Source organism: Eutrema salsugineum, unplaced genomic scaffold, assembly GCF_000478725.1.
Source record: "Eutrema salsugineum unplaced genomic scaffold, Eutsalg1_0 scaffold_15, whole genome shotgun sequence".
Taxonomy (NCBI): Eukaryota; Viridiplantae; Streptophyta; class Magnoliopsida; order Brassicales; family Brassicaceae; genus Eutrema; species Eutrema salsugineum.
Window position 1 is genome coordinate 4,978,819 of NW_006256867.1, and position 62,412 is coordinate 5,041,230.

The following is a 62,412-nucleotide window of genomic DNA, read 5'->3' on the forward strand; positions in this document are numbered from 1 at the left end:
ACACATCAGCAAGCTGATCATTTGTTGACACTTTCTTGGTAGCAATAAGACCATCTTGTATAGCATCCCGAACAGAGTGACAATCTATTTCAATAGCTTTTGTTCTTTCATAAAAAACCGGATTGGCGGCAATATGAATGGCGGCCTGACTATCACAATGCAACACAATAGGACCTTTGTGTTGGACTCCAAGATCAGCCAACAATGCTCGGAGCCATTTCAATTCATCAACTATCACAGCCATGCTTCTATACTCTGCCTCAGCCGTAGAGCGAGCAACAACCTTTTGTTTCTTGGTTTTCCATGACACCGGCGAGTCACCGAGAGTAACAAACCAACCACTAACAGAGCGACGAGTTAAGGGACAACCAGCCCAGTCCGAGTCACACCAACCATGAACACGAAGATCACTATCAGCTTTCAGAAATATACCTTGGCCCGAAGTACTTTTCAAATATCGAACGACGCGCAAAGCAGCTGTCCAATGATCAACGCACGGCTGCTGCATAAACTGGGAAAGAATAAGAACACTGTACGTAAGATCGGGTCGCGTCGCTGCAAGATAGATCAGTCGCCCAACAAGACGTCTATAACGCTCAGGCTTATCAAATAAAGTACTCTTGTTTACCGCCAAGCCATGTTGTTGTATCATCGGAAAATCAACAGGTTTGGCACCCAGAAAACCAACTTCAGCTACGATGTCAAGAGCATATTTTCTTTGACAAAGAAAAATTCCTTCAGGTCGACGAGCAACTTCAAGTCCAAGAAAGTATTTTAAAGTGCCTAAATCCTTCATATGAAAGCACTCTCCCAAGTATTGTTTAAAACGAACAATAGCATCATGATCATTTCCTCCAATAACCAAATCATCCACGTAAACTAATATGTAGATTTCGCTACCCGTAGATTTACGTAATGAGAACATAGAATAATCTGACTTGGATTGAACAAACCCATATGTGAGTAAGGCTGTTCGAAGTTTAGAAAACCAGCATCTAGGTGCTTGTTTTAAGCCATAGAGAGATTTCCTAAGGCGACAAACAAGACCTGGTTCACCTGTACGAAATCCTGGAGGTGGTTTCATATACACTTCCTCTTCTAGATCACCATGTAAGAAGGCATTATGTACATCCATCTGATGTAACTCCCAACCTCTTACAGCCGCCACCTCAAGGAACACACGTACCATAGACATTTTGATAACAGGTGCAAATGTGTCCTTATAATCAACCCCTGCGACTTGCTTATTACCGAGAGCAACGAGGCGAGCTTTATATCTTTCTATCGTACCGTCTCCTCGATATTTGATACGATAAACCCACTGACTTCCAATGGCTTGTTTACCGGGAGGCAACTTCAACATATCCCATGTTCTATTGAGTTCTTGAGCACCAACTTCAGAACCCATAGCGTCACGCCACACTTTTTGAGCAACTGCATCTTTAAAACAAGTGGGTTCCACTCCACAGGTCAAAGCTACAAGAAATGCACGATGAGCAGGAGAAAAATTATCACAGCTTACAAACTCTGAAATCGCAACTTTCTGCAACTTTCTGACGTATCAAATAGCTGATCCATCTCAAAATCATTAGCCTTTACTGTGTAAAGGACGTGGTCTTTTAAGCGCACAGATTTTTCTTCTGTCGCATACCACGACCGAGTTAAAAAAGCAGAGCACGTGCAACATTCAGAATGTGACGATGCTTTCTCTCGGCTCTACCGTTTTGTTGCGGAGTGCCTACGCATGAAGTCTGGTGCAAAATTCTTTTTTCCTTAAACTCAGCCGAAAAGCAGGTGAATTCGGTACCATTATCACTTCTTACAATTTTGATTTTTATGCCAAATTGTCTCAAAATCAAAGCCATGAAATTTCTTATGGTTTTTCCAACTTGTGATTTGTCGTGAAGAAGATAAAGCCACACACCACGTGAATGATCATCCACGATGGTCAGAAAATAAAATGAGTTACACAACGTCGGATGTCGATAAGGGCCCCGCAAATCGCAGTGTATCATATCAAAAATCTCAAGACTTTTATTATCACTAGAGTGAAAAACATCACGACATTGTTTAGCTCGAAGACAAGTATCACAAGTTGAGAAATCTTTAACTCTAGTTCCAACAGAAGGAAGCAAATCAAAAACTTTATTTGATGGATGTCCGAGACGCCTGTGCTACACATCTTCAGCTCCATCTTTATTCATCCGCAAAGCACTAAAAGCAGTCATACGCCTAAAGAAATACAAGCCATCTCGAAGCTCACTTGCGCCAGTCAGGCTCCTCGTTAAACGGTCCTGAATCACACAGCCCTTATTAGCTATTTGCATAACCAAGTCAGAATCCGCAATCAGTTGCGACACAGATATCAGATTACATCTCAAATCTGGAACAAGAAGAACATTTCTAAAGCTGAATTCATCATCAAACATCATTGTCCCTTTTTCTCGTGAAAGGGTCTGATTTCCATTCAGCAAACCAATAGCACACGGCAGAATATACTTCAGATCAGTTAGAAAATCACAATTTCCAGTCATATGATTAGATGCACCAGTGTCTAACACCCAATCAAGAGAATCACACTTACCATTAAGACGAGTTGCAGCGCTTTGCTTCTGGTCATCGAGAAGCTTAATCAATGCTGTCCATTGATCATTCGTAAGCCCAGTGTAGCCCTGTTTTGCAGCTTCACCACTGGTCTGTCCTACTTCATGGACCGTTGTGGCGTTGGCTCGAACAATTCCACCACGACCACGACCGTTACCTCTGCCTCCACGACCTGCATTCTGATGGGAACGTTCTGCCCACCACTCCGGATAGCCAATCACTTGAAAACAGGTATCTGCAGTATGTCCTGTTTTCTTACAGCTCCCACACACAAGCTTGCTTTTATCTTCAACGCCACCAGATCTGCCTGTTTTCGCCAAAAAAGCCACTTGTGTGTTCTGCTGTTCTCTGCCACACATCACAGTCTGGACTCACTCCACCGACTTGATCTTTGCATAGACCTGGTTCATCGTCGGGAGCGGATCTGTGCTGATGATAGAAGTGCGCACTCCACCATATACAGCTTCGTCCAAGCCAAGAAGAAACTGGTGCACTTTATCATCTTCACGCTTCTTCTCTGCTAGTGCTCCCAGATTGCACTTGCAGTTTCCGCACGTACACACCAACGGCTGGTCATAATTGACCAAGTCTTCCCAAAGAACTTGCAACTTCCCATAGTAATCAATAATCGTCATAGAACCTTGTCTTAGATTAGCAAGTTCAGCCTTGATCTCTTGAATTCGTGGACCATTCCCTTCAGAGAACCGATCTTTGATTTCTTTCCACAACTCCTGTGGATCTTCCTTGTTCGCAAGAGTGCGATGCACCTTTGGTTCCACCGTATTGAGAATCCACAAACTCACCATGGAATTGGCAGAAACCCAATCTTCATATGAAGCATCATCTTCCTTTGGTTTTGTGACTGTACCATCAACAAAACCATATTTTTTCTTTACTCGAAGTGCAGATCGCACCGCTTGAGCCCACTCATCAAAGTTCTCACCATTGAACTGAATTTGGGCAATAGTAGCACCAGGATTTTCGTTCGGCGACAACTGATACATCGGAGCAACTGTTTTCTGAGTTTCAGTGTTATCACCCTTGGTCACGACGGTTTTATCAGCCATACTTTCAGTAGGCTCTGATACCATGAACAAATGGTAGCCGTCTAGGGAATTTCTTGTCATTGATAAGAGAAGGGTTACACATATATATACAGCCATAGAATCAACAGAAAAGGAAACTAAATATACACCGATATATTCACAAAACTTGGAGAACACTGCTTAACAAAACACCATCGCTCAAGTGCTGACTTCACTGACAGAGATGGTCGGCAAAAAAATAGGAAGAGAACTTCGCTTCTTTCTTAGAAGCCCTCTGAGGAAGAAATTATTGAGTTTATGGCCAAATTGGCTCGGAAGAAGGTATCTTTTTGTTCTATATTATTTTGTTTGCATGCTTTGTTTTTTTAAACCCTTGTATGAGGTATGGTGCTTTGTTGTTTTACGAGTTCCAGCTGGGAGCTGGCACTCATGCAGCTCCATGGATTAACTGCACCGGAGCTGGCACTCTACACACTCATGTAGTAGCTGCACCTGGCACTCAAGCAGTTCAAGTAGTTGCAGCCGGCACTCAAGCAGCTCCATGGATTAATCGCACTCATGTAGTGGCTGCAGCCGGAACTCAAGCAACTCCGTGGATTAATCGCACTCATGTAGTAGCTGCGACCGGCACTCAAGCAGCTCCGTGGATTAATCGCACTCATGTAGTAGCTGCAGCCGGCACTAAAGCAGCTCCATGGATTAATCGCATTCATGTAGTAGCTGCGGCCGGCACTCAAGCAACTCCGTGGATTAACCGCACTCATGTAGTAGCTGCAGCCGGCACTAAAGCAGCTCCATGGATTAATCGCACTCATGTAGTAGCTGCGGCCGGCACTCAAGCTGCTCCGTGGATTAACCGCACTCATGTAGTAGCTGCCAGCCGGGACTCAACCAACAAGTAAGAAACTTTGATTTGGCTTTCTTTTTTTTTGAATTATGAGAAGTGCTGATGTTTCTAATAAATCTGTCAATCCAGGGAAAATTGTATTTGAGGAGATGTCGCCAATAGAGAGTTCGAGTGTGGGCTAAGGTGGAAAAACCAAGGTGGAAAAAGCATAGGCCTAAGGCTCTTAGAAAAGCTAAACAGAAGCAAACTCCTAGGAAACTTGGGGCTAAGGGTCAAGAAAGCAGAACACCTGGGAGGAAATATGGACGGAAGAGAGAAGAAGTTGAGAAAGATCTAGCTGCCGTTGAATTAGAACCTGCTGAAACTCAACTCTGTAGAAGAGCCTTGGATTTGAATAGCAGGGATAGTAAACACTCATATGAGATAGAATGGCCTCGGAGGGAAAAGCAGATAGATTCCGGAAATCAAAAATCAAAACAATGCCTTCTTTGTTCGTCAAAGCAAAAGAAAGGAAGAATAAACAAAGGAAAATGTGACAGCCGAAACTTCTTATCGAAAAGGGATCAGACCAGCAGAATTCTGAATGGTGGAAGGAGGAAAGGAATGTGTTTCAAAGTCATGAAACCATTTTATGCGACTCCAATCCTTTTTGCTAGCTTTTGATACTATGTTTATTTTTATGTTTGAATTTGTCATTATATTAAATATTAAATTTAAAGATAATTTTAGTTTTTTGTTCTCCCGACCTTTCTCCCTGTTTCATAGAAATTATCTCTCATTGTCGGTTATTATTTTTTTATGCAAGCGCAGATACTTTGATGACTTGTTGACGTAAAAAGGCTTCATAAATATATTTTAGTTCAAAAGTTTTTGAATAAATCAAACTTTCTTAACTTGTTAAAATCTCTAAAAATTTATCCAAAAACTGGGATTGAAATTTTTCTCAATGCTTATTAAAATTATTTTATAAATTAATAATAACAATATGAAAAACTACGAATGAATCATTATGTCTTTCTATTTAATATTATTTTTAACTATACTTTTATATGTATAACTACTAATTTTATGAAATATTATTATTATATATATGGTTGTGTCTTTCTGATTATGCTTATTCTAAACCATTGCAACTATTCTTTTGTACCCTTTAAAATTCTATAAAAAATTGAGAAATCTTTAGAGAGAAAAACAGATAAGAGCATGTAATTGCAAACAACAACTAGATTGTCTTTGTACCTTTGCACTCCTTGGAATGCTATAAATTATTGAGAAATCTTTGGTAAACAAAAAAGATAAGGGCACGTAATTGCAAACAACCCCAAAAAACAACATAATAACAAAGTACATAACTCTATTTGTATCTCTTGTATCTTAGCATATAACATGTATCTTAGCATATAACAAGAAGAAAACTTTGATTGTCTTATCCTACAAGGCAATTCGTGTAACCAAAAGCTTGATAAGGATCGAAATACTCTTTAAGAAAAGTATTTCGTACCAGATTCAATTACAACATTTTCTATTCTATTAACAATAACAACTAGGAATTAACCGCGTATCGCATGATACGCGGGATTATAAAATTTTAATTTTTTTTTCCGATAGCCCAAGTATCTAGAACAGTTCGATAAGCCAAATCGGTGGTACTGAGTTTACATAAATAACTTCATGAGGATAGACCCGTGCACTTCTTGCTAGGTTGTCTGCCTTCGATTTTTTTGCGCGTGGGATATGCAATATCAAGAAAAAGTTGAATATGTTCTTCATCTTTTCAATCTCCTCCATGTGTAAAGCAAAAGCTAGACATTCTTCGAGTGTAGACACCACCTTCACTACCTCTGAACAGTCTGTTGCAAATGCTACTGACGTCTTTTGATTCTCTAAAATCTTAAATATTACTTTAGAAATTAATTTTAAAACTTTTTATTATAAATTTTAGTTACACGTGATTATAACATAATAAGCTGTTTATTTATCCAGTTGACAAATCATAGTAACTTGTTTATTTAACCCATTGACAAATCATATTATTTAATAAATTGAGTATACCACCTTTTTAAAACTAATATTTTGAATTGCAATACTTGTTTTTGTAGATATTCAAAAATTAGAATCATAACCCGTTTATTTAACCCATTTATATCAGACTAAACCGTGGTATTATATTCTCCCATATAAGTCGGACAAAATCGGTGGAGGTGACTTTCCGGAATCATCATCCTACCGATCAAGACGTGGCTTAGTAGATGGGTAGTCGACAAAAAAAAGAATCATAACCCGTTTATATCAAACTAAACCGTTTACTTAACCTATTTTTCACTCGATGTAAATATAACTTTAAAAACATCAATTCTAATATGCACCATTTAATGACTCTCATTCCACCATGAATTTTTTAAAAAATAAATTAATTTTCTCAAGTCAATTTTTTGATAAAAATAGTTTTAATATATATATATATATATATGATCATGTAAAATATAGCAGATTACGGTAAAAAAAACATTTCAGCATTTTTTTAATATCATAATTTTTAATTTTGATTTTTCACATTTGAACAATTGAGAAAAATATATTTTCTCACTTTTTTAATTGAATATATTAAATAATATTATTTAAAATAAAAAATATAAGAAAATATCATATCTTTATATTTAGAAATTAAATAGTAAATATACTCTATTTAATGACAAACACAGACTTTTCATTATTTTAATAGTTTTGAAAGACAATTACCATTAAACTTCTATATTTTAATAATATTGGAATTGCAATATTCTATTAATTTATCGAGTTATTAATTTATCGATATAAAAATCAACCCAAAAACTAATTTGTGACTTAAAAAATGTATTAATTTATCGAGGTATTAATTTATCAATTATAGAGGTTATACTGTAGTTATTATGATGATACCTTTATGTCTTTCTGTTTAATTTAATTTTTAATTATACCTTTCGTATATAACTACTAATTTTATGCAAAGTTATTATTGTATAGTTGTGTCTTTTTTTTTTAAATATACCTTTTCTGACTCCTTTCTTTTCTCCGGCTCCTCTCTCTTCTCCGACTCATTCATCACTCACACTTGACTCTGACGACACATGTATTTCTCTGGCGGCTTCTATATCCGGCGGCTTCTCATTCCATCTTATTCTCTCTCTTTTCCTTCAATCTCTGATTCGAAGAAGCTTCAATTTCTTTCTCTCTCACTCTCATGTGTAATTCCAAGCTCAAGCTTCTATATCTCTGATGAGTCTCATTTTCTCTCTCCGCTGAGGTAATATTCGTTAAATGGGTTTGTCTTGGAATTTTGTATTTTTTGTCTTGGAATTTTGTTTTTTTTTTCTCTCCATCGAGCTTATTCTCTCTCTTTTCCTTCAATCTCCAATTTGATCAAGAAGCTTCGATCTCTCTCTCTTTCTCGCGTAATTCCAAGCTCAAACTTCTCTATCTCTGATGAGTCTCGTTTTCTCTCTCTGCTGATTTAATATCTGTTTCTGGGTTTGTCTTGGAATATCAATTTTGTTCTCTAAACTACAAAACAACTTCGAACATCAAAACAGCTTTGATATTCTACGCATGCACTAGTCAACATTTAGGAGTTTATGTAAGAGGCTATCTGAATAGTATATGTTGGAGGAATCTTGCCATGTTTTTATTGAAGAGAGTGTTGCAATCATTGAAATGATTGCACAATATCTAAATGTACGAGTCTTAGCTGAGCGATATCAACATTCACTAGACAAAGTGAAAAGAAAGCTAGATGATGTTTTAAGTGCTCTCTTAAAATTCGCAGCACATATTGAGAAACCTGCAAGGGATAAGTTCACAAGTGCTAATCTTTTTTTAGTAGATGATAACCGGTATATGCCTTATTTTGAAGATTGCGTTGATGCTCTTGATGGCACACATGTGCCAGTTCCTCATCCATCAGGGAATGTAGAACCATTTAGAGGTCGAAAAGGAGAGGCAACTATGAATGTGCTTGCTATATGTAATTTCAATATGAAATTCATATATGTTTATGTTGGAGTTCCCAGGAGAGTACATGACACAAATGTGTTATCATTTTGTGTAATATAAAAAGCTTCTTTTCCATAAATTTTGTTTTTTAGTGTCAAAATTAATAATCTGAATAATATATAGTTATAAATATTGTTTAGATTAAGAAGTAATATTAATATAATTAATATTAAAACTAAAAAATATAATTAGATAAAAACATGTGTATTTTAGTTATTTTTTATTATAACATTTAGATATAGCTGTCAATTTAGATTAAAATAATTTAGATTAAAATAATCAAACAAACAAAAGTTAATATAAATGAATCATCCAAATGAACAACTTAAAATAGAAACGAACACCATTCAGATGGATCAGCCAAATGAAACATTTAAATGAACCAATGAATTATTTGAATGAACCATCTTAATGTAAATATCAGACTAGAAGCATTAAAAAGTTTTGTCAGATTGGAAGCATTAAAAATTTTTTTGCCCCCTTAAACCCTTGTAGAAAAAAAATTTGTTTAACTTAATTTTTCTTAAAACAGAATTGAAAAAAAAAGTGTCCAAAAGTTAAAGAAAAAGAAACTAACAACCACGTGCAGCTACAGACGCTAAAGAAAATGGAAGGAAAAAATTATAAAGTTGCATTAAAAGACCTAGAGATATCTATACGCTCAAAACAATCCACTTTAACTCATCTTAAGGAATATTAGCCCCTAAAAATTATTTAAACTTACCACCCTGAAGTGTTTCATTGGCTTCAACTCAGGCCCAACTCTGGGACAAACTAACATAGCCAAAATAACTGGTTTCAATACCTTTTGTTGGGGATGAATTCAATCTTTTTTACGTGGATGAATCGCGTGCTTGTACATAACGTCTATGATTTATTTGTAAGTACGTCCTCCTTAGGCCAAATATGATACGTATTGGACCTCCAGCCCAATATAGCCTAAGCTAATAGCACCGGGCCTCAAATCCATTAGAATTCAAAAGATCCGATACGATAGGCCATCTGTTCCCAGACTCCTCGTGTCTGACAGTGCATATCATACAGTCAGAAACAAGGAAATTGGAAACAGAGTGTGCAGGAGGAGGAGAGACCACATTCTCTATGTCCTATACCTAAGCTCGGTGATCCGGAAGATCATAATATAAAGAAAGGGATATAAAGAAGTGTGGTCCGCACAGGAACCCGGAGAGAGAAGTCATCCATTCTCGGCAGCCCAGTCCCAGTATCGAGGGAACCTGGCCAGGTATGGGTAAACCTTCTAGGCGGGAACACTATTCAAATTTCCCTTTATTCGGCAAAAAAATATGCTTTAGTCTGATTTAGTTACCCGTACTCTTACAAGCCCACGAGATTGGCATTTAATGCATCTACCTTACGTGTGTCAGGTGACAGTGACCTTTCGCTAAAGCCAAGAGGAAAAGCAGAGGTTCAGCATAGTCCCATACCGCATCTGAACTGCCGACCCAACTCGTACACTGGAGACGAAAGGGACACGCCAAGGAACGGTCTCGCAGCAGGCAGAACACGCCAAGAAAAGTTGGTGACACCGTCAGAAGCATGACGCCATCACAAGATTTGAACCCAGTCAAGTCGGATCAAGGGCTGACCCACCCGAATCATTATCCATGGATCGATCCAGTATATTAACCTGGGTCAGGTACTCTCTATAAATATTTTGCTCTTTCCCACGGGAAATGGGTTCAAATCTTTATTCATCTTAAGTCTCACGATATCTCTCAAGATACTTGAGGTTCTTAAGTCTAGGCACTCGACACTTTTCCGATCACTTTTTCGGTCATCCCGCTTCATTCCTCCTCCACGACGGTTCCTAAACCGTGGAGATTCTTCACCCACAAACTCTTCTTTTCTTCTCTTTCCACCTTAAAAGACAATTTCCATTCAAAATCCCAAGCTGATCCTACCTTTCTCAAGGACTCTCGGCCTAGTTTCTTCCTATAGTTTTCTGACTTCTTTCTGCTCTCCGATTAGCCCTTTGGTGGTCTTTTGAGCTGTTTTCTGACTTGAGCGTCAGAGAGCCTTAGGAAAACACACATGCATCGTGTTTTTCGGACTTTCACGTCTTTTATATTTTGCAGAAGACTTGCCCCTACTCAAGGACCAAAAATTCCCTAAACAATTTGGCACTAGAAAGAGGGGGGGGCAACATTTTCCTGTAAGGACGATCACAGCCGAAAATGACCAAAGAACGCCAAATGACGAGAGCAGACGACAACAGCTCACTGGAGAATGACACCATGGAAAGAATGGAGGGGAAAACATCTGTCGGGCCTAAGGACCCACCACGTTGTTTTTGGGATGAGCAGAAGTAGGAGAAGCGTCTCAAGCTGCAAAGCGTGGAGGAAAATCCCCGACTTAGGGAGAAGGTGAACCAACTCTCCCACCAACTGGTTTTAGCGGAATCCATGCAGAGGTTGCCGTCAAATCCGGAAGTCTAGAGGCCACCACGTTTGATCTGGGGAGGATTTCCTAGCGCGTTCACAGCACCGATTCAAAGCCGAATTCCGCCAATACCTCGTAAGATAAACCAGATGATGTCGACCTCAATACCGTATTACACGCAAGAGGCGTGTATCTACAAGAGCTTCAGATCCAGCTTGGTTGGGCCAGCGTTGGATCATCAATCTGCCCAAAGGACAAATCCTGTCTTTTGCGCAGTTGCACGACGTCTTTGTACAGAAATTTTTCAGCAGCAGAGCTCCAACCAAGGTGTCAGATGACTTAAACGAAGTCGTCCAAGCCTCAGGGGAAACCCTAAGAAGCTACATGACGTGATTCAGTATCGACATTGTCATGGTACCCAACTGTAACGTTTCGACCGCACTTTCCGCTTTCAAAAGGGGGCTCAACAAGATGGGCATTCTGTACCAATCGCTCACAAAGTTCGCTCTCGTCTCCATAGAAGATTCAATGTTGAAAGTTAACGCAAAAATAAAAAAGATGAAAGCCGAAGGAAGACGGTGGAAGCTGCGGGGAAACGTGACCGAGAAGACAGTCCCATAGCGAAAGGAGCGAGAGGAGGAGAGATTCGTGATGGACCAGAGAACGAGGTTACAAGGACCACCACGACAGGCAGGAGAACAGAAGAAACGCCGGAGAAAGCGTATATGAAACAGTACATCTGACGGAAGACTGTCAGAGTGACTAGGAGGAGGGAGACCCAGAACCCTTGACTTTGATGGAAATGAGAGTAGATATTCTTGGAGTCTCATTGGTTTACAACCTTAGAGATCAGGGGGCCAAAAATCCAGTGGTCCCAGAACAGAAGGTAGGACGAGATGCCACATGGAAACGGGAAGTGGTGCGAGTTTGACCATAGTGAAGGGCACTCAACGGAAGAATATATTACCCTCCGGCTGGAAGTGCAAATGCTCCTTAAGAAGTGTTATTTGAAACAGTTCCTTTCGGAGAAGGCGCAGAGGAACGTGGAAAAATTGACTGGCACCCAGGCGACTGGGGGTAAGAAGATGAATAAAACCACACCCCCGAGCATAAGCAGGTGATCAATTTCATTGCTGTCAATGAAATGGATGACCTAGGAGCGTTCGCTTCCATTAAAGGGGAATCAGATAACATCAAGCCTCTGCATGTGGTGTTACCCCGAGGGCAACTGATCATCTTCGACACTGCAAGGGGAGAAGGGGGTTCAACCCATCAAATGAGGCGTTAATGATGACCCTACACATCTCAGAATATCTGGTAATAAGAATCTTGATCGACAATGGGAGTTTGGTGAATTTGTTGTTTTACCCTGCGTACAAAGGGATGGATCTCCCGCCGGGGAAGATAATTCCAAGGATTACTACACTGGTATGGTTCAACGGCGACTCTACCAGATCACTATGTGACATCACATTACCCGTGTTTGCTAACGGGATAACCAAAAAGACGACGTTCATGGTGGTAGATTTCCCTTGGGGATACAACGCCCTGTTGGGAAGACCTTGGATTCATTTTATGGAAGCAGTGCCATCAACTCTTCATCAAGTGGTCCAAATCCCCCAGAACGATGGAATCGGAGAGGTTCGAGGGCCACCGCACGTGACTCAGCTGCCGGCGTCGGTGCAAAAAGTGTCTGTAGATATGGTAACCCCAGCGCCATCATTAAACTGGAAAACTTGGCCTAGAAGCGGAAGCAGTAAAGGAAGGGTCTCAACCAAAGCAGAGGACCAGGTGAACCCCGGAGGAGACCCCGGATCTGGTGGATGAGCTCATGCAGAATCTGGACATAACATGGAAAGACCCACGAGTCACCGAGATCTTGACCCACAGGAAAGAGTTGCAGATATTTATGGGAAAAACTGGTGCATTCAACAGAGAAGAGAAATAGGAAACGAAGAGAAGAAATTGGAGAGCCAAGAGGTGCTTGTAGAGCTTAAGGCGCATCTACTAGCGCGGGCACTGCTCACACGGCCAAAGAAAAGGGAGCCACTGAATTTATTCCTAAAGTCACAGAAAAATCGGTTAGCTCGGTGATGACCCGGAAAGACAAAGGAAGGGCGCTACCAGTGTGTTTCACTAGCAAATTGCTAACAGGGAAGGAGGTGGGCCTGAGCCAAGAAAGGAAAATTAATCTAGCTATAACATCCGGATGCAGGAGAATGATGTCATACCTTTACCAACACCCCGAGACAGTGATCACTGAAGAGCCAGTGGGGAATGGGGAAATACCGCTGTCGAAATGAGCGAGTTAGCAGACTTGGCGGAAGAGTCGAGGAGTTAAGAATCAACTATGCGGTACACAATAACAGGGGGCTATTTTTGCCAAGAGAATTCACGGAGCCTATAGCGTCCGACTCGAACCTGGGAGTGTTGGATTCCATCAGCAGACCCAACACAGTGGACACCTACGGCGAAGTCATTCGAAACCTGCTCTCACGTTCAATTTTATCGTTATTTTGAATTATCATCGCTTATCCCTTTCGGTGAATGCAAGAATGTCCTGTATTCCCGAGGTCCAGGATCACCCGGGAAGGTTGAAACCCTTGTTTTAATGAATGAACATTATTGGTGTTGTTAGGTGTGAAGGAGGCATGAGAAAATACATTAGGAAGGGCGAATATGAAGATGTAGGATGAGAATGAGGAAGGACCGAGTAGCAAAACAGCATGAAACTGAAGGAAATGGTCTGATGAATCAGACATTGAACCTTCGGACCCATGGTCTCTGGTCATTCCACCCACGGTGTTTGACTCAGGCATCACGTCATTCTCCAGGTCATCTCGCCTACGGCAAATGACTCAGGTGTTACATATTTCGGACCCACGGTCCCATATCATTCCACCCACGGTGTCTGACTCATGCATCGCATCCTTCTCTCGAGTCATTTTTCCGATGGCGAATGACTCAAGCATCGCGTCCTTCGGACTCACGATCCTAGATCATTCCACCCACAGTATTTGACTCAGGCTTCTCGTCCTTCTCTCAGGTCATTTTGCTTATGGCGAATGACTCAAGCATCGTGTCCTTCGGACTCACAGTCCCAGTTCATTTCACCCACGATGGTTGACTCAGGCATCACGTTCTTCGAACCCACAGTCCTAGGTCATTTCACCCACGGTGTTTGACTCAGGCATCACGTCTTTCTCTCAAATCATTACGCCTACGGTGAGTGACTCAGACATTGTGTCCTTCGGACCCACGGTCCCAAGTCATTCCACCCATGATGTTCGACTCAGGCATCGCGTCCTTTTCCAGGCCGTTTTACCTATGACAAGTGACTCAGGCAACGCCCAATGAAGGGGGAAAGCATTTGTTCCCAGCAAGGATAACTTCCACTTCATGGGCTAGCTTTGCTAACCCGCGAAATGGTGGGCAAATTGTTGGGGATAAATTCAATCATTTTTACGTGGACGAGTCGCATGCTTGCACGTGGCGTCCATGGTTTTTTTGCAGGTACAGCCCCCTAGGCCAAATTAGGACACATATTGGACCGGAGGCCCAATACAGCCTTAGCTTATAGCACCGGGCCTCGAATTCATTTGGATACGGGAGATCCAGCACGATAAGCCACTTGTTCTCAGACTTCTCATGTCTGACAGTGCCACATTGTTAGAAACAAGGAAGTCGGAAACTGAGTGGTCAAGCAGAGGAGAGGCCACATTCTCTATGTCTTAGACCTAAGCTCGGTGATCCGGAAGGGTCGGGATATAAAGAATTTTTGTCCGCGCAGAAATACAGTGAGCAAAGTCATCCATTCTCGGCAGCCCGATCCCAGTATCAAGGGAATCGGGCCAGGTATGGGTAAACCTTCAAGGCTGGAACACTATCCAAATTTCCTTTCATTTGGCAAAAGGAATATGCCTTAGTCTGATTTAGTTACCCATACCCTTATAAGCCCACGAGATTGGCATTTAATGCATCTACCTTATGTGTGCCAGGTGACAGTAACCTTTCGCAGGAGCCAGGAAGAAAAGCAGAGGTTCAGCATAGTCCCATACCGTGTTTGAACCCCCTACTCGACTAGTACACTGGAGACGAAAAGGATGCGCCAAAGAATGGTCTCGCAGCAGGCAGAACACGCCAAAGAAAGTTGTGAGACCGTGAGAAGCATGACGCCATTACAAGATTCAAACCCAGTCAAACCGGGTCGTGGGCTGATCCACCCGACTCATTATCTACGGATTGACCCGATATACTGACCCGGGTCAGGTATTCTATATAAATATTTTGCTTTTTCTCAGGAGAAATAGGTTCACATCTTTAGCCATCTTAAATCTCATGATATCTCTCTAGATACTTGTGGTTCTTAAGTCTAGGTACTCGATACTTTTCCGGTCATCCCGCTTCATTCTTCCTCCATGGCGGTTCCTAAACCGTAGAAATTCTTCATCCACAAACTCTTCTTTTCTTCTCTTTCCACTTTAAAAAGCCCATTTCCATTTAAAAGCCCGAGCTGATGATATATTTCTCAAGGACTCTCAATCCAATTTCCTCTTATAATTTTCTAAGTTTTTTCTGTTCTCTGATTAACCTTTTGGTTGTCTTTTGAACTGTTTTCTAAATTACGGAAAGGTTTTGAAAAATATATTTTCATCATGTTTTCTAAGCCTTTATATATTTTTTATTTTGTAGGAGACTTGCTCGTACTCGAAAACTGAAAATCCCCTAAACACCTTCAATACCCAAATGAATGGTCCAAAGTATAAAAAGTTTGGTGTAAATTACATCGTTTAAAACGTAATAAATAACTATAATTAAAAGAGTATTTTGTTTTTTGCCAAAAAAAAAGAGTGTTTGTTTATTTGATGTCGAGAAAAGTGTGTCTAGTTCAAAAAATTAAAAAGCAATAAGCATTCGATTTTGCCTGCACCCCGATGCGCCATTCATAACGCGCCATTTCATCAAAACTACACGTGTAAGATTATCATTTGCTCCCTGAGCGTAAGCCTGCGTGTCAACATAAACTGCAAAACTTAATGAACATAATAGTAGAAGACGACGACCCTTTCTCTCAAAGCCGAGAATCGAATCGGCAAAGTTAACAGATTCGGCGTACCATCTACTTGTCTCCGGCGAGATCTCGATTTGATCCTTCACGGTGGCGTCGACGTCCGGGCAACAACAAGCTCTCTCGAGAAGAAAGCCGCCATCATCATCATTGTCTTCTTCATCTCCTCCTCCTTCCTCAGCTTCGTCTGTACGAACTCCTTCGGCGAGGAAAGCGAGTCCGGAATATCCATTTTGGCAGCAGAACTGGTTTATCGGTCTGCTCTTCTTGATGGCTTTGGGATTCTTCTGTCTCGCGATCTTCCTTTACCTAAGCCTCGATCCGGATTCCGGCTACACGACGTCTGCCTCCGCCGCTTCCTCTGGTAAAGAAGGTGTCGAGGTGTGTGTTAATCGCATTACTTTTCGAAGTCGCTAATCGTTTTGGATTGCGACGGACGTTGATTTATGTTTAAATTGTAGCGATAAGGTTTCGAAGATTTTGTTCGTGTATTGATTTTGCTTTCGATTCGAATTGAGTTTGATCATCTCCAAGAGATTTGATACAGAATTTTGAACTCTATGTGTTCGTCCTGGTGTGACAGATTACTTATGGTAGTGCGATTAAGCTGATGCACGAGAAAACTAAGTTTCGATTGCATTCTCACGATGTGCCGTATGGATCCGGCAGTGGTCAGCAATCAGTCACTGGGTTTCCAGGCGTCGTTGATTCCAACAGCTATTGGGTAACTTTCTTCTTCCTCGTATTGCCTTTGATTCTTATTTCTGCTTTAATGGTAGCTCATTTACAGAGGATCCTATATTATCATGTTACAACAAACATCAACCAGCATTTGTTAGCGTATAGATCTTTTCCTGAACCAAAGAAACTCTTGCACATGCTCTTTATACTGTTCATCTCACACTTGAAATCTAATGTGATTTGCTCTGGTGGAAATAAACGTTGGAACGAGTTATGGTGGAGTAGTTGAGCTGATGCATTATTTTGTAACGGATGTTTCCTTTGATAGATCGTTAAACCTGTGCCTGGGACAACAGTCAAGCAAGGTGATGCGATCAAGAATGGCGCAACCATTAGATTGCAGCACATGAAGACCAGAAAGTGGCTCCACAGTCACCTACATGCATCTCCTATATCAGGGAACTTAGAGGTTAGTATTGTCTTCCACTTAGTGTAAGTGCAACATACTTTTTATATTCCTTATCTGCTAAACGTGGATGTGAAAGATCTATTTAGAGTTTTAAATCAAACATTAGACTAGAGAGACTGCTAGATCGTGGAACTCAGTAGGGTGGAGATATTTTGTCACGGGTCTATGTGGATTGCGAAGTTCTATGCCGGGTTCAGTTGGTAGTTGCATTGTCCTTATTGCTAAACCCATTTTTTCTCGGTGCAGGTTAGCTGCTTTGGAGATGATTCAAATTCCGATACTGGGGATCACTGGAAGTAATAATCCCCAAAAGCAAATTTGATATCTATCTGAATATAAGTCTATTCACATCCACCTAAGAGCTCACTCAACTTACTATTTGCTTATAGGCTAATTATCGAAGGGAGCGGGAAGACATGGAAACAAGACCAAAGAGTCCGACTTCAACATATAGACACTAGTGGCTACCTCCATAGCCATGACAAGAAGTACCAACGTATAGCTGGTGGTCAGCAAGAGGTCAACTAAAGCCTGATCTCTTCTTGTCTAAGTCTTCGAAGATGATTGAAACTCATGCTTTAGATAATTATCCAACAAGATTTGACGCATTTTTTCAGGTCTGTGGAATCAGGGAGAAGCGGGCGGATAACGTTTGGTTGGCAGCAGAAGGAGTTTACCTTCCCCTCAATGAGAGCAGCAAGTAAATGTGAAATGTGTGTTAACTTCTCTGGAGGACTTTGGAATCATCTTTTACTCTCTAAACTCATAAACAAGAGAAATAGAGTTATATATTTTGCTGATTTTCAAGATCGAGAATACTTTTAGTCGCACGAATATATATTGTTTTGGTAGATGTTGTCTTTAAGGTTTTGTTGAGAATAACCATGATTTTATGAATCAAATATACCTTAACAATGAATGATTTCTCACACTCCTCACGACTCGTCTGAATTTGATTTAACGATCATGCTCACGAGTTTGCGTGTTCCCTAAGATCAATGTGATCTTAGATACCTCTCGGTAAGACTTGACTTGAGCAACTAAACCCTAGAAATGTTCTTACCCAAATCAATCGATAAAGAAGAGGGCTATTTGTTCTATTGTTTTTAATAAAATTACAAAATTTAGTAAAACGATTTCGAATGAGTTCGTGTATGGAAATTCAAATCATCAAATTAGCACACCTAAATTGTACAAACTTTTTTAGCAACCATTAGATCGGCCGTTTTCCCACAACTTTTTTAATAAGAGTTGCTAAATCATTTGTGACCCTTTCTTAAACTTTGACAAACACTTCATAAACCTAAATTTTGTGGTAATTTGGTTTCCTGTTTTTATCTTGATGATAATTTTAGTAAATATATGTAGAATATGGCATCTTGAAAAAATCCTAACATATATAATTTCTAATGAAATACATACACCTTTTTATTTTATAGTATATGATCCTCATAGTTAATAGGAATAAATAAAATCGACAACCAGATTTTTAGTTGGTCCGCACCGACCTCATGGACTTGTATGCATATTCGTTCATCATCAGTTGTAAACAATATAATTATAGAGACATGTTACATGTAATCGTTGATACCCTTGGTTCTCATCATCCATCAATAGAAAATAATACTAAGAATCATAAGGGCATGCCAATACAAAATATGCAATCAAAAATTCTTAAGTTGCCACATCATTTATGAAGCTAATTCCGTAAGAAAAAGAATACTAACTGTCCGAAGAGATCTTTCTTCTTAGGTTCATTACGATCCATACACGACCTACGACTTTTATTACTAATATACTTGTATGTCACCTTCTTGGTCTCATCTCATGAATAAGAATAACCATTCCTATCAATATGTTGCTTGAAACCTCAAACTACTTGCTTCTTCAAATGTAGCTATACTTTGAGACTTTATTAAGTAAATAGAAGATCAGTTCATCAGTAAATCAAACGACAATACAAGTAAGCGAAAAACTGTATATATAAGAAAAGAAATACAAGAAAATTACGTCCTCGCTTAAATCGTTTAGTCTCGTTCTTTTCTCTTTCCCTCTCTAGGTTTACCTTGCTGGATTTGAACCAAACTTGGAACATAATTGAAAAATTTTGCACTCCCTGATTTGTTTATAACTTCTCGTTCTCCAAAATGAAATTATTTGTATACTCTCCAATAACACAAATCATATTGTTGACGGTATTATCTGTTTGTCCGCCGCTATCACAACACACAACCACTTTCTTCTCCTCGTCGATGAATAAACTTGCAGTACCAGACGAAAACTGATGATATATAGACTTGGATAAATCTATAGCTAAAAGTTTTACGAAAACTGATGATTTATAGACCATTTGGATAAATCTATAGCTAAAAGTTTTCTCCACGACAAGTCTATGGTCTGATCAATCTTACCATTGGTCGTCACCCATATATCCATCTTGGATAGATCCCACTGATGTAACGGTGAGAGTTTCTCTTCTCTAACGGTTGATAGAGAGACAGTCGCACAAGAAGAAAATTCCTTAAAAGGAAGAGAGACGTCCAAGTCTCTCTGTTTTTTTTTTTGCTAAGCATGTTAATATCATTAAAATGAAAAGAGATTTTACAAAAAGCAGAACCTAAGCATGTACAACCTTGGCAAAAAAGAAATAAAAAAACAAGGAGGTACAAAAGGATTTGGGAAAAAATTGGAGAGCCCCAAAGTCACCGAAGCCAAAAAGACATCAAGTCAACAAAGTGTCTTCTATGTCTTCTCGCGTTGATAAAATTTCTGATCTCTCTGTCAATAAGATGGTAGATTGCTTCCGGAGTGAGAGAGATTTGGTTGTGAAGGACGTTGTTATGCTGTTTCCAAAGGTGAAAGATCGTTGCTTGGACCACTAATCTTCGGAGAAGAGAAGGTGTGAGGCGAGAGGAGACTCTGATCCAGGACAGGAGCTCATCCCAGTTGGTGCAAAAAATAGGAGGCGGATTGAATCTAAAGACAACCAGCCGCCACACTTCAGCACTGTAATCGTAAGTTAGGAAAAGGTGATCTCTGGTTTCTACTTCAGTCGAGCAAAGGCAGCAATGCGAAGGAATATTCATGCCCCAAGAAATCAGTCGATCTCTAGTAGGCAGGCGATTTTGATTGGCTACCCACATCGTAAAAGCATGCTTAGGGATGAATCCCTTGAACCAAATGAGAGGAGCCCAATCCTTCTTTGCATCTCTTGGTCTAATGGCATTCCAGGTGTTTTTAGACGAGAAAATCGAACCACCCTTGCCATCAGCAACCCACTCGAAATAGTCATCCATATCCGAGGCCTTAGGCACTTGCACAGATGTTAAGTGCGCATGAAGAAGAAGAGCTTCGTCTGATCTAGGGAGAGCTAAAGACCATCTGTCGTTCCGAATTGCTTGGGAAACCGTGGCATCGATACTAATCCTGAGGCTTCGAGGACCAGAGGGGCCTATGAGCTGCAGAAGAGAACCAAGCGGCGTCCAGTAGTCAAACCAGAAATGCAGCCGTCGACCATTTCCTAGCGAAGCTCTGATGAACTGAAAAGCTTCACTTCTCAATTTAAGAAGCATTCTCCATATCCAGGAATCATTCGGACTTTCATCAAGAGCCCAGAAGCTCTTCCCCGCTAGATTGTATCTTTTCTGCCATGAAGCCCAAAGAGAATCATTATCTGAGAATAACAGCCAAATGAAGCGCATACACAGAGCTCTGTTCCAGACGGAGAAGCGCCTAAGACCGAGTCCTCCTTCATCTTTAGGAAGACACACCACCGACCAGGAGACTTTAGTTTTTTTATGGATTTCAGTATTACCCGACCAAAGAAAGCGAGAGCAAAGAGACTCAATCTTACGAATGCAGCCTAGCGGTAACATAAAAGTCGAGATCCAGAAATTGACAGTTCCCGAGATAACCGAGGCAATGAGCTGAACCCTTCCAGAAAATGATAGAGTCTTCACTGCCCAGCCACAGAACCGTTTTGTGAGTTTATCCAGGAGAAGCTCATATTCCGAGATACGCAGCTTGCGAGACATAAGTGGCAGACCAAGGTACCTGATAGGCAGGGTTCCCAAAGGAAAATTGAATCTCTCAATGGCTGAGGCTTCAATAGGATCCAGACCCGCAAGATAAAGATGAGTCTTCTCAGCGTTTAAATAGAGGCCAGACCAGCTAGCGAAATCATCAAGACACTCGTTAATACCATGGAGGGAGGCTCAGGTCCCATCAAAGAAGACCATAACATCATCCGCGAACATCAAGTGAGAGACTTTCAAATCTGATGTTTTCGGATGATAAGCTATATAACCAGAGTCAAATCTCGATATGAGAAGCTTGGACATGACTTCCATGGCGAGCACGAAGAGTTATGGAGACAACGGGTCTCCTTGCCGGATTCCCTTAGTGCTTGAGAAGAAACCCGCCGATGAACCGTTAACTGTGATTGAAAAGGATGGCGAGGTTATGCACTCAGCAATCCAGTTAACAAACCTGCTCGGAATGTTTAGAGCTTTGAGAATAGCAATGATGAAGTCCCAACGAACAGAATCAAAAGCCTTACGCAGGTCAACTTTCAGCATTGCACGGGGTTGTATACCTTTTCGGTGATAACCATGAACCAATTCTGTTGCTAAGAGGACATTTTCAGCAAGAAGTCTTCCAGGCATAAACGCGGATTGGAAAGGGGATATCACCTGAGGCAAGATGCATTTGAGGCGCTGAGCCAAGAGCTTGGAAACCACTTTGTCTATCGTGTTCAGGCAGGAAATAGGCCTGAAGTAAGTAGTGCGAGCAGCATTTGGAACTTTGGGAATCAAGATCAACGATGTGGCGTTCCACTGTTTAAGAATGCGACCCGACCTCAAAAATTCCTTAACCGCCTCAGTCACCTCTGTGCCCACAACTTCCCAACAGCCAATGAAGAACTCGGCAAAATAACCATCTGGTCCGCTCGTCTTGTTTCTCGGAAGGGAGAAGAAAGCTTTTTTGATGTCATCGTCTGAGAAATCCTGGACCATTTGATCTTGCTGATGCGAGGAACATTTAATTGGCAAAAGCAGGTCTAGATCCTCTTGAATAAACATAGGGGGATCCACCTGGCCTCCCAAAAGGTTAGAGAAATAAGCAATGCAGTGATCGTGGATTCCTTTCTGGGAGGCTATCTGAGAGCCATTCTCATCTTCCATGAAATGGATGTGGTTAGCAGATTTTCTAGAGGCTGCCATACGGAAGAAGAAACGGGTGCAACTGTCACCTTGCCCAAGCCAGGAAATTCTTGACCTCTGAAGAAAGAAAGCTTCCTCGGCCTGAGATAGGATATGCCATTGCTACTGATGACGAAGCTCCTCAACAGCATTTGTAGGCGAGGGATCAAGGAGCATCCTGTTTTGCGAGCGCAGCATTTTCTCATGGGCGTGAATCACCCTTTTTTCCAGGCCCGAATAATTGTTCCTGCTGAAAGATTTGATGATTCTCTTCAGCTTCTTAAGCTTGCTTGAAACCCGAAACATAGCTGAACCCTTAAAATTAATGGAATGCCAATGATTGCAGATGAGGTTCTAGAACTCAGGATTCTGCAGAAGAAAGTTATAGAACTTAAAGGGGGATTTCTGATTTACCGAGGGAAGCTTAAGCATTACTCTGGCACAGGCATGGTCAGAAAAGTCAGGATTATCAAAATGAGCATAGGAACTAGGGAAAGTCGATGACCAACAGTCATTTACAAGGACCCAGTCCAGTTTTTTTGCAACAGGCGAGCTTCCTTTTGTTCCACCAAGTAAAGGTGCTGCCTCTGAAAGTAAGGTCAGAAAGATCAGACTCCAACAAGCATCGCCTGAAATCCCTAGTTCTCTTGTCCACATTTAGGCTGACTGCTTTGGAGTGCTCGGTTGGATGAAGAACTTGGTTAAAATCGCCCATAACAATCCAAGGCTTGCCAGAAACTGCATTACTCTTAGACAACTCCACTAACTCACTCCTCAAATCCATTCTCCCATCAACCTGATTAGAGGCGTAAACGACAGAAACAACAACCGCGGTTTGATAGTTTGGAAGCTCCACAACACAAGACACCATCTGAAGAGAGCTCGAGATAACGGTGGCCTTGACAGACGGATGCCAGACGACCCAAATTTTTCCCAAATCCGAAAATATATAATTATCCGAGGAGGACCATCCAGGCAACAGATCACTAATAAACTTGTGATTCTTAGGCTGCTTGACATGGGTCTCCAGAATGCCGCCAAAAAAGGGTTTATTCATTCTGCACCACTTCTTAAAGCCCTTCCTATGACTGAATATGTTAAACCCGCGGACATTCCAACAAAAAAGGTCTGTACACATAATTTAAGCTGATTTGGGGCCCTTGCCCCTGACTTCCTTCGTACCAGTCTGCTTTTTCTTCGACTGTACCATTTTCCACATCTTTTCAACCACTAGTTCACCCTCTTCAAGATCGGACTCAGCCGACTGAACATCCGAGGAATCATGTTCAGCATCCGAAGTGCAGCTGCTTTTACGGCTGGCGATAATGTCCTTACCCTGCTCATTGGGGATGGCAGGCTTTGAGGAACTAGTTTCACCTTGAACAAAGTCTTTACCCGACCCCAGGAGACAAACAGGCAAATCAGAAACCTGGATTGAAGGTTGATTCGGTATTGCTCTGTACTCCAGAGTCACACGCTGTTTACTCTTAGACCTGCCACGGCGAGTTTTCTTCCCCTTGGATAGCTGAGATGTACCTTTGGGACAGGTTTCCATGTTATGCCCAGATGAGTTGCAGGCTTTACAGGTTATGGGAGCTCTTGAGCATCTCTTCAGGCTGTGCCCTATCTCTTTGCAGAAAGAGCAAATCGGAGGCATCCAAGGACTGGATACCAAGATTCTTTTTATATCACCTGAGTCAAATTTAACGTTGACTGCCTCTAGGAGCGGTTTTCGCGGATCAATGATCGTAAACACCTTTGCGACTTCTAAGTTTGTTTTGTTTGCAGTGGTGGGGTGAAGGTGCTTTGGATCTCCAACTAATCCGGCGATTTCATAGAGACATTCTTCATTGAAGAACTGGAAGGGGACCTCACGAAGCTCTAACCAAATCGGGGCAGAATTCAGCTCAGGCTTCACGGGAACGACACCTGGCTCCCACTTAGCGACAAACATGGTTTGTCCTTCAATCTGCCACAGACATTGATTGATGACCCTGTTCCTAGTGAAAGAGTTGGGAATCCTGAACAGGTAAGCATTTCCGGGCATCTTCGACACAGAGATGTCTCTATACTGCTTGCTCCAGATCCCATTCACAATGTTATGAACCGTTCCCTGCGACGGAGGCTCAGAGTAGAATTGTCCTAAAACAAAAAGTCCCACGATTTTTTTGTTTCTCTCGATGACCTTGTTTGGAATCTTCAGACAGACTTCCCCGCTTGGGAGAGTGAAAGATTCACCTTTCTTCTTAAACTGCTTGGATGATCCTTTGACGAAAGAATTCCAGGTGTCAGCTGGCGATGGGGACTGCTTTGGCTGAGAGCGGGAAGACGTGTCTATATCAGCGCAGGCAGAGTCAGCAGTAGCCTTCGAGCCACTGACATCGACACTAGGGACAGCTGAGGATGGAAACTCAGGATCAGCTGAGGCGACAGCGATCTCTGGGACTTCAGATCTGAAAGAATCCAAACTAGGGTTTGGCGGCAGCACAACAATCGAGACTGCGGCAGCTTCATCCACCAAAGGGGGGAGAGCTAGAGGATCCGACGGAGGAGCCACCGGATCAGCCTGAGACTCATCTCCGGGGACAGATCCAGGGGCCGACGACTCAGGCGAAGAAGAGCCGAGACCCTTTGCAAGCGGGGATTTCTTTGATTTCTTCTTGGCCATGAGGGAAGGAGGAACCACCAGGGGGGCAGGGAAAGGAGGCCGACGTCCGGAGAGACGCCGGCGGTCCGCCGCCGGAGGCGAACGACGGCATCTTATCGCTTAAAAGTTGCACTTTTAGGAAAGAGAAAAAGAGCTTTTTGATCCCCACCACTTTATGTAAATAAAATTATTATAAAATGTTGTAATGAAAGTCTCTCTGTTGAAAAATCAAAACTTAGTAGATAGTCATCGAAACTAAGCCAATAAGTATTTCCTTTTAAAGAAACACCACGAGATACTATCATGAAGTTGGCATTGATCTCAAGAAATCTCCATGAGGCAGAACTAAAATCATATATTTCAAAACACAACAATTGGGTGGTTTGTGTCGATATTATTGCGATACCTCAAGAGTTTTTAGCTACGACAAGATTTGTTGTTTACGGTTACATGAAAGATGCATGTTCTTAGAGGAGAAGTTCCAAAAATGGTGGAAGTGGCCAATGAACTAAAGAGATCTCCTAAAAACACTTCTTCTTTCTTTTCCTTCTGGTGAAAGCCATCTCAACCCTGCTCAAGACATATCTTCCTCTGTCCTCGCAAACCAGACTTAAACGCATGTTCTACGAAATGTTATGGGGTTATTTACAAGTCGTTTCATTTATTAAAAGTTTAAAGATTGGAGCAAAACATGATAGATTCTATATATGTTTAATTTGTATTATAAGATCATCAGGTTTCATTTCTCTTTAATAGATTTGTTAGTTCCATTTAAGCAAGTACAACCTGTACTGGTTTTATGCGTTTATGGTAGATTTTCCTAGATAAAGCATTCTAGGACCGGACCAAGAGAAAATACACATTTTTGGTATATATGTGTATATTAGGGAATGTATCACACATGGAAAGTTGGAACGGATCTTAACTAAGATATAAATAATATGTGCTAATTCTTTCATTGCCAATTAATTTTGAATTGGAAACTAAAAATCTTAACAGGAATATCCTAATTTCGCTGTCCCACTTCGTGGAGCCAGGAGATGGTATCACAATATATATCTGCCACACTACGCTCGGAGACCAAATGTGGGGTTTTGAAGGCTTGTAGCTTTAGAACCACCACAAAATAAATAAAATGTGACCAAGTGCGAGTCTGTGACGTAGACCTACAAGGCGTGGCTTCCTTCTTGTCTCTATGAAATTTATGAATGTGAGAATGCGACGATCGAGAGTCCTTTGTATTTTCCTCTTTCTGCACAACCTCGTGTGTGTCGGTGCGCATTTATATTCCAAACCTACTCAGAAAAAAATAAAATAAAATCTAGACCAGGGGTCTTAGTTAATCGCCTTATAATTAACAACCAATACTACCCTTAAATTGATTAACCAGAAAAACAAAAAAAAATATTACCCTCGAATAAACATTAGACATGTACATAAACGACAACTCTTTGGTTTAATTTCCAAGATTCGTCTTCTACGTTAGCCCAACAAGTAAAAAAAAAATTATAAACAAAGGAAAAACAAACAACGTACGAAAATGGTTGTCGGTTCTTCGCAAATCCCACGAGTGTGCAACGAACATTGGTACAAGAAAAGTCATTATATTTTAAAGGACGTTATTATAGACACGATCCACGAGTGGACCAATGCATGCTTAATAGTAATACAAAAGAAAATGAAATATAATGAAGAGAAAAGTATAAAAACTTATTGATGCATGTGAAGATCCCAATTATACTCTACGAATACCCCTGATCTTCCCCGTAATTACACTTGATGCCACTGTCACTGTGTCACAAACCTATAACCTAACCTTGGATAGAAAGTTAACTTCCTTACGTGGGTCTAACCTAATTCAAGAATGTTAAAACCTTAACTATAATTTAAAGATTAAACAGAAACTAAAATACTCTTATGTAATGTAATTCCAAGAGTACTATTTATATAAAATCTCTGTGTGAGTAATTCATTTTTTAGTAGAATTCCTAGTAATCAATTTTTATTCAAGAAAAGACTTACAATTTTTTTTATTGTGTTTAAAAGGTTAAGCTCTTTGTGAAATGCTGTGAAGTAATAAAGTCTTGTGGCAAATTAGCTCTCTTCACAATCCTCTTCATGTTGCTCTGTAAACTCTGTTCCACTAACTGCTTCACTGCTTTCCTCTCATCACTCATCCTAACCTCATTATCTCTCTCCCTACCCAAAGAAGAAGAAGAAAATGTTCCATAGATCGGAGCTGACACTTGCTTCCCTTTGTCCACAACTCTCAAGCACTCTAGTATCCTGGAGGCTCGCTTTTGCGCCAATGCGCTTCCCACAAGCGTAAGCTCAAGCAATGAAGATTCAATACCCGCTTCGATCATCGCTTTCCGGTCTCCATATCCCTTGTGAGCCATTAACATGAGTATGTAAATCGCTTTCTCTTGACATTTCTGTGCATCATTCCAGTTCAGCACATCAACCAATATGTGAAACGCTTCCGCCGCTGCTCCAACGGCTTTCCTCCCTTCAGGGACTGATACTACATTGGTTAAGATCGAGAGGATCCTCTCGCTCACTTCCATGTCTCCCAATGTTTGTAAGAGAAATGGGATCAGATTGGTTTCGAGGATGAATGAAACGTTTTGGTGATGGATTGAGAGGTTGTAAAGAGCTCGAAGAGCGTCTTCTTTAGCTTGTGAGCTGCTGTTTTCTTCCAGTGTTTTCACTAGGAAGATGATTGCACCCGAGGAACCGATGATTGGTTTGTTGGAATCCAACGCGCTTAATCCGAGAAAATTCGCGACGATTGCCTCCGTTATTGCTTGATTAGGAGGTTTTAAGGACTCGATTAGCTTCAGCATTTTGTGAATAGCACCTGCTTCAACAATGGCTGCTTTGTTCCTGAAAATATTTGCATATATGTCATTGAAGAGGAAAGATCTAAAACCCACAAATGATTGAATTAAATGCTTCAAGTGGTGATTCAGATGCTAGAAAGTGACTTATCAGAAGAAAACAAGTGTTTCAACTTTCACCTCATGAAGCAAAAAAAATCATTAGTGCATTGTAAATCTCCAAAAGAAGATCAAAATCTGAGAAATCGAAACTAAAACTCTAAGTAATGATTCAGATGCATAGAAAGTGACCTATCAGAGAAAACAATTTTTTTCTTAATTGTTTCAAAGTTTCACAACATAAGTAGTGCATTGTATAAGCTTCTATAGAAAGATCAAAGTCTGAGAAATCGAAACTAAAACTCATAATATCTAATTGAAATTTGTGATCCACAAGAACATGCAAACGAGAACGGAGACTTACGCATCGTTACCGATTCCGAGATTGAGAAGAGCATAGAGCGAAGAAATCTGAGAATCTTCAATCGATGAATCGTCGATCATACTAACAAGCGGCGGAATCGCACCAAGCATCGCGAGCGTCACTCTCGCCTCCGTGTCGTCCTTCGCTAACAACCTAACCTCACTCGCCGCCGCCGCCGCCGCTAATTTCTTCTCATCTCCACCGTCTTCCGCCGCCTCCGTTTGTAAATCCCTAACCACTCGTTTCATAATCTCCAGCGTTTTCCCTTTCTTCTTAGTCTCAACACCAGTTTCAATCACGGCTAAGTTCAACAGATCGCTTAGCTTCTCCGATTTAGATGCTGAATCGTCCCTTCCGATCGTTGCAGGTTTCGAATCGCTAATCGTTTTTGTGAAATAGGTTTTATCTTCTTGGAGGCCTCGCCGATAACGAGAGCTACCGCCGCAGCTAATAGCGTGGATGATCATCCTGCGGAATGCCGATCCGGAGGAGGAGTTCCCGGAGGTGGAGGAAGAAGAAGAAGCGGAGGGAATGCGGTGAAGGATGAGAGGATCGGCATTGTTCCGGTGACACTTGGCCATTATCGCCGATCAATTCTATAGAGCTTGAAGAGAGAGAGACAGAGAGAGAGGGAGAGTGAAGCAAAAGATTTGTTGTTCTGTTTTTATTTGGAAGCGAAAACAGAGGAAATTAATAATCTTTAGAGATTGTGTGATTTATTTTATTTTATTTTATTTATTATTGATCGTGTGAGAATTAAATTAATTAGTTTACTGACAATTTTCTAAGCATAAAATATCAATTATTTCATGAATCTACAGCTTTGTCCTATTTAGTAAGAATTGTACTGTGTATCACGTAATTATGCAACTCAATACATACTTAATAAAGAGTGTCATTTTAACAAATTTCAAAATTCAATAAAATTGTTTAAAATTCTATTTTATTCCTTATTAATACATTAAACAAATTTCCTTCTCTAATTAGTAATTATTACATTAAAACAGTAGGGTTAAAACTAGATTTAAAAGAAAAATTTTGCATTGAAAACATAAAATGCCACTCTTTATAAAACAAAAACAAAATGTTAAAATGCATTTTTTGTGAAACAGAAAAAATAAGAAATTGTTTTTTTGTTTTTTTTTGTTTTAAACTTCTACGAATTTTAGTTTCGCAAATTACTATCAAAGAAACCAATAAATGAAACGAATTGTTGTGGCTGACTCTATTGCCAAACAGGCTTTTAGAAACTTGGATGAAACTCTTCTTTATCATATAAAAGAAATGCACATTTTAGATAAGAGATACTAACAGTTAACGAAAAAGAAAAGAAAATTGACTAATACAATCTTGAGAAATTGCATTATATAACCATCAAATAAATTATAATTTATAAACTAACCAAAAAAATATTTGAATGTGATATTGTCTATATATTCTATATTAATATTTGTTTTGCCCTTTTTTCTTTTCTTTCTTTTTTCTTCTTCTCTTTTTTTCCCTTGTTCCCTCATGCAATCCACCTTTTTCGCTGCTGCTACACCACTATCGTTATAAACCTCGTCAAAGAATCATTGAAAAAATCTCAACTTTTACCAGACTATCTGTTTCTCATCTTGTTTCTTCTCACCTCTTCACACGGCGTTCTCCTTAGCTCATATGAGTTGTACTTTGATTCTAATTTTCATTTTTTTTTTTACTTTTGGTCAATTGTTTCAATCAAGTTGATTGGGTAGTTTTATGCAAATCTGAATCATTTTCAAAATTTGGAACCTTGAATTCGATTAATGCTTTTTAGATTTCGAATTACTCAATAAAATTTTGGGTTTAAGAGCATTGGAAATTTCATTATTTTGAGTCTATAAAATCAATGTAGCATAACAAGTCTATATAACATGTAGCATAGTATGACTATATGTATTAAACAATTTTCACAATATTTTTGACCCTAAAACACAAACAACTTTCACAATTCTATCAATCTAGTTTTTTTATGTTTTGATTAAAAGTGGACTTTATATGTTATTTATAAAAATAGTCTTGTTAACTTGGTGATGATACTATTTACGTTCACAATAAAAATTATTCTAAATTTGCTGATTAAAAAATAGACTTGTTATGTTATTGATAAAAAATAGACTTGATATGTTGTTGTGACACTATTCATATATGAAAAATTAAGATCATGTTAGTTTTTAAAAATTCAAATCATGTTGGATATGAAAAAAAAAATCTGTGTTTTTTCTATAGATATACAAGATTGTATTAATTAATAAAACGTGAATAATAGAGAAAATAAAATCTACGGAGTAACAATGTTTACTATAGACTATCTATATCTATATTTATGTGCTGAAAATGGTAAAAAAGTCTGAAAAGCATGTCAATTGTTACTTGCTTAATTTCTATAACATCATGGCTATATTCTTCATAGATGATTGAAACTTGGTTATTCACTTAATTCTCCCTATAATCTTTAATGTAGTGTTCACTTAATAGATAAATAAAATGCACATTTTGGGCCTGCGATTTATGTTTATGAAAGATTAAAAATACAGAATTTATCAAACAAAACATATGGAGAACAAAAAAATACACAAATAATGTTTAGAAAATAATGATTTGGTGTTTAAATCACACCCAAATCGCCTGGCCATTCAAGATATAGGATAACTGCATGGCACCTATATCATATCTCCATTCACTATTCTAATTAATAGCATTGATTCCCAACTGCATCATTTTCGAGGTCTGTCTTTTAGTACGTGAAAGTAAAGCAATAGAACAGGGTTTTGGCTTTAAACTAGAAATTGTATAACAATATTAAAAAATTAGTGTCCATAAAAAGAAAACATTTTACTACATTATTATTACTATTTTTTAATTTTACTACATCAAATATACTTATTTGATATAAAAATCTGAACATGGTCTACAAATAGTTTGAAACAGCGCTGTCAATTACACATACGAATCACAATCACACTTAGATCGAGTGGTATTAGGAGCCTTAGTGGGCTGTCCATAACCAGTAGGAGGTGAACATCGACTAGAACAATGTTGTGTTTCAGTATTCATCACTGAAGTTATGTTGCGCCAAAAAAAGGTAAAATGGTAAGACTCAATTGACAATTTCAAAACTATAGTTCTAAAAGAAAGAATCCAAATTGTTTAACTATAGACCAGATGTATCAGATTGTTTCCACATCAAAAGACACGACTGACATTTCTCAGTCACTAACTACAATAAGTAAGCTAATTTATCATTAATCACGACAATATTAACTTGATTAAATTATAAGACAAAGGAATTACTAACAAAAACTATAAGAATAAACAAAGATTTCAATGTCGGAAGCTATTACGGAGAAGGATCCTATTCAATTCTAGCGACAATAGAACGTGGTTAATTTATTATACCGTTTCTTTCATTTAATTTGTGTAATACTTTTTTCTTCTTAGTTTCATCTCCTCATAAGAAAATTAGATCTGTAACAAACCATATTGGTACCGTCCGATCTTGTAAGTTGTAACACATTATTTCAATGCTCCAAGTTTAATTTCAAATGCTTATAGACAAAGAAGAAGTCGGTGACTTAGGTCTTGTCATTGGATATTCGGTTTAGTTTGGTTTGTTTTTGTGGATTTTAAGCAGTTCGGGTATAGGAGTTTACAAACTGTTGGAGATAAATAACTTTTTTGGATCGTCGAATATGACACATATCAAGTTAGACTAGATGGTCATTTATCCTAAAAGCACACCATTTCGAGAGGATGTGGTTACGAAGCTGGGTGATCGAGCCTTAGGACAAATTAGGACAGACAGATCAAAGTAGATTAGACGATTACTTATTCTAAAAGCTTAGCACTTCAAGTGGGTGTGGTTATGAGGCTGGGTGACCGAACCTTAAGACAGGTTAGAACGGACATATCAAGGTAGATTAGATAGTCACTTATCCTAAAAACATACCATCTCAAGAGGGTGCAGTTACGAAGTTGGATGATCGAACTTTTGGACATATTAGGATAGGTAATTAGCCTCCACCTTCTCCCAGAACTGTGTGGGGAGTAAGGAGAGGAGTGGATCCTAAGCAGTAAGGAATACATTGCATCTAGCAACCACGACAGCTCGACTCCTAATTACAAGGAATTCGGGCTAGGTATATAAATCATTTAGGCGAGAATGGTTTTTTTAACTTAAATTTTTCCCGCCAATCGCCAATAAGAATATATTTAACTTTTTATTCATGTTCCTGACAATCTATGAACATGCATATAATGCCTTATGCTTACACCTGACAGGAGAAATTGACAATACTTTGGACATAGGGAAGAACAATATGAGAGATGCCCATACCTTGTTTAACATTATATTCTGGAAGGATAACAACACAACAAAGTGCGGTCAGGAAGGAGATACATACTACCAAAAAAAGTAGGTGAGATAAAAATCAGCAAATCCAAACAAGATCTAAATCTGACCCAATAACCCGACAACCAGGATCCGACCTGGTATACTAATCCGAATCATGTAAAACTCTATAAATACTTCCCTTCCGCCAACAAAGAAGGGGGTTTGATTCCACTCTCTTGACTCACCCATCTTGACTCATATTATCACATAGATATTTGTGAGCAAACATATTTTTCTATACGCTTAACACTTCTTATTTCTGAGATTTCAAGTCAATTCTCTGACCATATTCCGGTCATCTTCATGGCGGATTTGGCTCGGTCCGTTTCCTAACTCTCCTATTATCATATAGATAACTGTGAGACTAAAGAGTTTTTAAAACATTCTTTTCTAAACACTTAGCTTTCCTCACTTCCGAGACTAAGTCTCATTTTTGACTACTCATTGGTCACCTTCAGGGTTGCTCCTATGCTGTGAAGCTTATCCAGCCTCCAAACTCTTATTTTCTTCTCTTTCACCTTAAATAGCCCACCATTCAAAGCCCGTCACGAATCTTTCCTTTCTAAGGACCCGATAGGCACTCATCACTTGTTTTTCAATTATTCTTTTCGCTCTTCGATTCACCACTCTGTGGTCTTTCATTTTTTTGTTTTCTTACTTAACATCGGAGAACCATCGGAAAACATCCTTTCATTGTATCTTCTAAGCTTTTATGTTTCTTTCTTGTTTTGTAGGAGACTTGGCCCTTAGATCAAAAATCTCCTAAACAGAAATCATATTAAAATTAAAGAAAAATTAGTTTGGTTGAGGCTCAGATATTTCGAGTTTTTTATCAGTTTGGTTCTTCAGTGAAAAATTAGATCCCAAATATATTCAAATTCAGTTCGGATCCTGTTCGGTTCATATATTTTTACTTCCTGAAATATATAACCAAGTTATCTGAATTATTTGATACTTTTATCTATCTATCTAAAATAGTTGATAAACTGAAATATTCTGAGTTTTTTTTTGTTGTCGTTGTTCAGAATTATAATTATAATGTTGGATATTTTGATTATTGAATATTAGGTGTATAGAATTGTACTTTGACATTGTTGGATTTCGGTTTGGTACAGGTTTCCAGTATTAAAAAGGAACCATTCAGATAGTTTTGACTATCGATTCCTCCAAAATCGATGACTATCCATTCCTTCTAATTCGGTTTGGTTTGATTCTTTCGGTTCATGGTCATTTGCCCGCCTAATTCAGTTTGGTTTGGTTCTTTCTGTTCTATGGTAATTAGCCTAGAACTCGGCGTGTTGCTTTTGTTGGCAAAAGATAAATCCTTTTTAAACATCATCATCCGTACGTGTACAAAGAGTTATAAAACGTTAACAGAGTTAGTCTAAGTTTTGTTCTTATGATCAAGCTGCCATTTCTTCAACAGGAGGAGCATTGTTCTCGAGCTTCTTGATCACCAATTTGTTGTTTGTCTGGTCAACGTCGAGAAGAATACTGTCTTCCTCTGCAAAATCTCCCTTCAAAACTTCCACGGCGATCTCATTCTCCACCATCTGTTGTATCACTCTCTTCACCGGTCTTGCTCCATAGTTTGGATCAAATCCGAGCTGAGCAAGAAGATCCACTGCTTCTCTTGTGTATTGAAGTTTTATTTTCTTCTGCTCCAACCTGTTCTTTACTCGTTCCATTTGCAACTCCACGATCTTAAAGATTTCTCTTGAATCCAGCGGCTGGAAAACTATGTATTCATCTATCCTGTTCATAAACTCTGGCCTGAAAGTTTGTCTTGCCAAGTCCACAACTTGACGCTTCATCAGCTCATAAACTGCTTCTTTGCCGTCTTCTTTGTTGCCGAGTGTCTCAAGTATGTGATGAGATCCTATATTAGACGTCATAATCACAACACAGTTTGTGAAACTTACTGTCCTCCCTTGTGAATCAGTTATTCTTCCATCGTCAAGTAGCTGTAGCAAGATATTGAAGACATCAGGATGGGCTTTCTCGATCTCATCAAACAAAACCACCGAATAAGGTCTCCTACGAACAACTTCTGTTAACTGCCCACCTTCTTCATAACCTACATAGCCAGGAGGTGCACCAACGAGCCGTGACACCGAGAATTTTTCCATGTACTCACTCATATCTATCCTTACTATTGCGTTCTCAGTGTTGAAAAGGTATCCAGCTAGAGCCTTAGCGAGCTCGGTTTTACCAACACCTGTAGGACCCATGAACATAAAACTGGCTATTGGACGGTTAGGATCTGAAAGACCAGCCCTTGAACGACGGATAGCATCTGCTACTGATTTTACAGCCATGTCTTGACCAACAACTCTCTTGTGGAGCACTTGTTCCAACATGACCAGCTTTTCTCTCTCTGATTGCTGAAGATTTGATAGTGGAATACCGGTCCACTTGCTTACTATCTCTGCAATGTCGAGATCGGTTACCTCTTCTCGGAGTAGTGACTGTCCTGTCTCTCGGAATTTTGTGAGATTCTTCTCAGCTTCTTCTAATTGACGTTGGAGGGACATAAGTGTTCCATACTTGAGTTCAGCAGCACGTTCTAGATCATAATCACGTTCAGCTGATTCAATTTCCAGGTTCACTCGATCAATCTGTAACACGTAGAAAATGTTCAGGAGGATATCAAGGATGATATTTATATCACTGCATAAGCAACCAGCACAAGTACTACAACCACTAAATACAAAACAAGAAACTTCCCGATTATCTTAAGTTATTAAGCCGAAACAGCATACGTGTGTTCTTAGATTTTAAACCCGCAGTGAGGAAAAAGATTGTACCTCTTCTTTAAATGAACGTATTTTGGTCATGAGAGACTTTTCTTCCTCCCATTGCTCACTGAATTCTTTCTGTTTTTCTTTGAGCATGGTCAAATCATTCTCGATCTTCTGTAGCCGTTCTTTAGAAGCTTTATCAGTATCGTTTTTCAAAGAAAGCTTCTCCATCTCCAGTTTGATCACAGCTCTGTCAATTTCATCGAGTTCAGTTGGTTTAGAAGTGATCTCCATCTTCAGCTTTGCAGCAGCTTCGTCGACAAGATCAATAGCTGAAACAAAGAACTTTCATCTTAGGAAACAATGCTATTCTCGAGCTTTTTTCTGGCCAACAAACACTTTCCTAAGCAAAATACTACTAAAGAATCACGCAAAGGTGCAAGTTTATACCTTTGTCTGGCAGAAAGCGTTCAGTGATGTAGCGGTCTGCAAGAACCGCTGCTGAAACAAGGGAACCATCTGATATCTTAACACCATGATGTAACTCGTACCGCTCTCTTAACCCACGAAGAATCGAGATGGTATCTTCAACAGATGGCTGACCACAGAACACTTGCTGAAACCTACGTTCCAAAGCTGGATCCTTCTCTACGTACTTGCGGTATTCAGTAAGTGTCGTTGCACCAATGCATCGCAGTTCACCTCGTCCAAGCATTGGTTTCAAGAGGTTGCTCGCATCCATTGCTCCACCAGTAGCTCCTACAGAAGGTAAACAATATTAACCCATTCATTAGTTTTTTCCTATCAACAATACAGCTTGCTTTGTAGTTAAAAGTCATCATGTGGGTGGAAAAATGACAAACGCACCAGCACCAACAACAGTGTGGATTTCATCAATGAACAAGATTGTCTGCCCATTGGAAGCAGTTACTTCCTTCAGTACTGCTTTCAACCTTTCCTCAAAATCCCCTCGAAATTTGGCACCAGCTAGCAGTGAACCCATGTCGAGAGATATCAACTACATTAAATAGCAACCAAGCCAAGCATGTCAAAATCTTTCTCAGGCCTTTTCTAGAAGAAAATGTAAACCAAATTACAGATTAAAGCAAAAAGAACACTGGAGCAACCTTCCGATTCAAGAGAGGCTCAGGGACATCCCCTCGTACAATTCGCTGAGCCAACCTGAAAAAGGTTAAAATATCTCAGTAATTCAGAGGTATGGCAAAATAAAAGAGAAACTAGAGATATAATTGCAAGCCTTACCCCTCTGCAATTGCAGTTTTCCCTACACCAGGTTCACCGATGATAACAGGATTGTTTTTTGTCCTCCTGCATAAAATCTGGATGCAACGCCGAATTTCATCATCTCTTCCAATGACAGGATCAAGTTTTCCTCGTCTGGCCATCTCAGTTAAATCATTTCCATACTTTTCAAGTGCATCATATTTTCCTTCAGGATCTACATGTGGAGCATCAAGTGATGAGAATATAAAAAGACACAGGGTAAAAAAACATTAAATGAGATCTCCACACTGTCTTATCTATTGTTAGCTTAAGTACCAACACACGTCTTACATCTACTTACAATGTTCACCAATACAATGCGGAACATAAGAATACTTACTTTGATCAGTAACTCGTTGACTACCGCGAACAGCTTTAATAACTTCCTTCAGGGCTTCCTCAGTAAGTTTCAGGTCCTTGAAAAATTGTTGTCCAAACCTTTTGTCTGAATAAAAGGCCAACAGAAGGTGTTCAACCGACACGTAATCATCTTGAAACTCTTTCTTATACCTCTCTGCGTTTTGTAAGATAGTGCTAAGAGATGGCCCTAGTATCTGTCCACTGGTATCACCAGTAACCTGCCGGTCACAAGAAGAAACCAAGTTGAATCAAACATCATAGTGAGAAATAAAAAGGAAAGAGAGAAAATCAAGCAGCACCTTCGGTTGTGTAGAAATGAAGGCGTCTGTAGCCTGCAAAACAGAGCTATTGTCTATTCCAGCCTTTGCAAATATTCTCCTGGCAAGACCATCTTTCTGCTCCAGAAGAGCTTTCATCAAATGTTCGGATTCGACAATTTGTTGTTTTGAAACACGAGCTGCATCATAAGCATTGATAATCCCTTCCCAAGCCATCTCCGTATAAGAATTTTGATTAGTCTACAGAAAGAAAGAAAAAAGAAAAATTTTAACTCTCTTTCTCACTACCAAAGCAAAATCTAATACACATGAACGGAAGATAATGCAAATGAGATTATAAAAATCAAGAGGAAAGATTCCAACTTTCTCCTGAAAATCAACCACATCATATGAGAAAATCAACAAATTTATCACCAAAAGGCAAACCTTGCCAAAAGCACAATCGAATACACATCATATGAAAAAGAAACAGACAAATTACCACTCTTTATCACTGCCGAAAGCACAATCGAATACACATGAATGGAAGATAGTGTCATTTGGATCATAAGAATCAAGAGGAAAGATTCGAACTTTCTCCTGAATTTACCCACATCATATGAGAAAACCAACACATTATCACCAAAAGGCAAACCTTGCCAAAAGTACAATCGAGTACACATGAACAGAAGATAATGTAATGAGATTACATAATCAAGAGCAGAGATTCCAACTTTCTCCTGAAAATCAACCACATGATATGAGAAAATCAACCAATTATCACCAAAAGGCAAACCTTGACAAACACATAACCGAATATACATCATAGGAGAGAAATTAACACTCTTTATCACTGCCAAAGCACAATCGATTACACTTGATCGGAAGATAATTCATTACAGAATCATGAGGGAAGATTCCAAAATCCTCCTGAATCTAATAATCACATCATGTCAACAATTTATCACTTAAAGGCAAACCTTTTCACAAAAAAAGAGAGAAGCCCATGAAAATCTAGTTGCTGACCAGTCTAAACGATAAAGATAGAAACTTGCAAAGATCAAAATCGACCAAATAAACAGTAAAGAAACTGAAAATCCAGATCACAAACCTGAGCTGCGGAAACCGAGAAGCGTCGGGGAGAAGGAAATTGGAAAGAAAGAGGTAACAGTTGGCCACGAGAAGCGGCCTGCGTGACGTTTCCCGAAACTCCTATGAAGGAGTTTGGCCGGAAAAGAGATGAAATTGGCGAGGAAGACGAGCTGAAGTGAGCAGAGGCAGAGATAGCGCGAGAACGGAGGAGAGAGGGTCTCGAAAAAGCATTGTGTGACTTGATGGCTAGCGAAACAGGCTTGGATAATCTCCTGGACGCCATGTGAGCTTTGAATTCGAAGCAGAGGCGAAGGAAATGTGTGGGATTCTGGGTTTGAGAGGTTTTGAAAGAAGAGGAAAGACGACGGAGGTTTTACCAGAAGCGATGTGTAGGATTTAGGATGCTTGGAGAAGAGGCAAAAGAAGTGTGTAGAAGAATTACCATTTCCATCGCGAATCTTCCATTCAAAGAATTTTTAGAACACAAAGTGGTTTCCTCAGGCGAACCTAAACCGCTTTTCGGTTATGAGAAAATTTGACTCTTTCGATTAAAAGCTTTGGTTTAAAGTAAACCAAGTGCGTTCTAATTTTAATGTGTATTTTTTTTTTTCTTGAGTATTACCACTAGCTACCATTAATTATAAGTGTATGTGTAGATCTTATTTAATTTATATTTTAAATAATAAATTTTTAGAATTTGTATTGAATTTTATGTTTACTATCAGTGTTTTTATGTTTATTCTCGATGATACATTATTTGTAATTTTTTCTGCATTAGTTTAAATAATAAGAAACTAAAAATTTACGATTTTAATTTTTATATAAAAACATCATAGTTCACTTAAAAATATATATTGAATATCAGAGAGGAATATTTATTTGTTTTTCGATCTTCATATTATTTTCATTCTTGTAAATCTTACTAATATAATACTTGTTAAATTTCTCAATTTACCATTTTAATTTTTTTGGGTTATATATATTTTATTGATTCCATCTTTTTTTAATTAAAAAAAATCATGTATAATATTTTTATGTGGACACTCTTCTTTTTACTATTATTTTTTAATAACTTTTATCTCCTTAATCGTTTATTAAATATTCTTTGTGTTTTATGATTTATTAGTTGGAGTTTTATATAAGATTATTTGAAAATCTTAACTTATTCAGTCTCATATTTTTTTTCACTTGCATTAAAATTTAATTATATTTTTAGTTTAAAATGAATTTTAAAACACTTGAAAAAAATAGAGTGGTGCATTTAAAAAGTCTTGTATTATATAATATTTATAAGTTTTTATATATTTAAATTAAATTTTAATTTTATTCTAATATAAATATATATTAATATTTATTTATATTCTTTAATATGTTTGCTTAAAATTTAATTAATTATATATTTTATTAATATTTTAAATGGACATGTATCATTCTCTTCATTGCTAACATGTCACTCAGCTGGAGAGAGTTGAACAACTTATATATAACATATTAGTTATCTCAGTCAACCACTGTTTAAGATATACTGTTGCTTATAAAATTTTCACTCAGTCCTTAATTTAGCATGCAACCCTCTTCTCAGGTTATAGCTTCTAATCGCCGGCATGTGGGCCCTAAAGAGAAAAAGATGTCAGATTTGAATATTTTTTGTCAGATAGATTTTCTAATGATTTTTTTAATGTCGAAATCAAAAGAATTTTATATTAAAAAAAAAAATAAAGTCTATTTCTTCGTGCTTGTAGCACATTTTCCATTGTTTCATATTTCTCTTTTTTTTTCAGGCGTTCTTTCATCTTTAAATTTTGATTGTTCTAAATTCCAGAGGACTATACATAACTATCGTTCTATATTCCACTGACTATCTTTACGAAGAGCTCTAACATTCCAGATAAAATTCACAAAAAAATCATACTTGTGAAGAAAAGCTTTTTTTTTTAATCGTATTTTTTTAGGAGATATGACAGATATGGAGTTGTCACAGTGCATACTCTGTGCCAGCCATGTTCATGTTGTCTTCAAAAAAAGCTCCATCCTCCATTGATAAAAGAATATGATGAATGAAGAGATTTTACATCTTTGAGTGGATAGATTTACATCTCTGGATGGTTAATTATTAAAGATTAAAGACCGACGTCAGTGGTTCTTACTTTAGCCAATTATAATCTCTTTCCTTGGTGGGTTGGCGACAGTGGTTAGTTCTCTATTTAAATCTAATTTTTCTTGTGATTTTAGAATTAAATAACCGTTGTAGTCGTTAAACTAGTTATCCTTGTCGATGGTTAGTAATTTATTGAATGTTAAGGGGTGATGTTAGTTTTTCTTCCTTCGTCTTTTAGTTAAACGATTCACCACCTGTCAACCAGATGATGTAGGAACAAGAGCGACTTGTCCTTGCTTGGGTGGAAAGGTGGTGAATCTCTAGTTGGCCGTACGGCTCTCTCTAGATGACTCGATAGAAAGGGAGTGATGAAACGATGAGACCGGGTAACAATGGATCGAGAGACGCCACACAGATGATGGAAGAGTCTGTGATAAGTCTTGTTCTTCAGCTTCAAAGGAATCGCTCTTTTCCACCACCTGTCATCCACAAACCGACGGCCATACTGAGGTAGTAAACCGTACACTCTCCACCTTGTTGAGAGCTACGGTGGGTAAGAACTTAAAGAATTGGTTATCATGCTTACCTTACATTGAATTCGCTTATAACCATGCTAAGCACTCAGCCACTAAACAATCTCCTTTTGAAGTTGTATACGGGTTTAACCCTTTGACCCCATTAGATTTCTCACCGCTTCCCCAAACTGTCTATTCTAGCTCAGAAGGAATCACCAAGGCCGATTTTGTGAAAAAACTACATCAATGAGTTAAGGAAAACTTGGAGAAGAAGACTGAGAAGTACAAGCAACAAGTTGATAAGCACCGGAGGGAGGTCACATTTGAGCCGGGGGATTGGGTCTGGCTCCACATGAGAACCGAGAGATTTCCACACCAAAGGAGATCAAAGCTCTTACTGAGGGGAGATGGACCTTTCCGAGTCCTAGAGAAAGTCAATGACAACGCATACAAGCTTGAACTTCCAGGTGAGATGAATATTTCTCCAACCTTTAATGTTACTGATTTAGCTCCTTTCCATGCAGGAGATCCTGTTCTGCCGTCAGAACCTTTTCTAGAGGGAGGGAATGATGAGGACATCGAGACAAGCCTAACACTAGCTGATGAAGAGTCGATCAACATACCCACCATGAGGCATGCACCAAGGACAAGGTCAGGAACTAAGAGTCTAAGAGAGGAGTTCAACAAGTCAATAGAAGGGCTGATCACACTTATAGAGCACGAGGAACTCAAAGAGAAGCTACTCAAAGGGGAGATCACCCGAGAGACACCAATGGAGCCTCTAACCAAGTTCAGCACACTTGAGACCCAACAAGACGACGTGGAAGACTCGGCCGGTTCAAGCCAAGACCTTCAAGAAGCCAAGAAAGTCAAAGAGATACCGAGCAATGACTTCTCTCTACTTAAGCGTCAAGCCATATCATTCTTACCTGTTTTACAAGGCATCAAGGACGCTACTACGTTTGTCATCTCCAAGCAAGTGGAAATAGCACTCATCAAACCAATGTAAGTGTTTACAATTGGATTATATCTCACGAGCTTATTGTTTGTTTTGCAGGAGCTTTTCTTGCCTTAGTCGTTTTCCTTAGTTTTTAGAAGTTTTCCATTTTCTTGCTTTAGTTAAACGATGAGCTTTGTAGTTTCCTTTTCTGTATTTTTTGGCCAAGAGAAGCCACCCTGCTGTCGAACCATTATATAAGGTTCCTTCTCAGCATGTAAACTTTTTACCCTATCAATAAAATAACCGAGTTTTCTTTGAAAGCAAACCCTAGCCGCAGCTAGTTTTCTTCCTCTTCCTTGGTGTGATTCCTTTGAAGCTGAAGAACAAGACTTATCACAGACTCTTCCATCATCTGTATGGCGTCTCTCGATCCATTGTTACCCGGTCTCATCGTTTCATCACTCCCTTTCTATCGAGTCATCTAGAGAGAGCCGTACGGCCAACTAGAGATTCACCACCTTTCCACCCAAGCAAGGACAAGTCGCTCTTGTTCCTACATCATCTGGTATCAGAGCGACTTGTTGCATCACATTAGTAGTCTGAATCCGTTTTATTGCCTAGATACATCGGTTACCTCATATCCTATAGTATTATCATTACATCATCGGTTACAATTGAACTCGGTTACGATGCAACAAGTCGCTCTGATACCAGATGATGTAGGAACAAGAGCGACTTGTCCTTGCTTGGGTGGAACAAGAGCGATTTGTTTACTTGTTTTCTTTCTGTAAATATCTACGTATATAATGTTAACCATAAAATATATTTTTAAACGGTAAGTATGTTTGTTAACCTGTTCCATATAAACTCATCCATCAGTTACCAGAACATCAAACTGTTAACATTGTTACCATCATCAACCTACTTATCAATCTATTTGTTAGCCATTTATATTAACTTATTGCTTTGCCAAATTACTTTATTATTAGCATGTTACATAAATCAGATATTATTGTTAGCACGTTACAAAAGTCAGATATTATTGTTAGCACGTTAACACTATCTAGGATAACAACGTTAACAAGATAACACAGTAAATATCCACTAACTATATATATGTTAACTATATAATATATAATAACTTGATCACCTCATCTATATTAATTCCTTGCATTGTGCTAAACAATTCATTAGTATATTGTATCAAAAGTGGAAGACAGCTTTGTTCAATGCTAACCTAATTAAGATCATTGTCATATTCAAACAAAAAAATTGTTAAAGTTTACACCGCCATTGTTGTCATGCAGACATCCAATGTTAACATTCATTCATCCAGAATAATAGAGACATCTTTCTCTCTTACATACAGAACCATTCCATTCTCTCCGTTTTTTTTTGTTAAATAGTCGATAACACAGTTAACGATAACACAGTCGCATTATATCATTAACTATACTTGTTAATTAGATTAACATTTAATATCATTATTTTATTTAATATTATTTTCCAGGTTAATTATATGTTACTGAATATAAGTTATTGATACGGGGTACAGTTAACAAAAGCTATGGGATTTGAGTTTATAGTAATGTGTTTAGGGTGTAGGATTTAGGGTTTATGATTTTACTATTTATGGTTTAAGGTTTAGTGTTTAGGTAATAGAGTTAATGTAGGGTTTAGGTTTTAGGTTTAGAGTTTAATGTTTTTTTTTATCTTACTCGAATAAAATGAAAATGTGGTGTTAACGAATGAATGTTATCCGTTAGGGAATTGTTATTTGAAAAGAGTTATTGGCATAAAATAAAGTAAACAATAGCTTTCATATGTAGTTATTAAATATATATATATATATATATACATTAAAGTTAGCAAACGATGATAATATTATTTGAACCATTACGTTGTTTACCAATGTTTAATATTGTTTACCACATAATACTGAGATACACCAAATTTTGTGGCAGGCTGTAGGGTTATTAGAGCACCTCCATTGGTAAGCACTCTTAAGAGGTGCTTAATCAATTTTAAATTAGTATTTTTGAAATATTGTTGTTTAAGCACTTCACTTATGATGTTTTTTTTTTCAGGGTCCAATGGGAGATGCTTAAAAAAGAGTGCTTACGAATTTGTTTTTGTTTTTTTAGAAATGTAATCATAAACCATAAAAAACATAGAAATGTAAATCATAAACCATAAAAAACATAGAAATGTAAATCATAAACCATAAAAAGCATACATTATATTTGAAGAAACATATAAAACATAGAAATGTAAATCATAAACCATAAAAAACATAGAAGTGCTAATCATAAACCGTAATTTGGATTTGTGCCAAATTTGTTCCATAGATGCTCTACTAAATCTGCTTTCAATTGATCATGCTTTGTTTGATCATGAATTGAATTTCGAATTCCCATCAGATTTCCGATATTTGTAGGCCTATCTGTCTCGTACGTTAAATCCACTTGTGAAGTTCTGGTTGCTTCTAGTTGTGTGAATGAGTCTACATCATACTGAGTGTATCCAGCTTGTTCGTCTTCTACTATCATGTTGTGAAGAATTACACAAGCTCACATAATCTTGCCTATTTTTTCTTTATCCCAAATAAGAGCAGGGTTTTTGACAATAGCAAAACGAGCTTGCAGAACTCCAAAAGCACGTTCGACATCTTTACGGGCTGCTTCTTGACGTTGAGCAAATAAGATTGCTTTCTCACTTTCAGGCATTTGAATAGATTGGATAAATGTAGCCCAGTCAGGATAAATTCCATCTGTGAGATAGTATGCCAAATTATATCGTCGTCCGTTGACAAAGTATTTCACTTTTGGAGCTTTACCTTGTAATATGTCATCAAAAACCGGTGAGCGATCAAGAGCATTAATATCATTTAATGTACCTGGAGGTCCAAAAAATGCATGCCATATCCAAAGATCATATGAAGCTACAGCCTCTAAAACGATTGTTGGTTTGCCAGATCCACATGTGTATTGTCCTTTCCAAGTGGTTGGACAATTTTTCCACTCCCAGTGCATACAATCAATGCTTCCTATCATCCCGAGAAATCCGCGTTCTTCTCCCTTATCAAGAAGTTTTTGAAGATCTTCTAGTGTGGGTCTTCTTAGGTATTCAGCTCCAAACAAATATATGATTCATTCAACAAAATTTTCCAAGCAAGAAATCGCGGTGCTTTCACCAAGCCGGAGGTATTCATCAACCGCATCAGCCGCACAACCATATGCCATCATACGAATGGCTGCCGTACATTTTTGTAGTGCACTTAGACCGGGTCTTCCGGTAGCATCTCGTCTTTGTTGAAAGAATGGCATTTGAGTAGAGAGACTATCAACAATACGCATGAACAAAGGTTTGTTCATTCTGAAACGACGACGGAATATATGGGCTGGATATGTTTCATCTTCTTGGAAATAGTCGTTCCACAAGCGGATGTGGCCTTGTTCCCGATCTCTGTCAATGTATCTCCTTTTTTTTTTGTTGCATTTGGGCGATCACCATGATTCATGACAAGATTTTCAAACGCTTGATTGATAATGGTATCAAATCTTTCATCCAACATTTCCTCCAAATTATTATGGGAAGATCCAGCCATATTGGATGAAAGTTTTTTTACAAAATTAAAAAGGTAATCGGTTAGAAGTGAGGGAAAAGAAAAAGAGTGATATGTTTGTATAATGAGAGAAGTTATATGTAAATAAAGAAGGAAGTGATTTATATAAGCAAAAATGAATGAGTTTCTGCCTTGCAAATTATGTGGTTTACAATAGAAGACATAAATTACAAAATTCATGTCGGCACTACTAGAATACAAAATCTTTAAAAAAAAAACAAGACATAACCGACTAAACAACAAACTATGTGGCTCCCATATAAATATGTGGCCCAACAATCTCCACCATTGATCAATAATGGCTATCAGCCAAAATATCGGTCTTCTCAAATCTCATAACTTGTCTGAGTCATATTTGATCTTTATGCCCTGCATCAAAACAAACAACAAAAATTAGATAGGAGAAACTTCATAGTGATTAACTTTTGTGGATCATTGGTTGTAAGCAAACTTCTTAAACATGACTAACTTTCTGATCCATTAAAATAGTAACAAAGAGGACCATGTTTTCCCATACATAGCATTGAATTACAAAGAAACACTTAAATAAAGACTCTAACAAAGACTACAAACAAATACTCAAACAAAAACTGAAAAAAAAGACGCAAACACTCAACCAAAGACTCATACTAAGACTTAAACATAAACTTAAACAAAGACTCAAACACTTAGCCATCTTAAAACAATTCTTTGATGAGCTTATTCTTTAATTCTTCTTCTACCTCGCTAAGTGGTTCTTGTTTTCCAATCAGATTCTCCAACATCTTATATTTGCTTGTTTTCTGTTTCAGTTCTTCATCTTGTTTCCTAAGCACCAACAAGTTCTGACACTCCAAGACATCAACTTCGTTTTGCCCTTTCTTATTGGAAGCCTCTGATGCATTTTTCTTGGCTTTTGCCTTTGCTGCCTTCACACCTTCTGGCCGCCGCACCCCTTCACATCCAACATGAACATGTGAGCTTGGAGAACCTTCATCTGTCCTTCTTTTTTTAAGCTGTCCACTACCATTAGAAAGGCACCATTTTGGATCATTTCTAAGCTCTCTCCAACAATGTTCCAAGGTGAACTTGGCTTTGTGATCATTCAAATACAGCTGATTTGCAAGCTTTAACACATCATCTTCATTTTGTCCACTTGTTTTCTGAGAGGTTGCAGAAGCATAGCAACCTACAAATTTGCAGACTTGCTCATTTATCTTGGCCCACCTGTTCTTGCAATGCTGCGGCACCCTCTTCTCCATTCCAGCAAGTTTGCGACTTGATGCATAGTAAGTTGCAATCATACTCCAAAAAGCTTCTGCTTTTTGCTCATTCCCCACTATGGGATCTTTAGATGTGTTAAGCCAAGAACTTATAAGGACAAGATCTTCTAAAGGACTCCATTTTCTCCTTGACTTTCTAGGTTCTTTGGCTGTGCTTTCATCTTCACTTGGAGCTTCGGTCCATTGACTCTCAAACAGAAAAGCTTCTGTCTCACCGAGTTGAATGGTTGGTTCAACATTCGCTGGTGTTACAGGTTGCATTTGTGGATTTTGTTGACTATTTAAGAGATCAAGGAAGCCAGACTCACTATATGGATTCATATAGGGCATTTAAAATGATAAGGAATGAAAAGAATAATGATAAAGAGAATGGAAAAACGGTTAAAGAGAATAAAGATAAAGATAAAGAGAAGGATTAAAGGTAGAGAATAAGAGAGAATGTAAGAGAATGGAGAAGTAAAAGAGAAGATAAGAAGGAAGAGGTTAGGTTGAGTTAATGAAGACAATGGAGAAGTAAAGGAGAAGATAGAAGAGAAGAAGGTTGAGTTAATTAAAGCACCGATTGTGAAATAAGAGTTAATGCACTTCTCTCTTTTAATGGAGGCTTTAAAACAAAGGAGAAGATAGAAGAGAAGAAGGTTAGCAGTCAGTGTCATACTAATGCTTTCACCTAACCTCTACATTGATCACTACCAAGCATTGATCACAAATTCTAAGTCAAACCTAACACAAACCTCAACCATTCTCTAAAAAAAGCAAACTAAGTCAAACCTAACACAAACCCATCAGTTGCAAACAATTTGAACATACACCTGATACAATCTGACTAAACCTAACACAAACACAAGGTGACTTGGCTTTAACTAGTGTGTCGACAAACAAAAGAGCAAGAGCTTAATAATAAAGAACTGAGAAGATGATATAATAAAGAATTTGCCTTGTTAAGGAAAGAGAACAAACCAGGCCGTGCTCTAGTTCAATGCATGCCCCTGAAAAGAGGTTATCAAGAGCTTCAGAGAATCTCTGAGCCGTAACATATCTGCGAGCAAGAAGGATAATAATAATGTGTTATCAACCCATTCATTAGAAGAACAAATTAAGCTACCAATTCATAAAAGTTCAACCATCAGGAATCCAATTATCAATCAATCACCAGAATCCAAAATGGTCATGCAGAATCGAAGTAAATAATAACGAATCGAGCTAAAGAAGAGCTACGAACCTTGGATTGTCGATGAGAAGAATTTGGATTGTCGCATGTGAAAACGAAATTGGGAAAGAAAGAAAAGCAGATCCGAGGAAAGTACCTCTTGAACGGGAGGCAATTCACGTTTAATCCTCTCTCTCGACATGGATCGTTTGAAGGTGGATGGATCGTCTGTTATTTGCAAAACCCCCCTCAAACTGCTTGCCGTTTTGATCTATGTGATAAGTGATTTTCGTGTCAACATGCATGAAGAAGTTTTTGGGTAATCTCAGAATCAAAAGAATTGAAGGAGAACAAAAACTGTGATTTGGGAAATTTTGTTCCCGTGAAGAAAAAAAAGAGAGATGATAAAAGTGCGAAAAAAAAGAAAAAAATAAAAATAAAATAGCTGACCAATGAAAATCGACCACATAGTCGATGCTTAAGATTGCTTAAAATGCTAATATTAGCATCGATGCTAAGCTAATTCACCCATTAATGATTTATTTTTAATTCATTTATTCCTTAAGCATCTTCTAAGCACTCTCTATTGGAGGTGCTCTTATCTCTACTATATCTGTAGAGAGCTAATTTACATTTAATGCTGTTGTCGATTTATTATATTTTTCTTGCAGAAAATAACATGGTTGACGTGAGAATGAGTAAAGGCAATATATAGAAAAAATGCTGACATGGAATGGACTAAACTAATTTCTACTTTTTGTTTGGTAGATAGTGAATTACTTGATCAATTTTGGTATATAACTAAATGACTCTTTTTTTTTTCCAAATGTTGTTTAAATTTAACAACTAATTAAACAGCAGAGAACTTGAAAACTTTTAAAATTCCCAATAAAATTTGAAACAAAATCACTGCATTGCACGGATCCAAAACTTTAGTGTGTGAATGATGACAGCATATTTGGCTGTATGAGAAAAACGGTTTAACGCTCCGAATGGTGACGACGTATTTGGTTGTGCGTGAAAAGCAGTTTTAAAGTGTGGTACATTTCAACAGCGGTACGTGCAGGGGTCCGAATGGTGACATCGTTTTTGGTTGTGCGGGAAAATCGGTTTAAAAGTGTGGTACGATCTGTGGTATATGCAAGAAAATATATTTGCAGAATTAGTGCAGTTTGTATATAATTAGCGGTACAGAATAATGTTTGATTGGTAAAAATAACAGCTTACAGTCCACAATAAAATGTTTGAATGTTGAATAAGACTAAAACGGTACTGATTACATATTATAGATAAATATATTATAAAATATATAATAATTAATATAATTGTAAATAAATTATTAATATTGGTTTCTAAAAAATTTTTATATACATTTATGAACTTCAAATATTCAAATTTTATTTCAAGTAAAAGTTTGATTTTTGCGATACAAATACTGCTAAACAAGATAAAACCATGATTCCTATCTGCAATCATGTCTTTTATTTGGTCCATATAATGTCCATCAGCTGCCTCTGCTCCTTCAATATCATTCAAATCATATTCAAAATCTATATTGTTAATTTCCGTCTCTGTCATTGCATTTGCAAAATCTAGATCAGGGAAATCTGAATTTTGATAAAATTATTTAATCTCATTGTAGCCATTATTACTCCTTTTTGGATTTTAACACTCAAGACAAAATAGCAATATTACTCAGCACTCTCAACACCATATCAAGACACCTCATCTTTACATTACGATAGTTTTATCAATTCCTTTGTATATGTAAGCAACAAGGCTTAGAAAAAAAGGCAGAGTGAATTTCAGTGAGACATCACTTACAAATTTCATGCACTTCCATATTCTCTAACGCTTTCATCCTTGTATTTTCATCTTTGTATTTTCAATCTTTGGATTTCACTCCTTGTATTCAAATCAAATTTAATAAAGTAAGTTTTAATCATACTTCTTATCTTTTGATTCAAGCTTTAATTTTTTTTTTACAAAGTATAAAACTTATATCTAAGTTCTTATATAATTTTATATAATTATATAAATTTATATACCTTTATATAACCTGGGATTCAAATGGTATATAAGTTTATATAAATGGTATCAGAGCCAAGAAAAATACTGAAGTATATATTGTATAAAAGTTGTTTTCTTAAGACATTTTCAAACAAAAGGTTTTATGCTTAAACTAATCTTGGGTCTCTTGTTAAAAGCTTTCTACCAGCACTTGTCAAGAGGGTCGTCGACGTAGGTGTTCCAGACAGTAAGTGCTAAAGGCAGTGAGACCGTTGGTGAGCCGCAGTTCCGTCCGTCCTTGAAAAGTCCGGGTTAGTTTGCATGTTGCATAGAGCCTAAGTAGAGTCTAAAGCATGGCATCTTCAGTTAGAAAATGGTTTAAGTCTAAACATACTGCTTCTTCTGCGTCTCAAAAAACAATTAATTCAAGAGAAATAATGCCAAAAATTACAATTTTAAACAAAGAAATATCACATGATCAATTACCTCATGTTAATCCTGAAAATATATATCCGATAGGAACTTTTGATTTTAAAACTGCATATTCAATAAAAGAACATGAACAAACTATATCATTACAAAATAAATTTGAAGAAATTAAATTGCTTTCTTCTATGGCATTATAAAGTTATAGACAAAAGAAATTTAATTATATTCATTTTGGTTTAATACAAATAGCAATAAAACCTCTATCCAGAACGAGAATAGATTCCCCTGTACACATGTTATTAAGAGATAAAACTTTATTCAAATTTGAGACTCCTTATTAGGAGCAGTACAATCAAATCTATATAATGGAGCAGTATATTTTAATTGTGCTCCAAACTTTCAAGTAAGTTTACATGATCCTACTATATTTAATACATTAGTACTAAATGCACACTTACCTGAAACTAAATTTCAACAAGAAAGACATGGCTGCTTATTGTTGTATCGAATTTACTTCAAGTAATCTACATCTGAGTTTAATCCAATATGTTTATTGCAAGATGATACAAGTGAAACAACTATACTAGCAGTACATAGTAAAGATACTCCTACATCTACCTACACACCAAAGCAACTAAAATGGACAAAATAACTATTCCCGATCAATGAAAAATAGATATTACCCAACCACCAAGAAATTTTGAGCAAATAACTGTTTCTAGCATAACAAAACAAAGTGACGGAAAAATACTATTAAAATTTGGATCATTTAGAGAACCATCTTCATTAAGAATTAGCTCATTTTATTCTAGATCCTCTTTCTCTGACTATAGAACTGGTAGAACCAGTACTGAATCAGAAGAAAGTGTAGAACAAATTTTAACTAAAAATCAAGAGAAAAAACTAATTAATTTTTGATAATACCTGATTTTGACCACTTTTATAGATCATTTTTAATATCTTATGCAGGTGTTTTCACTCTGTTTTAAAGGTTTTTAAGTGATTTCTATGTTTTAGAATCTCAAAATAGTTTTCAAGATATTTTGACAAAAGGAATGCACTTGGGAGCAAAAAGCATAACTTTAGATAAATTTAGACCGTCGGAAGTTTGGCAGCACACGGAGGTCTTCCCACCGTCTGATCATCCCAACATTTTGACACAGAATAGAGGAGACAATCAGCTTTCCAATACAAGTCGAATTAAAGCAATCCAACGGTTAGATCTCTAGATATGGTCGATACACTGAAGGCGAATCATCACAGTCAAAAGTTCACCCGCGGCCAAAACGTCATCCGCCGGGGGTGCGAAATTTTAGACCGCGGGGAGCTCAATTCCGAGCCTCAGAAACCCATATTAAAGCCCAAGTCACTCCCGTCATTATTCCTGCAAGTCCTAGGCGTTCCTGAGGACTCAAGACACTATATAAACCCCTTTTAAGTCGTTTAGAAAGGTGTACCACATTTTTCACCAGGAACCCTAGAAGAGAAGCTCACCCAGAAGAGGAGCCACCGAGAGGAGCACCATTGGCCCTCCTTCTTCAACCTGTTCTTCGTTTCTAAACTCTGTCTATTTCAATTCTCTGCAATTCTAAATACTCTTGTGATGTTGAATTCAACTATGTCTGAGTAATTTTCCAGTTGGATTTTTAAGGGATTTTTCAAAGGGAATTTCATGTCTTGATCTTATGCTTTATTCGATTTAGGGTTCAAAATATTCTAGGAATCATTCGTTCATTCTTGTTCCCTATGCTGTTTCTGTTGCTAACCGCTTAAAAATTGATCTTAGTAATTGGAGCCATGAGAGTGCTGTATCGAATTACCAGACCTAGAAGTGATCGAGCGAAATCGCTGTAGGAGACGAAAGCTACCTACAGAGAATCGCGAGCGTGGATGAATTCTGTTTTTACTGCATGATCTATTCACAGCATGAGAGCGAGAGTTAATTGCTGTGTTGAGTGATTAGATGATTAGGGTGACGAGAGTTGGCTAATCTTACATGTGTCTATTCGAGTTCGGGATCCTCACTAGTTGATTTCCTTTATCGATTTGTTTGTCTTTTGATCAGTTCATGAACCCCTGCGAAAACCCTTTAGACCCAGCGATTTGTTCCTATTGTTTTACAACCTCTTTTTTTCGATTTGCTCTTAGATTTAGTAATACCAAAACCAAAACCCCCATTTGCTTGTTCTACTAGTATTAAGTCTTGATTGATTCGTACTGAAAGCTCAAAATCTCTGTGTTTCGACCCTTAAGTACTACAGCGTACAGCTGTGCACTTGCAGATATTTAGTTATAAATTTAAAACGTGAAGCTAGAAGTAATCCTTGGTTCTCTTAGCATCAAGTTTTTGGCGCCATTGCCGGGGATTTTGATTCTTTTCGTTGCGACTCTCTGCTTAATTCGGTAGAAATTTTTCTAATTTTTGTTTTTCTTTGATTTTTCAGGTACTTTTTCGATGAGGGGTCAGGAACACATCCTTGATCCTCTCGCTGAAGAGGACCCTTTTCTGGATGGTGACCCATCAGATGATGAGCTTAATGACCCAATCGATGATGGCAATGAATCGATTGGAGAACCAGAGTATGCCAAGAAGGGAGAACAACTGATTGGAGAATGTGATACACACAAATTTTTCATAGATAGGCGAGCAATTTGACCACCTTTACCTAAGGATGGCGACTTTGAGGCTAAGGTACAATACATTAACTATATCAAAAAGTATAACGGTTTTTCTACTGAACACCCAATAGATCATATTGAAAATTTTGAAGAGCTGTGTTCAACCATAATGAAAAATACCGATTACCATATGTGTGTTCTTTTTCCATTCTCTCTAACTGGTAGAGCTAGTAAATGGCTTAAAACTTTGCCACTTGCGTCCTTAAAGACGTGGAAAGAGTGTAGAGAGGCTTTCCTAAGTCACTTTTACACCAGAGATCGTACCAATCTCTTAAGGGACAAGATCCCAAAATTTCAGCAGGAGGACACAGAAGACCTCTATGACGCCTGGGAAAGATTCAGAGATTACCAAAGAGATTGTCCACACCATGGTTTCTCGGAGGAGCACCTGATGACCATCTTCTACCATGGAGTTAATGAAGAACTGAAGTTTTCTTTTGATACCTCTAGCAATGGAGACTTTTCCACTAGAACTGTAGATGAGGCTCACGCCTATATCACTAATCTAGCTGGGAGTATCAGAAATAGGAGGCTTCTAACCCAATCTAGATGTTCTAAGATCGAGGAAAAAGAACCACTTGTTATTAAAGAATGTCTAGATCAAATTAGGGAAGACATCCGGAAGATCCTTGGTACGATTGGTCCGATTCATAACTCTGATGATAGAATTAAACATAACAAACCCTGCATCAAAAAGATGAATGACCTTGAGGTAGAGAGGAGTTTCCAAACTCAGGAGGGGATGCACACTGCCGATGTCTATCAGATTGGAGAGGCTGAGCAGAATCAACCCCACCAGGGGTGGGAGCCTTTCAACCGCGGCAAAACCGACCTCCACCGCGGGTGGGAAGCTTTTGGCCGCGGCCAAGAGGAGTTTCACCGTGGGTCAGAGCATTTTTACCGCGGCTAGCCTGATTTCCAACCCCCTTTTCAACCTTCTTTCAAGCAAACCCAATCTTATCAACCCAATTCCACACTTCCTCCTTATTATCCTTTTTCCAGGATTGAAGAACTAGAAAAAGAGGTTGAAAGACCCCAAGAGGAGATGGAGAGTCAATCAAAGAAGCATGAAGATGCTTTTAACAAGCTCTCCACCCTTTTTCTTCTTCAGATTAGTGATGAATCAAAGGAGACAGATTCTTCTGTTAATGATCTTGATGAACCTTTTTCTGAAAGAATAAATGAATTGGATACCTCTGATCACTTAAAATCAATAACCCTCAGGAGTGGTTTAGCTTACAAGGAACCAGAATATCCAAAAGATTTCAAAGAAGGAGAAAAAGGAGAAGTTTCGGCTAATAAAGAAGGAGATGCAGCAGTTGGGAAAGAAAGAGATAAGGAGAAGGAAAACGCCCCTCAAGAAATTGTTGAAAAAGAACCTATACCTCCTCCTCTTACTCATGTCTACAAGCCCAAACCACCATACCCACGAGCTTTGAAAGGACCAAAGAAGGAGAAAGAAAGAGCTAAGCTGAAAGAGATAATCGAGCAGTTAAATGTGAGGTTACCTTTCATTGAAGCTTGTGCAATGATACCTGCTCTTAGGAAATATATGAAGGGTATTCTAACAAATTCTCTAGCATTAGAAGAAGGTGTTATGATGATAACTCATGAATGTAGTTCCATCTTACAAAACCATGTCCCCCTGAAGAAAGAAGATCTGAGAAGTTTTTTACTCTCTTGCGCAATCAGGAATATGACCTTTGAACATTGTCTATGTGATTTGGGATCAAGCATCAACATGATGTCTCTCTCAGTTGCAAAACGTTTAGGATATCATACTTTCCAGCCCACAAAAATCTCACTGATTCTTGCCGATCGATTAGTCAGACAACCAGAAGGAGTCTTGGTTGATGTATCAGTCATGATTGGAGAAAACTGTATTCCGACTGATTTCGTAGTGCTTGAATTGGAAAGAGAACCAAAAGACCCTCTGATACTCGGCAGACGTTTCTTATCAACTGCAGGAGCAATAATCAATGTTCCGGAAGGAAAGATAGACCTACATCTAGGGAGTTTGATTATGCAGTTCGATATGAACAAGAGTCTTGAGAAACCCACCTTAGATGGCGGGCTCTGTCGGGTTGAAGAGCTTGATGTTATTACTGAGGAAGTTTATGAAGAAATCCTTCTTGATGACCCTTTAAAAATCATCCTCACCACCACAAATGATGATCGAAACCTGCTCGAAGAAGTTTCAAAAGGGTGTGCGCAAATGCTTGATAAAGCCGAGGATTATGCAAAACTTGTGAACTATCTGGACCTGAATGAGGAATCTCACATTCCTACTCCTCCAAAAGATACCTTGGCAGCTATAAAGCTCCAAAAGTCGAGCTTAAACCTCTTCTTGATGGCCTCAAGTATGCTTTCCTTGGGCCAAACTCAACTTACCCTGTCATCATAAATTCTGGCTTAGGTAGAGCTGAAACTACTAAGCTGTTAAATGAGTTAAGAAAGTATAGGGAAGTCATAGGTTATTCTCTTGATGACATACAAGGAATCTCCCCAGACCTCTGTATGCATAAGATAAATCTTGAGGACAATGCCAAGAATTCGATTAAAAGCCACGGGAGGTTGAATCCAAACTTTATGGAAGTGGTAAAGAAGGAGATCATGAAACTTTTGGAAGCAGGAATCATATTCCAGATTTCGGACAGCACTTGGGTTAGTCCTGTGCATGTTGTCCCGAAGAAGGGAAGAGTGACTGTTATCAAAAACGACAAAGATGAAATGATTGCTACAAGAACAGTGACGGGACATTGAATGTGCATCGATTATCAAAAACTGAAAGCAACTCGGAAAGATCATTTTCCTTTACCCTTCATTGACCAAATGCTAGAAAGATTGGCAAAGCACGAATATTACTGCTTTCTTGATGGTTATTCCGGATTTTTCCAAATTCCAATTAGACCGGAAGATCAATAAAAGACGACATTCACCTGTCCTTATGGAACTTTTGCCTATCGGCGAATGCCTTTCGGATTGTGTAATGCACCTGCAACCTTTCAGTGATGCATGATGTCTATCTTCACTGATTTCATCGAAGATTTCATGGAAGTCTTCATGGATGATTTTTCAGTCTATGGATCCTCTTTCGATAGATGCTTAGCAAACTTCGGAAAAGTTCTGCAGCACTGTGAAGAAAAGCATCTTGTCCTTAAGTGGGAAAATGTCACTTCATGGTCCGCGAGGGAATTGTGCTTGGACATAAAATATCTGGAAAAGGTATTGAAGTTGACAAAGCAAAGATTGAAGTCATGACTAGCCTACAACCTCCAACTAATGTGAAGGGAATCCGAAGTTTTCTGGGGCATGCTGGATTCTATAGGCGATTCATAAAAGGCTTCTCAGAAATTTCTAGACCTCTCACACGTCTGCTCTGCAAGGAAACGAACTTTGAATTCGATGATAAGTGCTTGCCAGCATTTCATAAGATCAAAAACACCCTTGTTTCCGCTCCAGTTGTGCAACCACCTGATTGGGAACAACCATTTGAGATCATGTGCGATGCGAGTGATTTTGCTGTTGGAGCTGTGGTTGGTCAGCGGAAAGAAAAGAAACTACACGCAATCTACTATGCGAGTAGAAATCTGGATGAAGCACAATGTAATTACGCGACTACGGAGAAGGAGCTTTTAGCTGTCGTTTTTGCATTTGAGAAGTTTCGATCCTATCTCGTAGGATATAAGGTTATCGTCCATACTGACCATGCTGCAATCAAGTATCTCATGTCTAAGAAAGATACCAAACCGAGGCTGATCAGATGGATACTCCTGCTGCAAGAATTTGATATTGAAATAAGAGATCGGAAAAGAGCAGATCATCTTTCTAGAATTCGAGTAGAAGAGAAACTCCCTTTGAATGATAGTTTGCCAGAAGAAAATGTCTACGCTATGGAGACTATATCTATTACCGTGCAAGAAAAACCATCCCAACCTCCTATACGGCGGTCAGATGCTTTTGACACCCCATGGTTTAGGCATATAGCAAACTACTTAGCTGCAGACGTCGAACCTCCACAATTCTTTGGCTATAAAAAGAAGAAATTTTTAAAGGAAATTCGACATTATTTCTGGGATGAACCTTTTCTCTATAGGAGATGTGTAGATGGTTTATTCAGAAGGTGTGTCGCCGAAGAAGAAATGGAAGGAATACTGTTTGGATGCCATAGTTCAGCGTATGCAGGATATTTTGCGACCTACAAAACGGTTTCAAAGGTTCTTCAAGCGGGATTTTGGTGGCCTACTATGTTCAAAGACACTCATGCCTACATCTCACACTGTGATTCATGCCAACGAATGGGCAACATCAGTAAGAGGAATGAAATGCCTCAAAACTTCATTCTTGAAGTCAAAATCTTTGATGTATGGGGAATTGATTTCATGGGACCTTTCCCAACTTTTTTCGGAAACCAAATACATTTTAGTAGCGGTAGACTATGTCTCTAAATGGGTAGAAGTAGTCGCCAGCCCTACTAATGATGCAAAAGTGGTTATAAAGCTGTTTAAATCAATCATTTTCCCTCGCTTTGGAATTTCTCGAATTGTGATAAGCGATGGAGGATCCCATTTCATCAACAGAGTCTTCGAAAATCTGCTAAAAAAGAATGGAGTCATTCATAAAGTTGCATCTCCATATCACCCTCAGACAAGTGGACAAGTGAAAATCTCTAACAGAGAGATCAAATAGATTTTACAAAAGACAACTGGCGTAAATCGCAAAGATTGGTCTGAAAAACTCGACAATGCACTCTGGGCCTATCAGACAGCGTACAAAACTCCTTTAGGGACCACGCCGTTCAACCTTGTTTATGAAAAAGCATGTCACCTCCCTGTAGAGCTGGAGTATAAAGCACAATGGACTATTAAGGAGATGAACATGGACTTTAAGGCAGCTGGAGAAGAAGAATGCTTCAAATGCACGAATTAGAAGAAATCTGCCATAACGCCTACGAAAACTCCAAGATATACAAGGAGAAGACAAAGGCATATCACGATAGAAGGATCATACATCGATCCTTTGCTCCAAATGACAGAGTTGTTCTTTTCAATTCTCGCCTTATGTTATTTCTAGGAAAGCTACGATCTAGATGGTCTGGACCTTTCACAGTAAAGGAAGTCAAACCATATGGAGCACTCATTCTTTGGGGTAATAAAGGAGATACATTTGTTGTCAACGAACAACGTGTAAAACCATACCTCGCAGAAGAAGAAGGAAGAGACACAATGCTCTTGGCAGACCCGCTGGGCTAGAGCATCATCAAAGTCAAGCTTATGACTTCAAGCAAGCGCTTAGTGGGAGGCAACCCACTTGGTATTTAGTTATTCCCTTTGATTTGCCTTTTTCTATTTTTGCTGCTTTGTTTTTGTTTTCTATAATTTCAGGTTTTTAAACGAAGAACGAATAAGAAGTGAACAGAAATCACGAACCAGAAAGCACATCACCAGGTAAGCACACCTAAACATTCCAAATTTCAATCCATCATTATCCCATCCTCTCAAAGATTTGTCTCTCTGGAGGCAGTGTGATTTAAGTCTCAGGAGAATGTTCATCCTTTACTAAAAAAATTTGGTTTGTCTTGAGTTTTTGTTTCATAAAAAGTTTTCAAAACGGTTTTCAAAATAGGAACACCGGAACAAAATCATATGCTTCTAGACTTTACATGTTAGTTCTTTTATGGTTAGTACTAGACTAGACGGTAGCTAGAGTACTCGCACTACGAACTCCCACCAGAGGATTTCTATTCATGGAGATCTTTTCTGCCAAGATACACTAGCTCATTTCACTTTAACATAATATTGACATCTAATTTTCTCATCATTGGTTTTAGCAGGCATCATGATACACATCTAGGACATCTTTACATCATTATTACCATTCTTTGTTGTCCTAGATAGCCAGTTCATCTTTAGCTGGTACCACACCCTTTACCCAAACCTTCATGTTTAAACCTCATACATTCTCTCTTTAGTTTATATTTACAGATATGTGCACAAACGCCGGAGAGGGAGGAACAACATAGTTTTCAGTCACTTAAGAGAAAGAATGAAAGAGACGAGAAGGAAGTGTGCCAGAAATCGTATGATGCTTTAGAAAAGGTCATTCTTAAAGGTAAATTTCGTGCTCCCTAAGACTCAAAGTAAAAAAGGCATTTTTCCCTTTCAAAAAAAAACGAAAAAAAGAGAAAAAGAAAGAAAGGAAAGGAAACTAAAAGCCTAAAAGAGTCTTAGAAGCCGAAATCGCTTAAGCCAAGACAATAGGTATTCATTTAAGGAGTTATGGATTCACAACCTGGACAAAAATCTAAGTCTGGGGGAACTATAAGGAGAACCTGAAGAAAGGAGATCAGAAATCTTGAAGCAAGGAGAATGTGACTGAAATTGTGGGGGCATTTACAGTTCCATCCTCGCTTGCTGTTTTGCATAATATCTTGTCTCTCCAGAAAAAGATAACCCTAAACACATCAAGCCTTACCATCAAAAAGCCATTTTGAATACCTAGCCTTGATTGCTTCTCTAAAGTCCTTTGATGAGAACCACTTGAACTTTTAAATGAATGTTAAGAGCAAGTTTACTGGAAGATAGGTTTAAGTGTGTAGATTTTTGCATGACAGATCAACGGACTAGTTATGCCTGTGCTTTGGTGAGAATTTTCTAGACTATATCCGATTTGAGCATAATGGCTAAACTCTGGTTTGGAAGCATTGTCTCTGAGATTTTGTTAATTCCTGCGATTTTCAAACCTCTTCTCTAGGATCAGATCTTTGGTTTTGTTTGAGGACAAACAAATGTTTAAGTCTGGGGGAGTTGATAACACCTGATTTTGACCACTTTTATGGATCATTTTTAATATCTTATACAGGTGTTTTCACTCAGTTTTAAAGGTTTTTAAATGATTTCTATGTTTTAGAATCTCAAAAGAGTTTTTAGGATATTTTAACAGAAGAAATGCATTTGGGAGCAAAAAGCATAACTTTGGATAAATTCAGACAGTCGGAAGTTTGGTAGCCAACGGAGGTCTTCCCACAGTCTGATCATCTCCAAATTTTGCCACAAGATAGAGGAGACAACTAGATTTCCAATACAAATGAAATCAAAGCAATCCAACGGTTAGATCTCCAGATATGGTCGATACACTGAAGGCGAATCATCACAGTCAGAAGCTCACCCGCGGCCAAAACGTCATATGCCGGGGGTGCAAAATTTTAGACCGCGGGGAGCTCAATTCCGAGCCTCAGAAACCCATATTAAAGCCCAAGTCACTCCCGTCATTATTTCTGCAAGTCCTAGGCGTTCCTGAGGACTCAAGACACTATATAAACCCCTTTTAAGTCGTTCAGAAGGGTGTGCCACATTTTTCACCAGGAATCCTAGAAGAGAAGCTCGCCCAGAAGAGGAGCCACCAAAAGGGGCACCATCGGCCCTCCTTCATTAACCTGTTCTTCGTTTTTAAACTCTGTCTATTTCAATTCTCTGCAATTCTAAATACTCTTGTGATGTTGAATTCAACTATGTCTGAGTAGTTTCCTAGTTGGATTTTTAAGGGATTTTTCAAAGGGAATTTCATGTCTTGATCTTATGTTTTTTTCGATTTAGGGTTCAAAATCTTCTAGGAGTCATTTGTTCGTTCTTGTTCCTATGCTGTTTCTGTTGCTAACCGCTTAGAAATTGATCTCAGTAATTGGAGCCACGAGAGTGATGTATCGAATTACCAGACCTAGAAGTGATCGAGCGAAATCGCTGTAGGAGACGAAAACTACCTACAGAGAATCGCGAGCGTGGATGATTTCTGTTTTTACTGCATGATCTTATTCACAGCATGAGAGCGAGAGTTAATTGCTGTGTTGAGTGATTAGATGATTAGGGTGCAAGAGTTGGCTAATCTTACATGTGTCTATTCGAGTTCGGGATCCTCACTAGTTGATTTCTTTTATCGATTGGTTTGTCTTTTGATAAGTTCATGAACCCTTGCAAAAATCCTTTAGACCCAGTGATTTGTTTCTATTGTTTTACAACCTCTTTATTTCAATTTGCTCGTAGATTTAGTAATACCAAAACCAAAACCCCCATCTGCTAATTCTACTAGTTTTAAGTCTTGACTGATTCGTATTGAAAGCTCAAAATCTCTGTGGTTCGACCCCTAAGTACTACAGCGTACATCTGTGCACTTGCATATATTTAGGGTTATAAATTTAAAACGTGAAGCTAGAAGTAACCCTTGATTCTCTTAGCATCAATTTTCAAGCACCCATAGCAGAATCTATTCAAAGTTCTGAAGCAGGATCTAATTTTCCTACTTCTCCAACACTTTCTGATTTTAAATCAATTAATGTTATTTCTAAGAGTTTGAAATAGATAAAGATTACATTAAAAAGGAATTTTTATCCGATAAAAACAAAATCAAAAGACAGTGGTATTTTAAAACTTTTTCTAAAGAAACAACTTTTATCTACCGAGAAGTATGGTATAATCATATAAAATCAGTGATAACACCCGATTTTGACCTATTTTAGCCATTGATTTCAAATGTTTTTACAAAGGTTTTACTTAGTTTTAGGAACTTTTATTATGATTTCTATGTATTTGTAGTTTCAAGGCTCTTTTCAGGAAACTTAAGGAATATGATGGCAAAATGAAAGAAATCCACTTTTTCAGTTCAGAGTTAGACTGTCAGAAGTTCAGCCTCAAATGAAGACTTTCTCACCATCTGATCCAGCTCAAATTTGTGGACAATCAAGAGGAGACAACCAGCTTTCCATATCACTTTACGTCACAATGATCCAACGGTGCAATCAAAAGATAAATGGAGAACAAGTTGACCCAATTCACAAGTCCCGGAAGACTCTCACCCGTGGGAAACACATGTTTTACCTGTCCTGGAAGACTCTCACCCCCGGTGGAACTTAGGACAAGCCACAAGGCCCAACATCAAAGCCCACTTCACCATTTCTCTTCAGAGAAGCCCTAAATGAGATCTGGAAGATCTTAGGACCTATAAATACATTGTTTAGCAGTCCTAAACGAGTGTGTGCTCCTGTAATGAGATTTTGAGCCACCAAACTCTGTTTTTCTAGGGTTAGGCGATGGAGATGGGGATTCTTCCCTAGATCCATTGTTCTTTCTCCTTTTTATCTTATTAACTTTTCTGTAAAAGAATACTTCTATGTCTTTCATCATTCATTGCATCATGTAGATTAGTCCCAGAGAGTCAAGATGTTAGGAGATATCGACAAGCATATATATATATATATCGATTAGGATT

At 38.4% G+C, this 62,412-nt stretch overlaps 5 protein-coding genes and 1 non-coding gene across 9 annotated transcripts; 2 read left to right on the forward strand and 4 right to left on the reverse strand.

Annotated features, from left to right (window-relative positions):
* Window positions 1-15,942: 15,942 nt before the first annotated feature.
* On the forward strand, window positions 15,943-18,076 carry LOC18022165 (stromal cell-derived factor 2-like protein). Its single transcript, XM_006405045.2, has 6 exons — window positions 15,943-16,375; window positions 16,578-16,718; window positions 17,004-17,144; window positions 17,391-17,440; window positions 17,534-17,663; window positions 17,762-18,076. The coding sequence occupies exons 1-6, from the start codon at window positions 16,265-16,267 to the stop codon at window positions 17,846-17,848; spliced, it is 660 nt and encodes a 219-aa protein (XP_006405108.1). The 5' UTR covers window positions 15,943-16,264; the 3' UTR covers window positions 17,849-18,076.
* Window positions 18,077-27,031: 8,955 nt separating this feature from the next.
* Window positions 27,032-28,897, reverse strand: LOC18022166 (U-box domain-containing protein 7). Its single transcript, XM_006405046.2, has 2 exons — window positions 28,296-28,897; window positions 27,032-27,878 (listed from the first exon to the last, which is right to left on the reverse strand). Exons 1-2 carry the CDS (start codon window positions 28,874-28,876, stop codon window positions 27,032-27,034), a joined length of 1,428 nt encoding a protein of 475 aa, XP_006405109.1. The 5' UTR covers window positions 28,877-28,897.
* Window positions 28,898-34,017: 5,120 nt separating this feature from the next.
* LOC18022167 (chaperone protein ClpB4, mitochondrial) lies at window positions 34,018-48,486 on the reverse strand. 2 transcript variants are annotated; one of them, XM_024158318.1, is made up of 10 exons: window positions 48,106-48,486; window positions 47,844-47,922; window positions 37,394-37,612; window positions 37,075-37,312; window positions 36,714-36,909; window positions 36,578-36,632; window positions 36,318-36,468; window positions 35,901-36,209; window positions 35,517-35,782; window positions 34,018-35,327 (listed from the first exon to the last, which is right to left on the reverse strand). In XM_024158318.1, exons 3-10 carry the CDS (start codon window positions 37,586-37,588, stop codon window positions 34,113-34,115), a joined length of 2,625 nt encoding a protein of 874 aa, XP_024014086.1. In that variant the 5' UTR covers window positions 37,589-37,612; window positions 47,844-47,922; window positions 48,106-48,486; the 3' UTR covers window positions 34,018-34,112. The 2 variants fall into 2 exon arrangements, with proteins under 2 accessions (XP_024014086.1, XP_006405110.1); XM_006405047.2 differs by lacking the exons at window positions 47,844-47,922; window positions 48,106-48,486 and adding an exon at window positions 38,463-38,894.
* Window positions 40,230-42,296, forward strand: LOC112088136. Of its 3 annotated transcripts, none has more exons than XM_024158321.1 (3): window positions 40,230-40,634; window positions 40,807-41,051; window positions 41,258-42,296. In XM_024158321.1, exon 3 carries the CDS (start codon window positions 41,409-41,411, stop codon window positions 42,063-42,065), a length of 657 nt encoding a protein of 218 aa, XP_024014089.1. In that variant the 5' UTR covers window positions 40,230-40,634; window positions 40,807-41,051; window positions 41,258-41,408; the 3' UTR covers window positions 42,066-42,296. The 3 variants fall into 3 exon arrangements, with proteins under 3 accessions (XP_024014089.1, XP_024014091.1, XP_024014088.1); XM_024158323.1 differs by having other exon boundaries at window positions 41,263-42,296; XM_024158320.1 differs by having other exon boundaries at window positions 40,780-42,296.
* LOC112088135 (glutathione S-transferase T3-like) lies at window positions 45,733-47,701 on the reverse strand. The gene is made up of 2 exons (XM_024158319.1): window positions 46,344-47,701; window positions 45,733-45,990 (listed from the first exon to the last, which is right to left on the reverse strand). Exons 1-2 carry the CDS (start codon window positions 47,211-47,213, stop codon window positions 45,955-45,957), a joined length of 906 nt encoding a protein of 301 aa, XP_024014087.1. The 5' UTR covers window positions 47,214-47,701; the 3' UTR covers window positions 45,733-45,954.
* Window positions 48,487-53,416: 4,930 nt separating the features above from the next.
* On the reverse strand, window positions 53,417-53,526 carry LOC112088327. Its single transcript, XR_002900488.1, has one exon. It is a non-coding gene; the product is annotated as a small nucleolar RNA R71 (small nucleolar RNA).
* Between the last annotated feature and the right edge of the window lie 8,886 nt (window positions 53,527-62,412).

Excerpts from the sequence above, each read along its gene's own strand:
- LOC112088136 (XM_024158320.1), top strand. The coding sequence starts at position 41,409 with ATGAGAACCGAGAGATTTCCACACCAAAGGAGATCAAAGCTCTTACTG.
- LOC18022167 (XM_006405047.2), bottom strand. The coding sequence starts at position 38,726 with ATGGCGTCCAGGAGATTATCCAAGCCTGTTTCGCTAGCCATCAAGTCA. Across the intron at positions 35,783-35,900 it reads ACGCTTTCTGCCAGACAAAG|CTATTGATCTTGTCGACGAA; the intron begins GTATAAACTTGC and ends TCTTTGTTTCAG. Across the intron at positions 35,328-35,516 it reads TACGTTCATTTAAAGAAGAG|ATTGATCGAGTGAACCTGGA; the intron begins GTACAATCTTTT and ends TACGTGTTACAG.
- LOC112088135 (XM_024158319.1), bottom strand. The coding sequence starts at position 47,213 with ATGCCCTATATGAATCCATATAGTGAGTCTGGCTTCCTTGATCTCTTA. Across the intron at positions 45,991-46,343 it reads AACAAGAACCACTTAGCGAG|GGCATAAAGATCAAATATGA; the intron begins GTAGAAGAAGAA and ends GTTTTGATGCAG.
- LOC18022165 (XM_006405045.2), top strand. The coding sequence starts at position 16,265 with ATGGCTTTGGGATTCTTCTGTCTCGCGATCTTCCTTTACCTAAGCCTC. Across the intron at positions 17,145-17,390 it reads CTATATCAGGGAACTTAGAG|GTTAGCTGCTTTGGAGATGA; the intron begins GTTAGTATTGTC and ends TTCTCGGTGCAG. Across the intron at positions 17,441-17,533 it reads GATACTGGGGATCACTGGAA|GCTAATTATCGAAGGGAGCG; the intron begins GTAATAATCCCC and ends ATTTGCTTATAG.
- LOC18022166 (XM_006405046.2), bottom strand. The coding sequence starts at position 28,876 with ATGGCCAAGTGTCACCGGAACAATGCCGATCCTCTCATCCTTCACCGC. Across the intron at positions 27,879-28,295 it reads CTCGGAATCGGTAACGATGC|GAACAAAGCAGCCATTGTTG; the intron begins GTAAGTCTCCGT and ends AAATATTTTCAG.